Raw genomic sequence first — 72,089 nt, forward strand, 5'->3', positions numbered from 1 at the left:
CAGCTGCCTGACCTTCCTTGAGCTTTGGATATCCTCCACTCCCTGGCCTCCTGCCTCTCCTGTCACCTGTATAGACAGGAAGGGAGCCCTAAGCTGGTGTGAATGCCTATCCCAGCTGTGGTTCCTGTCTATCCCTTTCTGCCCACTCCTCTTCTGTCCCATACTTGCCCCCAGACCCTTTCTTGCCTGCCACCTTCCTTGGAGACCCTGACTTGTCCCACTTCAAAGGCATTGCCATTTATCCCTCATGTGTTCCATTTCCTTTTTACAAGTCCCTTCTGTCTCCTGCCAACTGATTCGAAGCCCTTTGTGTGTAGGATTTGAGCCCAGAGCAGTTGGGAATGCTTGTCGAGGTGAACGAGGCAGGTTGGCACGGAGAAGCCTGGACAGATGGCCACCAGAGTGACTGCACCTTCCCAGCTGGGGGGCCCTGAGGTAGTAAGAACAACAGCCACTCTGGTCTCTAGCCAAAGAGCCTGGCTTTGATAGGCCAAGGAATTGGAGAGAGAGGGAGGAGAGGCCCTAGGTTGGGGCTGGGGTAGGGTCCTTCACAGAAAAAACCACAGGGTTGGAGAGTGGTTCAGACTGCCTGGAAGTCTAGCTGATGCCAAGGCCCATGCTTTCCTCCAGCCAACACTGCCTTCATCAAAGCTGTCTGCACTTCCTTCACTGGCAGGGAGGGACATCACCTTTCCTATTCCAGAGGGAGGCGCCCGGAGGAGCTGCCATGCCCTAGCCTAGAGAAGCAGGGTAGCTTGAGGAGACGAAAGTAGCTCTGGAGGGCATGAGAAATGGCATTCTTTATTCATAAATAGAAACATAAAATTATCAGAAATAGTTTACATGGCCAAAAAGGGACATCAAAAATAAAATGAAGCTGTCAAAAGCAAATCAAACAAACAAACAAAACAAGGAACAACCCAGAGAAAAATAACTATGTACATATTCTTCCAAATGCCGGTCTATCCAAAGCCAGCCTTGGCTGGAGGTTCCAGCTTTGTCTGCAGACTCAGCACAAGACTGATCACACAAGAAGCATCTGTTGTACAGAGTACACAGCCTCCTGCCATGGCAGCTCTGGCTTAGGAGAACTCAGGACCCACAGGAAAAGTCCTCTCACAAAGCTGCTGCTTCATCAGCAAGAGATGGTCCAGGCTGGGCCAGGACAAGAGCAGGACAGGGAGTAGAGGGTCAGCAAGTGTTTCTCAGGGGAGAGGTAACCCTCCCCAGTCCCTATGGAGCTCAGTGCCTATGGGGATCAGAGTGCACCCAGCAGGAGTTACCTGAATGACACAGCAGCCAGAAGACATACCTCCAGGGGTGTCCTGCCAGGGTCTGGTCATTGCAAGGCCTGGAGGCAGAGTCTCCTTTTGGGTGAGGAGGTACTGAATGCTGCTGTCTCTTTGCAGGCAGCCAGAGCATCTTCAGGCCAAGCATCCTTTGGAAGAGCAGAGCAGGTTGATCTGACTGAATAAGCAAACATGCCAGCAGGAGTATTCAGAGCGAAGGGCAACGAGCTCATGCTGGCTGGCCCTGGGCCAGGCCGTCTGCTCTGAAGCCCCACCATCTGATTTCCCAGTCCCTGCTCAGCCTCTTGTTCAGATCCTCCTTCAGGAGAGGCTGGGTTTGGCATGGCCTGGGAATAGTAATGATGTTTTTCCATAGGGAAGGGAAGAAAAACCACATGGCAGTAAGGTCTCTATGTTACAGAACACTGTTGCACTCTGGTGCCACTGTGGCCCACCCTGGGGTCTTCAGCAGGTGGCGGCCCAAGGGGGGCATCCTGGCCTTAGGCAGGGATGTGGAGTGCTTGGTATGGTCACATCATGGTGGAGCACAGATGTTGCCCCTCAGTGTCCTCCCCTGGGCTTATCACCCATCTCTTCTCAGCAAGGCAGGACAGGGCACAGGGTTTTTGGTTGCTCTTTGCGGGTGGGGAGTAGTGTATCTCCAACCTGGGGAGGGAACAGTAGCCCCTTTATCTCACAGCAGCCTCACTGGGAAAAATAATTCAAACAAGGCACAGGCTGGTGGAAATAGAGGGGGTGAGGGCTGTGTGTAGTGGTGCTGACGATACGGACTCCATCTTTGGCCCCCAGTCTTGCTTGTGTTTGCTGGATGACCTCTCCTGGGGCTGTGTTCTGGGCCTCTAGGAGGTTAGCATACATACATACTTTAGAAATGCCTTCCAAAGCTGGGCTTGGGGAAGGCTTGTTTGGGTCCCCCGTGAATCTGTTAGGACATAGTCTTCCCTCTTCCTGGGGCACAGGTGGTCCCACAGATCTAATTAAAGGTTAGCTGTCAATTAAGGGCATGCAAACCCTTTGATCTCACTATAACGCCCTTCTCTGTGTCCCACAGCTTTATAAAATCTGTGCACTAAGTTCCAGACTTTGTGGAGAATAAGTCATCTTCCACCCAATTCTCCCATCAGTAAATTACCCTGAATAAAAGTCTGTGCAGAATGTGTGGAGTCACCTCCTTTGTTTTCTGGTCTCAAACTGCCTTCTCTATTGAAAGAGAGTTTACTATCCCTCTCCCACCGTCTCACAGCATGGCACAGGGAGTGGGACATTTTTGACTTGAGGGTCTACATTGTGCCCAGTGGAGGGTACTCTCCTCCAGGCAGAAGGGGGGCATTCAACCTGTTCATTTCAGGTTTAAATCTGGCCTACGACTAAGACCAGTGGCTTGAAATTCCAGAAAAGCTCCTCTGTCACAGGCACAGCTTAACCCCAGGGGCCAGAAGGCAGAGCCCGAAGGCAGGGGGTGATGAGAAGCAGCTCCCACTCCCACTCTGGGTCCTGCAAGGACTGCGGTCGGAGAGGCAGAATCAGGGGTTTTGGTCTCAGACTGCTAAATACCCAGGCTCGCTCATCCCTCCTACCTCAGTGAAACCCCCTCAGCAAGCAGGCATGAAGCTCAGGAATCCACCAAGGCTTGGCTGTCCTAAGAAAGAACAACAGCTGTAGTTTGAGTCAAAAATAGAACATGGAACGGTTCTGGTTGCCTGCTAGATCTGGCTTGCTTCTGAAAAGATAAGAAAGAAAAAAAGAAGACCAAAAAAAATATATTTTTTTCTTTCTCTGAACTAAGCTACTGAGGAACTCCACCATTCTCTCCTCCCCCAGCTCTGCACATCTTCAGAAGAGAGACACCAGCCTCCCCCAGGCACTGGCCCATCCCCCCCAAAACTGAAGCTCCTGGATTCTTGATAATTGGTAGTTTCTGTGGGGCCCAGGTAGAAGGAGGCTAGCCAGTGGCCCTGGGGTAGTTCATAAGGCTGTATTTGTGTCTCTTCTCCCTGCCTGGGGCTCTGGGCCACCAAACTCTGGAGATTGTTCCTGACCTGAAAGGAGTCTTGTCTGACTTTAGGACTGGAAATACAAAGGGGAAAGGGTGTGCCCATAAACTGAGCCACAGGCAAAGGAGGGAAATGTCAGATCATTCCTGCACCATTTTAGTTGTATATAGGTTATTTTGGATCAAGCAAAGGCTGGATTCTTGAGAAGAAAATAAGTTCAGAGTAGGCACTGGCCAATTTAAACCGAGTGGGGAAACCCCTACCTCTAGCCCCATGAGGAGAGATCTGGAGGCTCTCCCAGGGACATTTGGAAAGCCATACCTTCCCTATGTCACAGTGCATTCAATCCTCCCCACCATAGGGCCTCAGTGTCTATGGCTTTAAAAAGAGTGGTCACTGAGGTCAAAGGTTACCAGCTGTCCAAAGACTGCTTACCTCCAGTTAGCAGGGCACAGGCGGGTCTGACCCTTACTACCTGGCTTTTTCCTCTGACTCCCTCTGGGCTTTGTTGAGTCTAGACATTCCTGGGATGCCCCAGATTTCCCCTTCTTTTTGTGGCTTTCCAGGGTTGGGATAGCTCTGATGTTGCTAAGCCAGGTCCTCCATACCAAGATCCAACCCCTACAGCTCTGAGACCAAAGAAAAACAGCTCAGGTTATGACCGGGTCAAGTGCCAAGGTTTATGATCACAAATGGCTTCTTTCTACTCTCAAGTCATCCCAATGTGTCCAGGGACAAAAAAGTGGTTGTGGGAAGAGAGAGAGGGGAGCTTCTGTCCTGGGGTGGCCATCGGCCAATACAGCAGTTACCACCTGGGTGAGGGTCCGAGTATTTTTGAACAAAAGGCAAGGTTTAGAGATCTCTTAACCAAATGATGGAGATCCTTGGATCCATTTCTTAAGGAAGCTGGAGGTCTAGTGGGTTGCAGGGATGGTAAATGCTGGAATGTGGGCAAGGATTGGAAAGGTTATGTAGCAGTCCTCCTCTCCCCTCTCCCGGATAATCCTAGGTCTGTGCCCTGGAGAAGGCCTCTCACAGAGGCCTGAGTTACTACTGAGCAGGGGAGTAGAGAGAGGAGCCCTCCTTGACAGGCTCTGTACCCCTGCATCCCAGTGTCAGATCCCTGGCTCTCCCTCTCCCAGCAGGCCCCTCAGATCTCAGTGGCTATGATGTCCTCATAGGGGATATCGGCCCCTTCAAGGTCAATTTCAAAGGGCTCCCCTGCACTGTCCCCACGGGCCAGTTGCTGCAGAGCCTTCTCCAGGCGCTGGTTCCGCTGGTACATGGCTAGGTAGCTCTGCTGTAATTGCTTCTGGTACTGGATCACCTTCTCTTTCTCCTCCTTCCACACCAGGCGCTCATGCTGGAAGCCTGACGACATCTGGTCGTGGCCTTGCCGCTCCTCCTTCAGCTCCGCACGCAGCCGCTCCAACTCCCGCTGCAGGGTGGGGATGTCCTCAGAGAACGTAGTGCCTAGCCCAGGCCCTAGTCCTGGCCCCAAAGACACAGCCTCTCGCTGCAGGGCAGCCTGGGCCCGGAGCTCCAGAAGCTCCTGCTCCAGCAGGTTCACCTTCTCTCGAAGAAGCTCAGACTCATTTTTCTTGCGCTGTAGCTCATTCTCACAGACCTCTAGCTCTAGGCCCTTGGTACGCAGAGAACTCTCCAAATCCTGAGTCTTCAGCTCCATGCCCTCCAGTTTGCTCCGTGTGTCCTTCAGCTGTGCCTTCAGACTGAGAATCTCACTAGTCTTGGCATTGATCTCTGTCTGGGAATCCTTCAGCTGCTGTTTCAGGAGAGAGATCTCCCCTGACTTCTGGCACACCTGCCAAGGGTTGGGTTGGGGAGAAGAGAAAGTGTTAAGATGTAGGAGGTCCTTACCTGGGGCAAATAACATCTTAACTGCCTGAGGAATTAGGCTGGTCCTGACACAGTCTCAAGAGCATGATGGTCTGGGTGACCCATGAAGGCTGCGCCCTCTCTGCACTTCCTTTCATTCTGTGGCCTGACTTGATCTGTCCACATGCAGCCCCAATCCCAAATCACAGTCTAAATCTGAATCTGTACCCAAAGATTTACTATTTACTATGTGTAAATCCGTGATCACTACTGGTAGCTCCATCTTCCACACTCAACATCAATGATATTGATTTGATGTCTGCCAAACTTCTATCATTCATGCTTGTGCCCATATCCTCTGACCTCACCCCTGTGCACACCCAGCTGCCCTCCCTTCCTACTGGGATAAAGACTGTCTTCAATCATTAACCGCTGCACTCCAATGACTAGCAATGTGCCTGGCTCAGAGTGTCAAATTCAGATCTGCCAAACAGAGAGCTACTATGTTCTCCCCTGGCCCCACCTCTCCACTCTTCCCATTCTTATTTCTTTTCTGAAGTTGGCCAAGAGCAGCAGAAAAAACCAAAAGCACTGATTCAGATCCATGAGTCTCCAGGGTCTTGGCCATTTGTGGTCATAGGTGGCTCAAAAGATTGGGACCAGTTTGGTTGGCTGTATCCCAAGAGTGATTTTTCTCCTGCCGGCCTGGGGGAAAGCTGGACAGACTGAGGGTCATGTCCTGGGCCTCTACAAAATGGATTCTTTGATCAGACCAGAAGTCACCCTAATTTCTCCTCACTTCACTCACAGTAGTAACCCCCAACCCCTTGTTCTCATGTACCATTTAGGAAGCAATGCTGAACTCCACCGACAATGCTTGTGTGGGACCAAGAAGGCCTTTCTAAGACTAAGCCTATATTTGCTTCATGGAGGGAACAACATAGAGTCATGGTTGAGGCATGGGCCTGCCTTTGAATCCTGGCTGGATCACGTATGTGATCCTGGTGACACACTACTTCAGTGTTGTGGCACTGTGGAGTAGTGATTAAAAATGTGAACTCTGGAGCCAAAGTGTTAAGATCAAATCCTGGCACTGATACATGTTATGTGGTGACCATCGGCAAGTGATTTAACCAGCTATTTGCTACTAGAACTTCTATGTACCTCAGTTTCCTTAACTAAATTAAGGATTAGTAACAGTACCTACTTCATAGGCTTATATAAGAACTAAGGGAGACTAGGGCTTGGCACTTAAACACTTGATAGTTATTATTATTCTAACTATGTTTGTAATATATTATCTGTTATTGTATTGATTGTTTTGCTATACAGTCTGACTGGACAATCTGGGAATGAGGTCACAGCAATGCCCAGCTTAGTTGGGGAACTGGGCAAATAAGGATGACTGCCTAGCGCCAGGACTAGTTTCTATCTCTGAGATGCCCCAAATGTCCTGAGCCCTGGCTGAAAAACAAGGGCTCGGGTGGGGTCTGCTGTCCCAGCATCAATGGGAAAGAAAAAAGGCACTGTTCCCACTGCCAGCATCCTTTCCTCTTTAGGAGACCTGGCAAACACAAGTGATTTTCCCTTCTCACCTGTCCAGTCCCCCATTCATCTCTGCCACAGAAGGGATCCTTTTCCTCTGAGGGAATCCATCCCTGATGACTCTTGTCATTCTAATTTCTAGAGTAAGTACAGAAAGCTCCAGTGCATGTAGGTAGCTGGACCTGGGGGTGGTGCTGCTCTAACCAGACACAATGCCTCCTCAGTTCCTTTCCAGGGTAGGAGTCTTTGGGGAGAGTGACAGAGTAGCTATGCCTACAGCCCTACCTTCCCACCCCACTCCCACCACCTTGAGAGGTCCCTCAGGTGAGGAAAGCTACTGTCTGGAGAGCAGGATGTAGAGGTTAAGGAGGCTTTCCAGCAAAGCCTCATTTCTAGGTGTTGTGTGCCCTTCTCTTGTACTTTTATGTTTCCACTGCAGCCCACCAAATCAAAGCCCCACCTACACTTCTGTGAGGAATGAGCCACTCAGTCAGTGATACCTGCCATAAGTGAGGTCACTCTTACCAGTGGATGAGGTCCTTTCTCTCAAAAATAACTAATACCATGCTCTCTTGTGGTCTCTTGAACCAGTGTGAACTCAGATTCGAGCATGACTTATGCTTCTTTTGAGCCTCCTGCAAGATGAAGTGGGTCAGCCCTCAGATTGCCCCACGAGGCCTCTGTTCTCCTGGTTCCAGCTTCTCAGTCAATGACTCTTAGAAAATTCAATTCCAGAGGCCATGAGGCCCTGGGGTAGGAGAGAGTAGGAAACTAACACTAATTGTATTCCCCAACATGGTTTATCATGGAGCTCCTTCTTTAGGTCGCAAGGCTGGCACTTTGGCTCACTTTGCTTAGGCAGCCTGTGTTCAAACACTATGGGCTAGGACCGGGAGAAACAGGGACTGGCAGCAAACAGCTGACCCAAGCCTACAGGGTAAAGCCTCACCTCCCACTGGGTCTCTTCCAGTGCGGGGGCGAAGCTGGTCTTCTCCTTCTCGTAGGACCTGAGCTTGGTCTCCAGCAGGTCCTGCTCCTTCATGAGGCTCTCAAGTTCCTGCCGGAGCTGCCGCTTCTCCTGCTGGAGCTGGAGCACCTGGAGGTGCAGCACCTGCTGCGTGCGCTGGCTCTTCTGGGAGGCCTGCTTCAACTTGCTGCTGCACTTCTGGTCCAGGCCCTCCAGCTCCTCCTTGCAGCGCCACTGCCGCTCTTCATAGGCCTGGCTGGAGGCCAGCTCCTTCTCCTCAAGGCTGCGCTGCAGCTTCTGGAGCTCACCTTCTCTCTCCAGCAGCTTCTGCTCAAGCTCCTGGATGGTGCATTCGTCTGTGGAGATGGGGGAACGGACACATGAGGAACTTTTGTCCGCCTTGCTTGGGTGGGCCAGCTTGCTACCCCCATCAGAGAAAGACAAAGCCTTCAGGCTCATCATGTTGCTGTCCTGGAGGATGATGCCCTGGGTGATATTGTGGGCTGAGCCTCCAAAACGGCTGGTGGGCCCCACTGGTGTAACCAGTGGGTCCAACTGGTAGCTGCTGCTGGTGCTGTGTGTGGGCAGGCTGGACATGGAGTTCCGGCCGGAGTCAGACAGTGCCCCAGAGCACAGGCTGGGCTTTGGCTCCTGTTCCTTGGGCCTGTCTGGAGGGGCAGGGTGCAGCTGGTGGCTGGAGCTCTCAGGGGATGAGTGGAGGATGGCTCCTGACCGCGGCAGCACAGGCTTGAACGCTGTGGGCCTCACTGCACCCTTCTCTGAGCCCTGGTGAGGAAAACAACCATATTGATCCCATGTCTCCCTTCAACTCCCCTCTCAACTTTCCCTCCCTTGCCTAGGTATGTGTGCCAGCCACATAGCATCCTTCTTGGTCCTAGCCATAGGCAACCTTGCCTGTTGCTATGAAGCAGCTAAATATGGTGAATCCTTCTCAAGGAGGATAAATTCCTTTGTGCGTAGGGGATATCCTTAAGGATTACTGAGGTACTTGGCTTTATAAATTGCCAGCCTGTCATGAGCTTGTCCCAGCCCTCCTGAGAAAATGAACAACATATTTAGGTTCACTTGCTGAGATCCCTGGGCCAGGACTCTGGCTCTGGGTCTCTGTGTGGTGTAAGGTGTGAGCATTGGGCTGGATGAACAAGGTGTCCCTGTGGAGGTCAGGCCCTTCTTCACCTTCACTGCCCCTTCCAGTAGGCCGGGAGTGAGAAAACTGGCTGTGACCAGTATCAAAAGGCTGGGGGAAATCACTTGAAATAACAATACTTTTCTGAAAACTGTCATTTTCATTGGGAGAGTAGACTACAGTCTACAAGCCCTTTCATTTGAAAAACATAAAGCTTGATGCAAACTAGGGGGGTCTTTTCCTAGTATATCAAAGCCATGGACTGATCCCCCCAGGTGGGGGCAGAGGATTAACTAGGAAAATTGTTTTCAGGTCCACTGGTGGGACCCATGAAAGTCTAAAATGGCATAAGGGCCAGATTTCTGAGTATGTAGGGCTCTTTTAACCTCATCCTTGCTAACCCGATGATAACAAATTTGGCTTTTTTCCAGCCAAAGACACTTCCAAGGCCCAGCTTGAGTGAGGAGCTGCTGCACCACAGGAGGAGTGAGTGAGGGAAAGGCCCATCTCCAGGAGTGTGCTAGCAGCTTCTCTGCAACCTCTCTCCAAGTGGATTCTCCATCCGCTCTTCCAGATATAACAGAACACCCTCCTCTTGCCATGCACTTGAAAATGCTGCTGTTGGTCCTGTTTTGACAACCAGTTGCATTCTAGTAGAGCTCAAAAAGGCTTTCATTTCTCCTTTTTGCTTAGGGCTTACCCCTTGGGTACTCTCCCAGATTAGGGGATTGGCCAGGGCTTCAATTCCCTCATCCAGCCTTTGATCTCTGTGGTGTAACTGAGCACTTCTGTCCTTACCACCCCTGCTCTCGCCTCTTGGAGGCCGAAATGTTAGTATCATCACCTCCGTTTCCCTCCCTGCCTCCATTCTCTTCATTCTCATTTGGCTCTCTATTGGTTTTCCCACCCACCCACCCTTTCCAGAGACCCTTGCTTACCATTTCTAGCTGATTGGAGAAGGGCATAAGCTTGGGTGGGGTGGATGGGCCAAACTCCACCCCAGCCTGGCCGCCTATGTCCCCACTAGACAGTGCAGTGTAATCTGGGTGGTGGGAGCCCCGGGCTTTCTGGCTGACCTTGATGTAGAAGAAGTCTTCGCTCTTTCCCATTTTTGAGCTGGACTTGCCATGGCCTGAATCCTGGGAGAAACCAAATCTCAGCAGCCCATCTGAATACCGATTGAGCTTCTTGAGATGGGAAGACTTGCCCAACTTGTATCGTGAAGCCCGGCAATGCTTGCCATGGAAGCTGTGGCCAGAGATGAGGCTACTGACACTACCCATGGTGACTTGGGGCCAAGGATAGATGGGGTAGGATGGGGATCTGGTGTGGCTGTGGCAGCAAAGGGCAGTCCTGGTAACACGAAGAAACTGTGGTCATAGCAGAAGCCTCACAGAGCCTGGGAGAGCTGTACACCTGGAAGGGGACAGAAGGCAAAAGTCAGCTTGAGATGGGCCAGTCATTCCACAGTCCTCGATGGTGATGTGGAGGAGTTGGTTCTGACTGCTAGGTCTGAGTAGTAGAGAAATGTATGCTTCTTCTAATGAAAGCCTCTAATGAAAGTTCAGGGCTGACTGTTAACTCTTTGTTCCTTCTCCCTTTGTCTGCTAAGTCCACAAACATTCACTGACACCCTCCTTTGGGATGGCCTTCCTCTAAGTCGTGGGATATTCTCTAGTGACTAACATGGCTACAGTCCCTGCATTTGGGTTGTGTTCAGTATCATGTGGACAGACTATCAACAAATCCGTGTCTACTATCCTTAGTGTTATACATGCTATGGGGGAAAATGAAGCAGACTGAGTAGCATAGAATTCTGGGAGGTGGTTATTTTTCACAGGCAGCACAAAGGAGGCCTCGCTGTTATGGTATCATTTGAAGAAACCTCAAGAAAATGAGTGAGCAAGCCAGGTGGAAATCTGGGGGAGGAGAGAAGATGCTCAGAAACCCCAAGAACAAAAGCCTTAAGTTCCTCTGGTGGTCTGTGCTTGGCATATATGAGACCAGTCAGGAGACAAGTCTGGCTGCAGAATAGAATATGCCCCTGGCTGGGACATAGGACAGGCAGAAGTTAAAACTAGCAGGTACCAGGAAACATAGGGCCTGGATGGACACAGGGCTGGGATTTAACTCTGGTTGAGATAAGGAGCCCCTGCATGGCTTTAAGCAGCTGATTACTTGATCTGGCTTGGGCTGCAGAGAGTCACTCTGGCTGCAGGTTAGAAAAATGGCTGCTGATAGGCTTGGATGGAAGGGGCGTCAGATACGTTAGGTGAGTGGCTAACATGGATGTGTCAGGGTGGTAGCAGTGGCTTGCATTTTAGATGTAATTTTAAAGTCCAGATGACAGGATTAGCTACAGGACTGGATGCAGGGAATGAGAGAAAGAGAGGAGTCAAGGACGACCTCGATATTTTTATCCAAGCAACAAGAGGACATAAGTTGTCATTTATTGAGATACAAAGGACCACGAAAAGAGCCAGTTTAGGATGAGGTGGGGTGGAAAATAAGAGCTTGGTTTAAGACATTAAGTTTGCAGAGTCTCTTAGGCATCCAAGGAGTGCTGTAGAGTAGGCAGTAGGATGGGTGGAGAGATGCAGATTTCCATGTAAAAGCTGTTTATTATAGAAACCAGCTATGCAAGTAGGTGACATAACTACAGAAGTGAAGGCAGGAAGGTAAGAGAAGTCAGAGGACTGGTTCATGGAGGTCAGGAGGTGAGGAGGAATGAGGCAGAGAAACTGAGAAGGCTCTGATTGATGGAGGAAAACTAAGAAAGAAACTGTTCCATAAGGATGGTGTCAAGTGCTACTGCTGCTAACTGAGAGTTGGTCAGTGGGTCTGGCCATGTGGAGGTAGGATGTCAATGACCTTCACAAGAGCAGTTTGGGTGGAGGGCTGGAAACAAAGGCCTGACTGAAGAGGATTCAGAAGAGAAAGAAAAGGGAAATAATTGTACCCCCAAATGTTAAGTTTAAAATTTTTTTAAAAAGTAATAGGAATGCACAATTCAGGAATTGTACTACTGGGTATTTTCACTAAAAATACAACAACACTAATTCAAAAGGATACATGTACCCTATGTTTATTGCAACATTTTTTACAATAGCCAAATTATGGAAGCAGCCCAAGGGGGATGGATGGATAAAGAAAATGTGAAAAACACTGTGTATACACACACACACGTACATACATATGATGGACTCAGCCGTAAAACACAATGAAATCTTTCCATTTGCAATGACAGGGATGGAGCTATAGAGTATTATGCTAAGTGAAATAAGTCAGGCAGAGAAAGACAAATAGCATATGATTTCACTCATAAAAGATGATGTAGGGGCACTTGGGTGGCTCAGTGGGTTAAACTTCTACCTTTAGCTCAGGTCATGATCTCAGGGTCCTGGGATCGAGCCCCACATTGGGCTCTCTCTGCTCTGCAGGGAGCCTGCTTTCCCTCTCTCTCTGCCTGCCTCTCTGCCTACTTGTGATCTCTGTCTGTCAAATAAATAAATAAAATCTTTAAAAAAAAAGATGATGCATGTAAGTGTTAAATTACGACTGTACGTTATACTGGAATTAGAATTTTAAAAGTTAAAGAAAAGTAATAGGAATGCATTTTATAACCAATGCTGAAAGTAACAACAACCTTGCCAGTCACCACACAGAGGAATATATTGGGATGTCAACATCAGCACATTTGCAAATTTGGACAAATTGCTAAGCATAGGTCACATGACTTTCAAAGCTGGGAAAATCTGTGTTGTCATGCATTGTGAAGGAGTATTTCTTAGACAAAAGATAGATGATGGGGGAACTATAAGTTTAATAGAATAGGAAGTGCAGAAGAAATCTTGCATTCTTTTTTAAATTTTTTTTTTTTTAAAGATTTTATCTGTTCATTTGACAGAGATCACAAGTAGGCAGAGGCAGGCAGGGAGAAAGTAGGAAGCTCCCTGCCGAGCAGAGAGCCCGATGTGGGGCTCCATCTCAGGACCCTGGAATCAGGACCTGAGCCGAAGGCAGAGGCTTTAGCCCACTGAGCCACCCAGGTGCCCCGAAACCTTGCATTCTTTATTCTGCTCTAATTTAAACCCTTAATCCTAAATTGTGAAAGAAGTCCCAGGTGGGTTATAGAGCACTATATGTGCATAGTGGAAGACAGGACTCTTCAGAAGCTGAATAAGAAAGCCTGAATTCAAACTTGCATTCTTAGCCTGAACTGTAAAGTGGTTATGTTATAAGTGCATTCTATATTCCATTAGTAGAGACACAACACAACAACATATCAGGCGTAAATGCAATGTATGTTTTCTTTGAAATGCTTTTATTAAATTGATGGTCTCTTAGAATTAAAGAAACACAGTTATGCCTACCTCATAGGATTAATAAGAGAAGTTTATGAGACACCGAAATAAGCTAATAGGACTGGTACATTTGCTAAATGCCCAGTATATAATAGGCACCCCATAACTGGCAGGCATTTTCTGTGGTATCTATCATTGTTTTCTGCAGCATTCATCATCCTTCTGTTATCCTCAATGCCTCACCTCATTTTCCAGAAATAGTGCCCTCCATTCCATTGGGATGCAACTTCCTGCATCCCAATCTCCAGTGACATTACTGAGAAGTACAGAACTCCTCTGGTAATTTACCAGTTGACAATGACAAAATGTGTTTTCACCCCCACATCAGCCATCTCTTGCTTAGCTGGGCCTTCAGATCCTAAGAAGCAAAAATTCTACTGTTGTCCATATGCAGGAAGGTGTTAGGGCTCCTGTCCTGGATAGCAAAGTAATTTTCCAGGCATTGGGAAGAGAAAGACTAGAGGAGAAGTCAGGGTCCATGGCCTCTAGCCATAGCCTTATTTCCCTTTTGGGAAGATGACAATAATGTTTTAGGAAGAGGTAAGCTTCTTGGTTCACATAAGCAGCAATGTGAATGACCTGTGATGCATGAATACTGTGGTACACCCTAGAGGATTGAAAGGAGTTAGACAAATGATGCCAAGGAGTGCAGGAGAGGAGTGGGTGCAGGATGGTGACCTCTGAGTGCATTCCTGTCCCACAGACCCATTTGTAAAATATTGAAATACCATAAAAATAATCTAAGTAACCTGTGCAGAATTGACAATTGTTAAAATGTTACTTGTTTCAGAAATAAAACATCTCAAAGGTAAAATCCGCATTACTTCTTCTCTCTCCTTTCCCCCATATCTCTTTCACTGGGAGAATCCCTATCGTAGATTTCCTGTGTACCTTTTTTTAAATCACATAAAGAATACCCATGTATCTTTTTTTACCTTATATAAATGGTATCCTGCTGTATGTATAATTCTGCAACCTTGATTATTTTATTCAACATGATATATCTGGGACCAGTTCATGTTCCTTCTTTTACATGCTGTGCAGTAATCCCACCACATTCATTCATTGCGCTTTACTCAGATGTTTCCATTTTGTTGCTAAAACCCTCTTGTATATAACTACTTCTCCACATGGGTGGGAAGCTTTCTAGGATTTATTTTCTTTGAGTCTTAGATGTCTAATTTTTAGGAGAGGTGACATCTGAGATTCTTATTGGTCAGTACGTAATCACAAGAGGGCAGCAAGAGTGAGGCAGTGACCCCAATTTACACTTCACCATATTACTCTGGGGTGAGGAAGTGGCACATTGCTGATATTAAGAGGGTGCCACTCGCAGAGCAGAGGTGAGAGGCAGCATCCCTGTGATGGGAGAGGGCAGTAAAGGAGTTTTGACCAAACAGAGAGATCATCCTGCTGCAGGTAATAGAGTCTGGACAATGAGGACAGCATCTTCCACGGTCAAAGTGTCAGAATGTTAGAGATAGCAGGACCTCAGAGATCCTTTACCCCAACTCCTTTACTACACAGAGGCTACAGGGAGTCCTGGACTCAAAATTCCCATTTTACCAATGGGATACGACCAACTGGGTTCCAGTTTCCAGATTGGGGGAGGGGCTGTATATAGGCCGCATGTGTAAAGAGGGGCTGTGGGCAGTGTGTGTGTGTGTGTGTGTGTGTGTGTTTGTGTGTGTGTGTGTGTGTGTGTGTGTGTGTGTGTAAGGCTGCCTGATACAAATGAGATTCCATCCTGTGGGCTGACAGTACTGTACCATTCAGAGGATCACTCAGTCGGCATAGTGACTGAGAAGGCAGAGGTCACTGGAGGCTCTGCATGGGCCCCAGCCACAGATGGGGAGCTGACCTGCCTCCAGGAATGGCTGGTGTTTGCTGGGCTGGGGTCAGAGATCTGATTGCAACTGCCTCCTTCCTTCTGGTGGGATGTCACCAGTCTAGGATAACTTTGAATCTTAGCCATGGGAACCACATCTGTGCATCCTCATGTTTCGTTCTGTCTGTGGAAGCTGGAGAACTTCACACTGTTAATAATTTACATTGTTTCTTGAGAATGGACCACATGTCAAGCAACATGTTGGGTGCTGAGAAGAAGAGGGGCAAGGCCTCTCACAAGGAATTTGATTTGGCAGTGAAACTGTAGCTTCTTTTCAAAGGAAGAATATGGCCCTCTTCCAGGCCTGGCTAGTGTGGCCCTAGGGAAGACCTGAAGACCACAAGAAGCCTCTCTGCTGGGCCCACAGTTGCTACTCAGTGCTTGGCTCAGTAAGCACTCAACCTTCAAGGCCTACTGACAGCTCTTACACTATTGAATCTTTCAGGGATGAATGGTTATCTTTCCAATTATCTTTAAACTTCTTGAAAGCAGGATAGGCTGAAGCTTCTTTGTATCCTACATAGTATTGAGCACAGTGGTAAGAACACAGTAGGTGCTCAATACATGATTTTAATAAAATCAACTCACAGGGAACACAGGGATTTACTGAGCAAGCTTGTGGAAAGGAAGGCGAGGCACAGGGAGAATTTATGACTTAAACTGAGATCCCACAACAGGTAGATAGGAAACCAAGTCTTCAAAACTAGAATCCAAATCAAGTTTCAATCCAAATTTCCATCTTTTAGACTTTGAGTCAACAGGTCACTTGGGGCAAAGTAAGTTTACCCTCTCCTTCATTTCCCAGTCCTGTTCCAAGTTTTTGGCCAAGACAAAGAAATACAAGGCAGTGTCTGTTTTTAAGGATCTGGTTGAGAAACGAGACAAGTACACCTAAATAAAGAGCTTAAAAAGCAGCACTGGTTTAACTGAAAATACAGAAGGGACTGGCAGGAGTTTGCTGAATTGGAGCCAGCTCTCTCTACCCTCAGTACATGAGTACTCCTTAATATTCATTCTTTTGTATGGAAGTGAGGTAAAAGTTCTCACTGTATTGTCTGACTATCACAGACTGCAGGTTTGTGTCCCTCATAAAAATGACATATTGAGGGGCACCTGGGTGGCTCAGTGGATTAAGCCTCTGCCTTCAGCTCAGGTCATGATCTCAGGGTCCTGGGATCGAGTCCCACAACAGGCTCTCTGCTCAGCAGGGAGCCTGCTTCCCCCGCTTCTCTCTGCCTGCTTCTCTGCCTACTTGTGATCTGTCAAATAAATAAAATCTTAAAAAAAAATGACATATTGAAACCATAACTCCCAATGCAACTAATAGTACTAGGAGGTAATTAAATTTCAATTAGCATGAGGATAGGGCCCTTATGGCGGGATTGGTGCCCTCACAAGAAAAGACCAGAGACCTTGTTCTGCTCATTTGTTCTTATTCTCTCTCTCCCTTTCTCTTCCTGCCAAGTGAGAATACAACAAGAAGGTGACCAAGGAGTCAGAAAATCTGCCAGTGCCTTGATCCTAGACTTCTAGTCCCCAGAACCATGGAAGATAAATGCCTGTTGTTAAGCCCCCCAGTGTGTGGTATTTTATTATAGCAGCCTGAGCTAAGACACCACCCCCCAACACACACACATATACCCACACCAGATACCCTGGCAGAAGATGCTGTCTGGGCTGTCAGGTTACCCCTTTCTGGCATTGTCTTCATAGTCTTCCCTCCTGCTTCTCTGTCTGCATGGTGTTGATAGCCCCAAAATGCAGAGAACTGCTGTTCTCGGGGAGAGTTCTATAATGGAAAGATTCTTGGGGGGAAGTCAAGAAAGTTGAGTTCTAGTTCTCTAATTCTGCCTCACCCCAGCTCTGAGATAAACAAGCAGTTCACTTTCTGGACCTACCGGCTAGAACTTCTTTGCTCATTTAAGCAAAGTCCTCAAAGACAGGACTTGTGCTTGCACAGTTGTGTGTCCACAGGAGGAATCATCAAACACCATTCAATTAGGTACGTTCTACCTGCATTATCGCATTAGGACTTCAGCAAAAGATCACAGATTGATGGATCTGTTTTGTCATCTGACATGAGATTTAACTTTCCGGCATCTCTATTTCCTTATATGTCAGATGAGCACAGCTGATACCTAACTCACAGAGCAGGCATTCACAGGATTAAATGAAATCACATATTTGATAATGCTTGGCCCAGAAAGAAGAATGGTACATAGGGGATGAATTTAAACCAGTGCTTGTGAAATTACAAGTCAGTATGAAAAGATGCTAGAACCAGAGCCTCTCATGTCTTGAAGTTAAAAGAGCATGTCTTTACCTATAAATACAAAGAACAAACTGAGGTTTGCCAGAGGGGAATGGGGGTGGGCAAAATGGATGAAGCAGAGCAGGTGATACAGGCTTCTAGTCATGGAATGAGTAAGTCATGGGAATAAAAGGCATAGCATAAGGAATATGGTGAATGATATTGTAATAGCAGTGTATGGTGACAGATGGTAGCTATACTTGTGGTGAGTATAGATAAACTTGTCAAATCACTGTATTATACAACTAAAACTAATGTGACATTGTGTGTGAGCTACATTTAAAAAAAAAAAAAAAGCAGGTCTTTAGGGAAAGATAACCACCCCTACTCCCACTACCACTTCCTGTGGCTGACATGGCTAGATTCATGGGGACTTGCCACAGCCAGACCTGCCTCTCTGCCTCCAAGAGGGCAGCTGGGGCTTACAGAGATGTGAGAGCAGCTCTGTGGCATCTGCCAGCTGGGACAGGAGGGGGTGGGGGCTGTGGGTTGGCTGGTGGGTGGGCCCCTAGCAAGCTCCCCAGCAGAGGTCTCTCTGGAATTAAAATGGGACAGGTGCCCAGAGTTAACAGATTCCCTGTTCAAGATGACTTTCCCCCTGACCCTCTGCTAACCCACCTCCACCCACAGTATATTGACTGATTCAGCTTTTCTTATCTAGAATTCCAGTGTTTGTATTCCTGTTCTTGACCTCTCCTCCCATTTACTGCTCTGGATGAGGGTCCAGGGCTGGGACCAGCGCTAGGGCAGGTTAATCATCTCAGCTCAGTCTGCAAGTCCCCAAAATTTGGTTGGCTAATGCCTGGTTTGGTTCCGCGTGCAAAGATCAGTACATATTTTCTGAGTAAACTGGTGAATGAAAAGGAGGCGAGAATGGAGGAGGAAGCGGTGGAGGAGTGTGGGCAGCATGAGTTGTGGCTGAGGTCTGAGGGGGAGCACGTGGCCTGAGGGTTGGGAGCAGAAGCCCGTGCAGCTCTCAATTAAGTGCACTTGGGTCTGTGAAAAGGCAGAAAATGAAAGGGAAATCACTGGCAGGCTGAGTCATTCCATTGGGGTGAACAATCGGAAGCAATTCTGCTTCCCACTGCTCAGGAGGAATCAAAAGCCATTCTGCCTGGCAGCCTTTTGTGTGCAGGTCGTCAGCTTTCAGCTGTGGCAGAGCCTTCCTCCATTCCGGTGGGCAGCTTGTGATGATTGACATTTCTCCTCAGGAACATGATTACCCACCGATCCCAACCTGCCCTTCTCTCTTCCAAAAATAAAGCCACAGTTACATGCAAAACTCATGCAAATTTAACCCTGCTGCTTTTAGTGCAGCAGCTGCTCCCCTGTGAGAAAGCAGAAGGCAAGCCTCATCCACATTCATCACTCAGGTGCCAGTAGACACAAGGGTCCCTGTGAGCAGGGCAGCACCCAGTGAAGAGAGCCACTTCCCCTGGTGAAGGGGGTAGCATCCAAAGAAAACAGTGACTCTGATCTTAAATGAGAGAGTGAGTGGGATATCCAGATGAGGTCTGGGAAAATTGCTGGGCTCCTTCCCATCTCATCTGGTCAGACATAAGGAACCCAGGACCCTTAGGACTTTGGAGGCCAGAATGCAGGGGTCAGATAGCCCCCCTTCCTGCCAAACCCTTACCATCCTAGAGTACATACTGAGTAGGGCACCTCCTGGAAAGGTGGATTTGAAGATAGGTCTGCATCTAAGTGACTGATGGTCAGAACCAATAAGGTCTTAGACAGTGATTGAAACAAGTTTTTACATTTGCCATCTTTGTGGCTGCCTAAAGTATTGTGGGGCCAAATTTAGGTTCAGTAGGAAAGAATCTGTAATAAATAAGCAATGTGGGCCATGGTCTGGGAAAGGGGGGTGATGACACACTATTAGCTACATGACAGCCCTGGTCCAGGTACCAAAGTTGGCACCTGATTAGCCTTTGACAAATTAGACAACCTAGCATCTTGATTTGGATGGGAGAGTCTTCAACTTCCCTGAGGATTTTTGACTCTGTGGAATGCTGTTGTGGCTACACCTCACCAAAAATCTGATTCTTCCTTCACCTATCCCCAGCTCCATACTGTGGTTCTCTTCACTCTCCAGAGCAGGTTCCTTGGTCAGAGAAAAATATGACAGGTGAGCTACCTCCATTGCATCCCAGGAGCCTGGGGGAGGGAAAGGGCCACCTGACAGTGAGATGATTTTGAGGATCACTGAGACAAACATCTAATTACCTATTCATGAAACCCCTCTTAAGGGGCCTGAAGCCCCAGGGCAAGCAGGATGAAAAAACACTTGGTACCAAATCATAAATAGAACAGTAGAAGGGAAAAAGCTTTTAAAGCCCTGGGGTACTGCTTCAGTGTTCCACAGTAAGAGGCTACTGATACCCAAAGAGTTTGGGTTATTTGTCCAAAGCAAGGTAGGAGCAGAGCTGAGGCTAGACACTTGGCTTCCTGGTTCCCTAGTTGGTGTTCTTCTCACTTACATATTTGTTAAACAGGAGAAAAGAAAGGGCTGGAGTGGAATTATTCTATGCTGAGAGATACTCCTTAAAAATCCTCAGATCAAAAGTGTCAGACAAAAGATGAAATCAAGCCCCCATGCCATATGCCATATACCAGCAACCTGTGACTTCATGGGTCATCACCAGCTGTAAACAGAAGATGAACCCGGGTTATAAGTAGTACCTTTCCACAGAAAATCAGTGGAAAACTGGAGCTCCTGAGTTTGCTTGGTGTGAGGGTGTGAAAAGGTACAAAAGGTAGCAAGACAGAATAGAAAGAAGCAGGCAGAGTACTAGCCTTTTTCACCTACAAGACCCCTGGGAAAGAGCACCAATTGGGAAATTGAATAGGAGGACCTTATAGCAGAAGGCAATGACTCTTAAAGAATATAGGGAATTGTGAGAGGAGGATGGAGGATGGATGAAGTGGGGGGAGAATGTGCTTGTCCTAAAGAAGCTCCCCTTCCCTTTTCCCCTCATCTCTACCACAGACTGGCTTTTATATCCAATGAGTATATCCAATATATACAAACGTGTTCTGGGGGGCAGGGAAGATATCTGGAAGGTTTGGTACTCAGAAAGGGATTGGAATTAGGAAAGCCCTGGTGGAGGGCCAAGCTCAGATTCCTGACTGTGGACACTGGAAATGACCTAGAGTGGCTTGAAGAGTTCAGCCTGGTCCCTTAACAACTGTGGCTTTTGGGATTTGGAGTTATCTCTGTGCTTTTGAGTGTGTTTGTATGTGCTTAAAGGCATAGTCTATCTGTTAGGATCCATATGCACAACATGAGAATCCTGTGACCATTCCTGATGAGTCTCCACATATCTGGAGTTAATGTTCTCTCAGTACCATTGGGTGTGTTTGGTTGGGGAATTTTGATTTTGTCACCTCTACCCTGACTTCTCAACCTCCCTGCTTTCTATTCCAGAGTGTGTTCCTGTCAGTGAACTTGAAACCTCACATCTTGCAAAGGAGCCTCTGGTGAGCTTAAGGCAATCCTTCTGCCCTCCTGGAGTTTGATGTCACTGGTCCTGAGAGTGAGATAATTAACCTCTCTCCAAAGCCCAAGGATCCTCTAAGGTTGGCCCATGACTGTTCCTAAGTCCCTCATTACTCTCCTCATCACCTCTGTGATACCTTCTAGTAAGTGTTACACATTAAAGAGACTCTGAAGTGCTGTATGGAGATGCTGGGAATCGAGAGTTATTACAGCTTTGCTCCTGTCCCTCCTTCCCTGTCATGCTCCAGTGATGCTGAATGGCTTATGCTTCCCCAACTTGCCAGCCAGTGCCTTTCCACACACACTTTTCTTTGCCAGGAATGACCTCCCTGACCTTGGCTACATCACAGGGAAAGGTAGACAAGCACCTCTTCCTCCCATGGCCTTCCTTGGCTATGTCATAAGGAAGCAATGCCAGTCTTATTCCCTACTAGGAAATCAAATCCAAAACCACAAATGTCCATTCCCTGCACTCTAGGGGAGCGGAGGGTTGGGCACATGGCAACTCCTCTTGGGGGACTTAGAACAGAAGTTGAGACCTAGGGGGTCTTATAGAACCCAGCACAACATCTCCTATGCTGTGTCCCTTCACTATTTTGACCTGGAAAAGCACACTGGGTCATCTATTTCCTCAGTGCCTTTGTGGACAATAACCATACCTACTTCATCCAATATCTTTGAGGATTAAATGAAAAATGCAAGTAGAACACTTAGACACAGCACCCCGCTTATCATAAGCTCAACAACTGTCAACTATCATTTGATATCCCAAATCCTATTTATCTTTTGAGCCCCACCTCAAATGTTGCCTCCTCTGTGGAGTTTCTCACATAAATTTGAGGTAGTGAATGTCTAGATCCTCTTTGGCAGCGATACTCAAATTGTGGCCCTCATACCACCAGCAACAGCTTCATCAGGAGCCTTGTCAGAAATCCACATTCTCAAACCATCCCAACGCTGATTTCTGGGGACCAAAAATCCGTGTTTTAATGGCCTTTCAGAGGAAATGGAAATTTGAGAACTGTTATGATATTTTCTTTGTATTCTATCATTGTATTAATCATAGTCTGACCTGAACTATCACTGTAAGCTCTTTAAGGGTAGGGACCTTGTTTTATATTCTGAGGAAATGCTGGGTAAATCCTTGTGAATTTGAGTTAGGTGAGCATTTTAATTAGATTTCAACTGAATAATTTCTAACTCCCCATTTCTCCCAAACCGTCTCCTGATCCCCTCAACCTTTCCATCCACGCAAGGCCCTGAGGAAAATCTTAGTTGCCTTCAGTAAGAGAAGATTATCTTCTTTCCTTCATTCCAGCCTTCCTCCTTTCCTTTCTCTCCCACTTCCATCTTCCCAATTCAGGGCTTATGAAATGAACAGAGAGATTTCTGGAGTGTCAGAAAGAGCCAGATATTAAAAAGTTTGGGTCAGGAGTATAAAATATTGTCCCTGCCCCAGTAAAGTTGCAAAAGCTTTAAAAACCTTTTAGGTGCTTCTCAGATCAAGCTAATCTCTCAAAATGCAAAACCAGGGCAAAGAAGTCTGGTCCAAACCCCCTTATACACAGAGTCCTTCAAGGACACCTGAACAACTTGCTTACTATAACCTTTTATATTATAGTCAGGTAGAAGAGAGCAGAAGGTATGAGAACTCCCATTAATACCTACCCCATCCAGCCATACTGGCTATAGGACTCCCATTCTCTGCCCTGGGGGTAATATAACTAGAAGACGGGGTGACTGTAGCCAATGAGATACATATGTTGCATAAACATGTTATTTAGCCAACCTGCCAGCCAGACTTGGTTATCGCTGTGTCCAAGTAAAGCCACTGATTTGCAAACATAAGCTTTCCAGTGAACACAGAAGCTATAAACAGAGCACAGGCTATAGTAGGGTGACCATATAATTTGGACACTTTTAAAAGTGAAAGGAGACACTAGTATCTCCTTTACACCAGGACAACAGACATAAACTGGGGCATATGGTCACCTTATGTATCAGCCATTATTTATTCCCATGAGGGCCAGGCCATGGATGAGGATGTCAGGAAGGGCATCTTTAGGTTCCCATCCTCTCCTCTCAGCCACTAAGTGTTCACTGATTATAAGAAACAAGGAATAGGGGCTCCTGTGTAGCTCAGTCCTTAAGCATCTGCCTTCGGCTCAGGTCATGATCCCTGGGTCCCGGGATCGAGCCCCATGTTAGGCTCTCTGCTCACTGGGAAGCCTGCTTCTCCCTCTCCCAATCCCCCTGCTTGTGTTCCCTCTCTCACTGTCTCTCTCCATCAAAAAAACAAGTAAAGTCTTTAAAAAAAAAAAAAAAAAAGAAGAAGAAGAAACAAGAAACAGGAAGAAACTAGGAAATAACTAAGGGACACAGGTGATTTACCTATAGTGATACATGGGTTGTATGAGAACTTACAGGTTCATCACCTTTGCAATGGGTTCTTTTTTTTTTTTTTTTAAATTAGCCAACTTATGGCATATCATTAGTTTTAGATGTAGTTTTTAATAATTTATCAGTTTCATATAACACCCAGTACTCATCACATCATGTGCCTTTATTAATGTCCTCACGAAATTACCCCATCCCCCCACCTCCCCTCCAGCAATTCTATTTCCTATAGTTAAGAATCTCTCATGGTTTTTCTCCTTCTCTGATGACTTCCCATTCAGTTTTCCCACCCTTCCCCGATGATCCTCTATGCTGTTTCCTATATTGCACATATAAATGAAATCATGTAATTATTTTTCTCTGATTGACTTATTTCACTCAACATAATACCCTCCAGTTCCATCCAAATCAATATAAATGTTAAGCATTCATCCTATCTGATGGCTGAGTCCATCGTGTATATACATACCACATCTTTATCCATTCACTTGTCGATGGACATCTCAGCTCTTTCCAAAATTTGGCTATTGTGGACATTGCTGCTATGAATATTGGGATTCAAGTGCCCCTTTGGATCATCACATTTATATCTTTGGGGTAAATCTATAGTAGTGCAATTGCTGGGTCATAGGGTAAGATCTATTTTTAACTTCTTGAGAAACCTCCATGCTGTTTTCCAGAATGGCTGTACCAGCTTGCATTTCCACCAACAGTGTAAGAGGGTTTCCCTTTCTCCATGTCCTTGCTAACATTTGTTGTTTCCTGTCTTGTTAATTTTAGCCATTCTAACTGTTATGAAGAGGTATCTCATTGTGGTTTTGATTTGTATTTCCCTGATGCCAAGAGATATGGAGCATTTTTTTCATGTGTCTGTTGACTATATGTCTTCTTTGGAGAAATAACTGTTGTCTTGGGTTCATATTTCATCTGTGCTCACCACAACCCTGGACAGGTATTATAAGAAGAGTTCCAGGGGTCACAGCTAGAACCCAGGACTAGATACTAGAACCCAGGACTCTGGTTCAAAGGCCAGAGCTTGACTATTGCCTCATACAGCCTAGGCATGGGGCAAGAACGGTAAAAGCAGGATTGAAATGCATGGTGGGGCAGGCACAGCTAAGTGTCACCTCCCAGTCAGGTGTCAGCAGTAACTTGGATAGGTAGAGAGATCTGCCACTGTGGAGGTGAGCTGCTGGGAGTATCATTGCCTTTGTCTGATATTCACAAGTATTTGGAGAGCATTTACTATGTGTACTCACTATCAGGACTCTATACAGTAGTGAGCAGAACAAACATAAAATACAGAAATACAAAAAACATGTAATATAGAAAATGATAGATCTAGCTTACATTCAAAGTCCTGTACAATCTAACCTCAATCTGCCTTCTCACTTCATATCTTACAATCACAAGCTTCACCAGCTAAGCACTCTTTTTGACTGGCCCCAGTACTCAGGGTCATGGACACTCAGAGTTGCATCTGACATCTAGAGTGACCTCCTTCCTAACACCTTTGACAGCTCCCAGGGACCCATCTAGTCTTTCCCCTTTTCCATGCCTTTGTTTGTGCTGCTTCCTCCCATATGAGGCACAATGCTTATCTGCCTTTACTGGATCCAGCCCTCCCTGCCATCTTCTACTCTGCACTGTGTTTTCCTGAGTAGTGATTTTGTCAACTAAATTGATAAACTCTTTCTGAGCCTGGATTCTAGTGTCTACACCAAAGAATAAAGATCTCTTAGCAAGCTCAGGCTTTTACTGCTGCCTTTTGTATTTCTCAAGTCACATCTATTAAGCCTTCAACGTGTAAGCCCTGTACCACCTCTGCATCTTACTCCTTGAAGGCAACTTCATCTCTACACTACACAGATAAGTAGAAGCACTGGGAGCAAACTCCCTCAATTCCCTGAACCCATAAGCTCACTTACATTTGAAGTGATTCTTGCCTCCTTTGTGCCTGTCACAATGGAATGTCTTCACACAGGCTAATCCTTCTAGCCATGGCATGATTCCATCATCTCCAACCTTCTCAGGGGTCTGGCACTAACAGTTATGTTCTATTCCTTCTATTTCTCCAAGTTCTGGCTTTCTATTACTCCATCTCATGAGCACTTACACATGTAGAAGTCTGCCAACTCAAAAGCAGCAGAGCAGCTCCTAAACATCATCCCCTCACCCCCCACCCCACGAATTACTGCCTTTCCTCCTGGTCACAAACAAGCTTCTTGAAAGAGAAGACCATACTCACTATTGCCATTTGCTCATTTCCTATTTGTCCTCTGTCTACCAAAGCCTGGTCTCTGTCCCTGATAATCCACAAGAGATGCTCTCCAGGGATGGTGGTAAATCCAACCCAACTTTCTAACAGTTGGTAAATCCAACTTTTTAACAGTTACAAACAGTTCTGATCTCTCAGTCACTCCATGTTTCTTTGTTCAGGTTTTTTCCCCCAGTCCATTCCTTTTGAGATACTCTTTCCTTGGCTTATATGATACTGTGATCTCTTGGCTTTCCCTTTGGCATCTCTCTCTCTCTCTCTCTCTCTCTGTCACTCTTCCCTCTTCTGATCTGAAAGACTGGTGTTCTTCAGGTTTCCATCCTGGACCCTATCTTCTGCTCCTGGTTTGTCCATCCTTTCTGATGGCTAAAGCTGCATCCACATAATAATGGTTTTTGTATCTGTGTCCATAGCCATAGACAAGCCTCTCTTCTGAGCTCCTGACTTCAATATCCAACTACTTGTCAGCCATCTTCACTGGGATGGGCCACCACATCTCAAAGTCAACATATGCAAAATGAAATTCACCATTCTCTCTCCTGTTACCCACCTTCCTCAAGTCCCTCTTTCTAGGTTCCTTATCTTGGAGAACAGTACAACTGTGACCAAGCCAGAAATCTGACCCTGAGAAACTTGATCAAGCCCAAAACCCTTTGCTCCTTCTTCTCACACCTATAACTAACCAATTACCAACTCCTGTCTTCTTAGTGATTTTCCTGAAAACCAGTATTTCCTTCCAATTCTACTGCCCTTAGTCTAAGTTTCTATCATACTTCCCTTGGCATATCAACAGGCCTGTTATTTGCTCTTTTCCAGCCTCTCCCAAGGCTTCTCTATTGCCCAAGGAACAAAATGAGAATTTCTTACCATGGCAGAGAAGGCCTTCATGATTAGAACTGTTTATCTTTGTATCTCCATATTATATGGCACTGCTGCCTTCCCTCCCTTGACCCTTCCCTCCATCCATTTTGACTGACTTGAGATATGTAGTATGAGATGTGTAGTATTCTTCCGCAGGTTTTCCATGCTGCTCCCTAGGCCTAAGTTCCTGAGACTTTCCTGAGACAGGGGTTCCACTGGAGGCCTTCCTATGTCTTTAACACACCCTCTGCTTGTTCTTCTAACAGGGTTAATTACACTGTAATTCAGGTCCTCTGTATTCACACCTCTTTCTCAATAAATCACAAGGCTTTTATATACTGTTCTCCCAGCCCAGGGCTCAATATGTATTTGTTGAATAAATGGATAAGCATGTGCTTAAAAATTATATTCTAAAAAAAAAATCATATTCTATGTTATGGTTTGTGGGTTCCACAAGCTATCCTTTCCAAGTTGGAACACCAGAAAACACTACACAGTGGGAGTTTACAAACGTTTTCATCCCTAACTGCCACCCTCAGAACACACAAGGTAGCCTGGAACACAGTTATGACAATTTTGGTTCCATCATGCTTTATAGAAGAAAGCTTCTCTGTGTAGCACTAGTGCCTGAGTGGTGTCCTATCTGAGTATCTGGTGCCCATCTGCAGGTGTGTTGGAATTCGCAAGTTTGTATGTTGGACTTCCTTGCAGGGTAAGAGTACAGTTGAATGACACAACCTGATGGAGCTGAGTGTGCACTAGATTCAACATCTCTATGGGTGCTGTGATTTTCTAGGTCATCTATACTCTGAGTTCCATTCTGTGAAGAGACCAGTTGTGCCAGGACTGTGGAAATTCCTAGGATAGTAGACTGTAGTACTAAAACAAGGAATGTCTCAGTAAAACCCAGATGGGTTGGTGGCCTTATCTAGTCAAGAAATTGGGATTAGCACAAAAAAAGACTGAATTAGTCCTCAATAACACCTTGACCTGGCCCTTGACTCCTCCTTGGGCAGCTCCCTGGGCTGACTCAACAGAAAATAAAGAAAGAATGGCTGGATGTGTTTCAAATGGTTTACCACTCAGGTCTTGGGATTGTGGAGGGAAGTGTCTGTCAGGCTACAGTGCAGGGCAAAGAACAGTGTGGAGGAGAGGTGAGTTAATTTGCAAGGAGAGAGGGAAGAAATGGAAGAATTCATCCTATCTGTTAGCTCCCATCTCCAAACCTCCTCAATTCCCTGCTTTCAAGCAGACCCAGAGAGAGGAGAACAGGAAGTGGAGCAAGGGCCTGAACCGGAGGAGGAGGTCTAAGTGGATGTGGGAGGGGAGGGATCCACAGGGGTGAAGGGAAACCAGGAGGGAGGGGAAGAGAATGGACCAGTGAGGAAGAAGGAGGAAACAGGGAAAGTGGATAGCAGCAGGAGGAGGGGAATGGGCCTTCATTGTGATGTAAATATAGTGATTGGAAAGCCAGCGGGAGCTGAGTGAGGGAGCGGGAAGGTACTGTGGGGTAACAGCAGTGGAGATGAAGGCAAAGATTATATCATAGCAGTTGGTTATGGAGACCTGATTTCTTTTGTGCAGGCATCACAGGCTGGGTGAGCTATTATTAACTAAAAGAAGTCTGGGCTTAGTAGCAAGGAGGTGTGTGGCTAGGTGCATCTGAGCAAGGTAGAAGAGATGGGACTGGAGCACATTTTAATGTCTTTAAAGCTACTAGCCACACCCCTATCCCTTACCCTGGGACCACCACCAGGACCAAAAAAAAAAAAAAAAAAAAAGAAGAAAAAAAAAAAGCACAAGATGCCTCAAGGTTATCAAGAAACAATATAAACCTGCGATATATTTGTTTTATTTTATACATTTTAACATATAATGGTTTGAAGAGCGAACAACTGTTAAAGGGGTCCCCAGGACCAGACATCAGGATTGAAGGTGAGTATAAATCTGGTATTTGTTTTAATAAAACAAAACAAAACAAAAAAAATGGTTTAAGAACTGGGCCTTTATCTGGGAATTTTCACTCTGAAGCTTCCACTCTGGAGGATTTTCACTCAGAGAGTTGAAGGGTGGAGGGGAGAGGGTTACAAAACTCCATCAACCTCAGGTGGGAAAACTGTCCTAAAATTGTGTTTTTCTCCATTTCTACCTATCTCAGGGGTTAGAATCTTGTACAAGATCCAAAACAGAAGGACTCGTCAGCATCCTGGAAATTTCCCAGAGAGTTATGTGTGTCTATTGCCAATTCTGGCTTGGTGCAAAGTTGGGAAATTCTGGGACTGGAGGGAAGCTGGCAATAAGAGAATTGTGTGAAATCTCCTCTGTTCATTCAGGAATGTCCTGGTGTGCCTCAGGAAAGAAGTGTAGAAATAATACCATCAAATGTGAGTCCCTTGAAATGTCTTATTCACCATTGTATCATTTGGGAAAGTACTTGGTACACAGACAGTTGGGGCTCAATAAATGCTCACTGAATGAATGAATGAATGAATGAATGAACAACTTCCTCCCTTAGGTTTCTTTTAGCTCGGATCAATCTTCTACACTACAGCACCTAGATATTACCTTGCAAAAATGCAGACCTGATCAGTTCATGTTAAAATCCTTTTCAGCTTCTCCCCTTGGAAAAACTGTCTTAATTTCCTTTCTCAGAGACCTGCACTCTCATTCATGACTCCACATGACCCAAGTCCCAGCCCCCCTTTCCAGTTCTCTTCCCCAGTTCTCCACTGGTTCCTCACCATTTCCTCCAAATACCCCTCAGTACATAATACCCTCAGAGGCTCGCTTGGCTCAGTTTAGAATTTCTTTCACAACTTGCCCCTGTGACCCAGCCTTCAGCCTGTGAATACCCATTCTTCAGGATCCCACAAAAATATTGCTTCCTCCATGAAGCCTTCCTGTCTTTTTCTTCCCTCTTTGTCCGTGGTTTCACAAGAGAGGACCTGAAGCTATGGCAGCACTGATTTCATGTTCTCTCTCAAGTCACTTGTTCTTTACCTGTCTACAATCCCTCTAGGCTTTTGGCTTCTCAAAGACTCACACTTTGATTTATCTCCACATATTCAGCTAAATGACTGTTAAGTGAAGGAGTGAGGGAAGCCAGAGAGGCTCAAAGAAGTTGGAAAAAGAAATGTTAGTGGGATGATGTTAGGAAAATATAAAATGGCAGATACGTACCTAGCTTTGCCTCAGAAATTGCTATAATCAGACTGAGCTTCCCATTCCCCAGCCAGCTTCCATCCCAAGGAGTAGAACTTCTACTGACCACAGGAGGAGAGCAAAAGACCCTTTGTCCAAGGAAGATGTTCTCATTCCCTTAGACACATCCCACCCCACCAAATGTCATCAGAGTAAAGATGAGGTTGAAGTCCCCTACTTTTCTCAGTCTTTTCTTTCTAGGAATTGGCCCTGATCTTCTTAGAGGATCCCACACAAAGAGTGTGCCCTTCCTCCTGCTTTTATCTGCCTGGTGCTAATTGGAGGGACTCCAGCTCTTTCTGCAGCCTTGTTTTGTCAGGCATAGAAGTCCTCTCTAATTTTCTGGATGTGGATACCATTCCCACTGGCACCCTTCCTTTGGCGTTCAGTTGTCACTCAGGCCTCATGAAAGGCGACTTACAATTCATTCATTCACTGTACCTCATTGTCCCTGTCTATTCATTGACATTCACTGGGATTATTCCTCCTGCTGCCACATGCACAGAGACGCGTGCACATGTGTTCAGACCCCACATCCCATTAACAGCGAGGACACTTAAAATAAAGAGCAGCACTGCCTGAATGTGGGACTGCCCTCCCCCTCTAATAGCTGGGGAGTCTACCACACTAATGTTATTTCAAGAAATATCAGAACTGGCGACCTCTGCAGAGAAGGCAGGGAGGGCGGGGTGGGGGTGTTCCTGGCAGCATCTTTCACTGAAACACCATCAGCTATATCACTCCAAGATATTGTTCCCTAGCCCTTCCCCTTCCTCCTTTCTGCCCAGAATCAGCTAGTTCTTGAGATCCAGTTTCTGCTTTCCTCTTATCCATTAGCCTTTTATTCAAGTACCTTCGACCAGGCTTATGTGCTATGTCCTCCTTGAATCAAATTCTACTCCTACCAACTAGGTCTGCTCCTATGATCTTTAGCTCACACTTTGCTTATATATTCTCTCTAATCACTGTTTAGGGGCCAGGTGGTGGCAAAAGCATAGAGAACAGTCACTGTACTTCAGCAACTTGGCAAAAATGGTGTCTTTTCCACATTTTTAAAGCTAATAGTTAAAAAGATGGTTGTTAGGACTATGATGAAAGTCATGAGAGGAAGCAGAGCAAGAGTAAGATGATGAAGTAAGAGATACAAGAGAAGAGAGTCAGGGGAATGGTGGTGCTTTGTTATGATCTGTTGTCTACCCATCACAATACAGTACCCCTCCAGCCTGGCCCCGGAGCAGGCTCATTTCTCCCTGGTGTAGGATCCCAGTTCTCCACATAGTACTGAAACCCCACTACCAGGCCTGCCAGGACCTATTCTAGCCCTGCCCTTCCATGAAGGAGACATTCCCTGATCCCCACCAGGGCCCACAGTCTTTCTGATTCCCATGAGCTTCTTGGTAGTACCCTGGCATTCAAAAGGCCACTGCATGTGTACATACCATACCTACTCTGAGATCCCAGATTTCTGGAGGGAAGAGGGAGTGGCTCATACCTCTATGACCCATTTGGCTGCTGGTCAGGCAAATGCAAATTGACTGCTTAGTCAGAGACAATGACATTTGTTCTTTCCCAGGGCAGATAGGACCTGGTGGTCAGTTGCTCTGGAAAGGGAGCATTTTATAACTAAAAAAACAGATAGATATGGACTGCAGCAGAGTTCTGCCACTGATTACCTTTAAGAACCTTGGGGAAGGAAGCTACTTCACTACTTTGACACCAGATTATCATTTAGCATTTATAAGTTGCAGTTGGGCTTCTCAGCCTTGGTGTTATTGACAGATTGGACTAGATAATTCTTTATTATAAGAGGATATATATATATATATATATATAACCCTCTCTCTATATATATATATATATATATATATATATATATATATATATATATATATATATATATATATCTCCCAGATGCCTATTATACCCACCATCTGCCCTACCTCTCCTGCCCAGTTGTGAAAATTAAAAATGCCATAGACGTTGCTGAATGTTTCCTGGGAGGTAAACCAGTTGTAAACCACTGAAGAACACCTTGGGATTATTCTAAAGATTAGATAATGTGATAGCATATATAAAGCATCTGACAGCATCTAGCATATAATAAGGACTCAATAAATGTTACTACTATCAGATATTTTAGGTCAGATTTGGCAGTTTTCCTTCCATCTTCACCCACCACAGAGTGTCCCTGGGGCCTCAAAAGTTGGGTGGAGTGGGGATGCCTCTAGAAAGGAAGCTCGATAGAAGTTGTCTAAGCCCAGTGATCTCTCCAGCATGTTCAATGGCCTCAGAGGAGACATTTCTTGGATATTCAGGTATGTCTCAGAAGTGTGTCTGGGTAAAGGGATGGTGTAGCTGGAGACCCAGAGAGAAATGCATTCAGCAATTTTGACAGAAAGCCTTTTGTAAGCAGGCGGCCCATTTGTGCTTCAGTTTCTCCTCCCCACCTGATTGTTTCAGGGGCAGATATATGGCTCATTCCAGATGAGGACTATGTCTCTTGTAGAGAAGCAGCTTGTACCAGCGAGGAGAGAATGTGGAAAATACTACTGAGACACTAGCTGGGTTGGGGTGCAGGAAGGAAGGACTCAGAGGAAACCGGCTGTAGAGGACAGCTGTAGACCCTAGAGGACAGCCTTCCTTCCCACCTTGCCCTCACTGAATCTGGTCTCTGCAGCAGCCACATTCTGCCTGCCCAGCTCTAGGCTTCCCTACTGGGGTGGGAAGAACAGAGGAAGGATAGAAGTCTCTAGAGGCAGTACTTCCTTCAGGCCTAGGATATATGGAAATCTTCCAAGTCCACAATTGGCTTCTGTGAGAGGCAAAACTGATCCCACATAAGGAATTTCAGAGTTGTCCAAGCTATCGACAACCCAACTCTTTTTTTTTTTTTTTTTTTTTTTTTTTTAAAGATAGAGTAGAAAGGACAATAGACTAGGGCCTTGAATTGTTCCTCTGGGCCACTGACTGGTTGTGTGGTCTTGAGTGAGTCATTCTCTCTGGGGCTCCCTTTGATCATCAGCTCTTGGGCAGCACTTCAACTGCTCTTTCCAATGCAGACACTTTGAGAAGCTCCAGTGAGATCAGCATCTAAACATGTTTTGGAAAGAAATAATTCTTGTGCACACCCACCAGCAAGTTCAGCCTCATGCTAAGGAAGAACAGACTGCACAAGAGCCATGTGAAAAGGAGTCATTGGCTAAGAGGACAGAGCTCCCAATATGAATATAGACCGAGGTGGGCCATCTCTGGGGGGCTGGAGTAGAACTGCCCCCTGAAGGTTACCAAGGTCAGTGTGTAACAGGAGCTGGCAGAGGGGTGTCTAGCGGAACAGGTGAGGAAAAAAGAGTTCATTGTTTTGATTTGGTTTTAGTTTTAATCATGAGATTAGCCAAGAGAGGGTAAACACAAGCCATGTTTCACTCTTTTTTAATTGGAGAGTATGTGTTGCTCAAGGGGAGCTGTGGCCTGATCCAGTGGGTACCTGGTCCATTGTGGTTCCTTCCTCTGTATTTGCTCTCCCTTCTCTCCCCGAGGGCCTACATCATCTCATGCCTAACGTGGTGACGACCTTCAAGATGGCCTGCCTCCTCTTCCCACTAATCCATTCTGCACAAAGGTCTTATAAACACAGATTTCAACACTTGCCTCACTTATCTTCCTGATAACCTTTTCCTGCTCCCATGGCCTAGCTCATTAGGACCAAGGCTACCATCTGACAGCATTAGAAAAACCTCCTCACTAAGTAATAAAGTCAAAAGTCATGTGCTTGAAACTTATTTTACCAGTACTTTCTCAGGGAGAGGACATGGCCAAGCCCCTTAACTCTCTAAGCCCCTTTCCTTATCCCTGAAAATGGCATAAGGACCTCATAAGTGGTGATTTCATAGGTGAGCAGTAAAAATCAAGGACACAGTAGATGTGGAAGGGCTTTACAAACTATAAAGTGCAGCACCAACATTAGAATCCATTCAGATCTCTTGAATATCTCTCAAAGTTTATTCTAGATGATTTTCTTATTTTCCTATTGTTTCTCTCTGTAGGGATTTTCCCTCCTGTAATTAACAGGCAACTCATTCCCTTCAGAGCTCAACGACCTTCCTAGTCTGATGTTTTTTCACTATCCACACCTTCTTACTGAGTCTCTGATCTGCTTCAGTTCTTCAGCACACAGATCAGAGTTAGTGAGCTCCCACCAACAGGTATGCTTAGGGTTTACCCAGTATCTCATTTAATCCTTGCGATAAATTTAGCAAAGTTTCTGGATACAATGTCAGTATACAAAGCCAATTGTACTTCTATATACTATCAACAAATAAACAGAAAAATTTTAAAAACATACCATTTAAAAATGTACTTTTTAAAAATAACTGAAGTTGTACATGGTCTCTACATTGAAAACTGGAAAGTATTATTTAAATTGTTTTTTAAATTATTTTATTAAATTATATAATTATATATTACATTAAATTATCATTTAAGGGGCACCTGGGTGGTTCAGATGATTAAGCGTCTGCCTTTGGCTAGGTCATGATCCCAGGGTCCTGGGATGGAGCCCCACATCAGGCTCCCTGTTCAGCAGGGAGTCTGCTTTCCCCTCTGCCTCTGCCTCTCTCCCCTGCTCATGCACTCTCTCTCTCAAATGAATAAATAAAATCTTTGAAAAAATAAAATAAAATAAATTATCATTTAAATTATTTAAAGTAAAGTATTGTTGTGATAGAGAAAATCTAAACAAATGCAGACATATGTCAGGTTCATCAATTAGAAGACTCAATATTCTAAAGAACTAAATTGTCCCCAAATCAATCTACAGAGTCAATACACTACCCAAATCCCAGCAGCTTATATATTGAAATGCAAAAGTCCAAGAATAAACAAAACCATTCTGAAAAAAACAAAGCTGGAAGGTATATGTTACCAGATTTCAAGACATATGAAGTGGCAATAATTAAGACAATGTGGTATTGACATAAAAGTAGATGGACTGACCAATAGAATAGAGTCCAGAAAGAGTCCCACATGGACATAGTCAGTTGATTTGTGACAAAGGGGATAGTACAGAGCCATTGGAAAATAAAGGTTGTTTTTATTAATTGCTGCTGGGTCCACTGGTATTCATTTATAAAAAAGTTATCTTGACTCTACTTCACACCACATACAAATAATTTCTGATGAACTGCAGATGTAAACTCAAAAGGTAAGATGCTAAAGTTTCTATTTAGAAGAAAACAAAGGAGAACAACTTCTTGGCCTTTGACTAGGCAGAAATTTCTTAACCAAGACATAAAAAATACTAATCATAAAGGAAAAATACTGATCAGTTAAGAATTTCTGTTCATCAAAGCTCTCCATTGAGAGAGAAAAGACAAGCCAAAGAGTGGAAGAAGGTATTTCTAATATACATATCTGACAAAGGACTCTCAACAAAAAAGAACTTTTGTCAATCTCTAATATAAAGATTAGAAACCAAATTAAAAATGAATGAAAGATTTTAATTAGTCACTTCATAAAATAAAATATGCAAATGGCCAAAATGTATAAACAGGTATTCACAATGATGGGTCATCAGGGAAATACATGTTAAAACCATTAATTAAATACAACCACAACAATGACAAAATGAAAAAGCCAGAAACCCATGAGGCATCCTCTGAGCAGATATGAGGCATCCTCTGAGCAGATATGCTCAGCAACACTAGGAAAATGGTGGTATCAGCTCAAGTTGGACATATACCTGCTTTATGACCCAGCAGTTCACTGCTAGGTGAATATGTAGAAATGTTCCCATGTGTTTACTAAAAGACCAAGCAGCATTATGTGTAAGGGTCCCAAAGTGGAAATACACAGAAACCCAAGTCCTATCCCCAGTAAAATAAATGAGCCATGGTGTATTCAAACCATAGAACTTTGTGGGGCAATGAAATCCATGGAGCTACCATTACACATAACAACACAGCCCAGTGTCTCACAAAAGGGTGCATGCTATATGGCCTTATTAAGAAAATGTTGATAAAGAGGACAAAGTTACGGTATCAGGATGAGGGATAGAATTACAGAGGTAAGGGGAACAAGAGGGATTTGGGGGATACTTTTAAAGTTTTATTTTTTGCTTTGGGTTCTATTTATATAAAATTTTTTTGAAAATTCATCAGTTTGTTCGCCTATGCTTTGTGCACTTAAGATTTTCACTTAAAAAATTCTCACAATGACCCAGGCAGAAAGTGATTCTTTCTCCCAATTTGCCAATGACGAAGGAGGCTCAGGGGGAACAAAGAACAGGTCCAATGTCAGATGGGGATGAGCGGCAGAGAGCTATGCAAACCCACCATGTGTACCTTCCTTAACACGTCTCCTGAATTTACATCTAGTTCCTCACTGGGGCTTTGCACCTCCAGAAGCAGAGACCCTGACCCCAACCTGCCTTGTGTTCCCTCTGCTGCCTGCACATAGCTGGGTATGGCAACCCCACAAATGTGCAGTGCTATGGACTTAAAGTTTTGCTCCACTAAATCATATGTTGACTGCCAACCCTAGTGTGATGGTATTTGGAGGTGGGCCTTTGAAAGGCAATTGAGTTTAGATGAGGTTATAAGTGTAGGGCCCCCATAATGGGATTAGTGTCCTTATAAGAACAGTAAGAGACCAGAAACTTCTTTCTTTACCACATAAAGACATAGCAAGAAGGCAAGCCAGGAAGTGGTCTATCACCAGACACCAAATCTTCTAGCACCTTGATCTTAGGCTTCCCACCCCAAGAACAGTGAAAAATGGATGTTTATTATTCAAACTGCATGGTCTCTGATATTTTGTTATAGTAGTTCAAGTTAAGACACTCAGTAGAAAGAAGACCAGAAGATAAATCTACAAACTTGCCCATCTACCCTTTTCCTTTCCCTACCTTCTACTCTCTTTTCCTTCCTGGCTCTAGAGAGTATTCCTGAGCTTGCCTGGTTCTTGACTCTGTCCTCTATGACTCTGCCCTCTATTTGGCAGAGTGGTGCCAATTTTCAGTTGGAGATGGCAGAATGGTATCAGCAAAATGGCTTCAGCAGTGCTCCCAGAATGTGGTGCAGAGGTGGAGTGGGAGAACTTCTCTGGTGCCCTCATATCCCTCAGGCCACCTGTGCTGGGCCACCATCCAGAAGGGTGGGGAAAGATGAGGTAGGAATCAGACGGGTGTGGCTCAGCTCCCACCTCTCTCTGTCCCCAGGGGGACAGACTCCTCCACTTCCATTTCAGGCTTGAAGCTTTTTTCTCCTCCTGCAGAGAGGAGGGAATGAAACTGTCCCTGTTGGCAGATCCTTGAGCAGAGCTCCCTCCCCCACACAGCTGGGTGATTCTTCAGTCCCCACCTCAAGAATCAGGACTTGGATGCTGTCAGAAGCCTCTTTTGAAAGGCTGAGGGCCAGCCTCCCATGGCTCAAGAAGGAGGTCACCCCTGCGTGGGAAAGGTTGTTGGGAGACAGTTTACCAGTTTACCTTCCTACTGCCTCTAGCCAGAGGTAGATGCCCAAGCTGAGCTAGCAGAGTCCAGTCCCCTTGGATGGTAACCTGAGGGACAGAGTTCCTCTTAGGCTCCCATCTGCTGAGTGTCTCCTTAGGTTTGGATGAAGGACTATACATACATGATCTGGAGCAAGCTGTACCCCAACACTGAGGGAGGACACTATTATTATTCTCATAAAACAGATGCAGAAAATGAGGTCTCAGATTTCATATCTAACAAGGGTCAATGCCTGGGTTTGAACCTGGGCTGCAGTCAACAGTGCTCTAGCCATACACACTATCTGTTTACCTCTAGTGGCATCAGGTGCTCTGTAGACCTCAGCACCAGCCAGTGATCCTGCTGCCCCTTGTCCAACCCTCTCCCCACAGGCTTGCTCCTCCAGACCTTACCCTAACCCTGACCTGTTACCCTCCATCATCTCCCCCTGCACTCTCGCTTCAGTCCCTAATCCTTTTCAGTCCTTTATGCTCCTAGTCTTGGGCCACCACTGCAGCCTCTCCAAGCCTCCAACCCTGTCTGTAAATTGGAGCTAACAGTAGTACCTTCCTCATGAGTTTCTGGTATGTATCGAGTGAAGTTTTATTTGTAAGGGAGCTGGGATAAAATTAAGAGCTTAGTAAATGGGAGATAGATTTTTATCTTTGTTTTTGTTTTTTAACATATGGAACTTTTGGACTCAAAGCATTCTGGGCTCTAATCTTAATATACTTTTCTCTGACTTCGTTGGTCTCTGGGTTCCACTTTCCTTTAATTAGCCAAATAACTGGGGACATTTCCATGTGGGGCCTTTAAAGATTAGATTTCCTAAAAATATGAGTAATCATCTATCCATTTTTTGTAGGAATTGCTCTTAAAGTGTTTAGAAATCACTAATGTAACAAATAAATAGCAAACTCCCTGAGGATGCTGAGTATTCTTGGGGCCTAGCACAGAGCCATGCCCAGCAGAACTCAGTACATTCAAAGGAGTAGATAGCCAGCAGCACAGGTATAAATAGTGGGGAACAGTCCTAGCCTCTTGAGCTAGCAGCCCCCAACCTTTAGAGGGCTATGGGATGGGGGACATCTCATTCCCCCTGCTCTGAGTCATAGCCAGTTATTAGCAGGCCAGCCCCAGGGTGTAAATGAGATCAGACACCTCTGTCTTCCCCAGAGGCATTTCTGCAGGTCTCAGGCCCTAAGGTCCTCTTGGGCGAGGCATGTTAGGGCCAACGCATGTGATGCCTGCTCCTGTCTCTTGCTGCTCCTGTTCAGACCACATTTTCTGTCGCCACCTCCTTGAGGAAAACTAAACAGGAGCACCTGTGAAAAGTCCTACTCACCTGCATCCATGGAGGGGTAGGGGGTAGTGGCGGACAGAGAGGGGGAATCCAAAAGATCATATCAACTCACTGGCTTGGAGCAGGGGGAGTAAATGTGAAGTAGTACAGGGGCTGGTTTGCACGAAGCAATGCCTCGTCTTGCACTGGATCTGGTACATACTGAACACTCTGTGGTCTTCTGGCAAGAGAAAGCTTCACAGTCATGTCTTAGAAAACAGACTCTACCTTCTACTGGCACACCCTTATGATTCAATGTGGAAACATATTTTTCTGCAAAGATTGAGACCCTAAAAACCCTTTCTGGTCCATGGGGGAAGTGGCTGATCTCTGAGGTCCTCCCACCACTATACCCCTGCAGATGCATCCTGGCTGCCTTGCAAGGGCTGTTCAACCAGCACAGGTCTGGGCCAGGCATGGAGAGAGTGCTGCAATTAGACCAGATCCCAGAAACCCCACCTGCCTCCCTATCCCCACTCCTGAGCTGATCCAGGGCCTGCCCCGGGAGTGGAGTGGGGTTCTCAGTGGCTGACAGAAAATGTGTGAGGAGGGAAGGAAGAAGAGAAGAGCTCTTGGTTTGTCTTCATTCCTTCATCCTATTTTCCTATCCTGGGACACACCTGTCTAGTGCCCTGCAGATGGAGTCATCTTAATCAGGGACCTCATAGCACCATAATTTTTAACCCTTGGCAGTCGTCCCTGAAACCACTTTATGCTGATGAAAGTAAGGCCTAATTCCAGGCTGCTTGTGTTTCTCTAACAGGTTCCACATTTCTCATCAGCCTCTGAATCCATGAAGGGCAGCCAAGTGGGAGTTTATAGCTTCTGTCCCAGGGATGGTACAGAGGGCAGTTCTTTGAACTCTGTCTCTTTCTGCAGGCTGGAGATTCCCACCACTGCTTAATGGAGGAGGGCAGAGGCTGCTGGAGGGAGGTCCCATAGCTTCCCTTGTTCCTGGATAGCTCATTAAGATCTCTTCAAGCTATTCTGGCCCTAGAATCAGACAGCCCCAAAACTAAGCTAACATCACCTCTCCCAGTTGTTAAAAGCCATGAGAGCCTCTTGTTGTTGGAGGCACTGTCTTCTCCCAAGCAGATACAAACCTGCTAGAATGGAGAAACTGCTGAACTCTGAAGATGCAGGTTCTAATATCAGATCAGAGACCTAACAGATGTGTGCTGTGTGCCATGGAAGAAATCACCTCAACTCTCTAGGCCATGCCATTAAGTGGCCTCCATTAAAAACAAACAAACAAACAAACAAACAAAAAAACGGCAGGGGGAGAAGAAAAACAAACAAACACAAACAAAAAAACAACAGCACAGAGAGAGATGCAAAGGCAGGTGGAAGGTGCATTAAATGCCAGACTGCTCATTTCCCATGGAAGGATTTGTGTATGTGTCCCTGGTACAGAATGTGTGTCAAGACAGGAGCAACTCCTCCTTTGTCCATCCAGACTGCCTGACCCCATCTTGTTTAATGCTGTTTAGGCAGAATAATGTTTGTCTAATTTCCCAAGGCAGAAGTAGACTCTTCAGCTTTCTTCATTCTCCTGTGTGAGAAAGCCAGGCCTGGGCTTTCTTACATCTGTGCATGTCTCATAAACTAAATGCAGAGAGAAATTTCATTTTATTTGTTTTGCTTTCTCCCCTTTTCCTGACCTTATGTGCTATATAATCCAGAAAATGATCCAGATGGGAAAGGCATTGGCTTTGAAGCAAGAGGCAAGAGAGGAAAAAAAGAAAGAGGCACAATATAAACCCCCTTGTATCCAACGTTAACTTTGGAGAGAACTCTTCCTCCCCTAACTCCATTCCACACATGTTCCAGATGGGGTTGTGGGGTCTTCCTGAGGGTGGAGGGAAAACCCAGCGGATTTGCAGGGTCTCTGAGACCTCCCCTCTCCTACCTCCTGTCCTCCATACATTTGGTGTAAGCCAATGTGAGCAAGAAACCTCCTTTCAATACCGAGTCCCCGCCTTAGGACATTCAATGATGCCACACTCATCTGCTCTACACAATTTCATCACTTTAGTCAAACTGATAAGGTAGATGGAGATTCAGAGTGGCCAAGTCAGAAGTGTTCCGCTCCCATTTTGCTTTTAGTTGCAACTGTCTCCCTCTGCCAGAGTAAGCAGATAAGAGAGTAGTTGTCAGGCAGCACTGCCTGATCCTAAAGTTTCCCCTCCCTGCTCTCCTGTACATGTCCTACACCAAGGGCTCATGACCTTTCTGCACAGACATCTTTGTCTCATATCTGCTTTCCTTCCCCTGAAGCTGATGGGATAGGGAGGAAACATGAAAATAGAGCTCCTGTTACATTTCACATGCCTTTACTTATATTGGATCATGTAATTTTCATAAAAATTCTCCCCAGGACACAATACATTTTATAAATGAGAAAACCGAGGCTCAGAGAGGCTAGGTGACTTGCCTGATGCCATACAGTTATTAGGTAGCAAAGCCAAAAATCATGTTCTTTTTGCTCTCCACTCCCAAACCTGCCTGGAAGGGTTGGCAAGCATGACAAAGGCCAAGCCTCACCTTTAGGACTTACCTGCTTTATCTACCAGGGCTGTAGGTTGCTATCCAGGTGAGGATGAACTTCTCTGGGAGACTAAGGGAGCATGGCATGAGCTGAAATGTTTCCTGAGCAAAGCCTTGTCTCCAGGGGTCAGTTACCTCACTGGAGATGTCAGAGGACACTGCCATGGTCTTGCCCTTAGCTAGTTCAACTTTTAGCAAACACAAGGGGAGCTCCTGGGTAGGTAGAGGAAGAGAGAGAGTGATGTTCTAAGATCTTCACTGATCCTGTGAGCAGGATGACCCCCCGTACCCTGTTCTTCTGAGATCAAAGGAGGTCTCTACTTGACCGGACCTGCCCCTCCTGGCACTGGGAGGCACACCTGTCTTGTGGCTGGGACTCTTTCCCAATGTGGCATCAACTGTCTGGGTGGTTAGCATAGCTCACTGGCACCAACAACCTTCCCATTTTGTTCGGGTTTGGTTTAAATTGAGTACATATGAGGCAGAGACAGCAAACTTGATTTTCATTTTGGAAAGGTGACAACTGGTCACAACTGCGACTGGCATAGTAAACCTTCACTATCACATTAGATGGGAGTGTCTTAGAACTCTTAGAACAAATGAAAAAGAGGAGGAAAGGAAGGAAATCAAACATCTGGAGACCCCAGAGATACAAGGACAGAAAAATGGAGGCCATGAGTATTAACTGTCACCAAAATAAAGGGACTCCTTTGGCTTGAGGGGGGAAATCCACTAAGACTGAGAACACCTCATTATTGACATGTTCTCATATGTCCTCTGAGGCAAACCTGTCTAACACTAAAGATTTGAGAATCTGATGAATTCCACTGGCCCTTCTATCTTTGTCCACAAATAGCAGTGGGTTAGTGTAAAGGGGGAACACCAGTCCTGGTTCTGCCACTAACGAGCTGTGGGGCCCTGAGCAAGTTCCTCCCCAGTCTTCACCTGTTGAAAAAAAACCAAAACAAACAAACAAACAAAAAGCAAACAAACAAGAAACAAGGAAAAGGCCCCCTGTGATTCCACATCCAAATTGGTGCAAAGCAACGTGTTACCCATGTATCCCATCATAAATAATTTTCTAGACATACGGATACCTGGACCTTTGATATTAGACTAGGAACTTTCCTCTCCTTGAAGCTTTGGCACCCTATGTTTCCAGGCTATGTCAGAGCTCTGGGAACATGTGCTATCAACCTGGAGATAAGAAGGAGGATAGAAAGTCATTCTAATAATAATCTTTTTTTTCCTAGAAAGAATCCTCTCCACCCTCAAATCTATTCTTTTCTCCATTGCTAGATTAATGTCCTAAAACCAAGGTCTACTATAAACCACTCCTCTACCTATCACATCACTTCCCATTGCCTACCAAATAACAAGCAAACTCCCAAGGCATGTTCAAGGCCCTTCTCAATTTGATTTAACTTGCTTTTGTTCCCACCACCTATTGTCCCCTATCTTTGCCACCTACCCCATTCCATCTCTTAAAATCATACTCAGACCACAGGGTACTTCTGTAGAGTGATCTCTGTAGAGTGATATTTTCCAATGCATCTGTTGTCTCCCCCAGTACCAAGCCTGTCTGGAATAGTGTGTCTCATTTTTTTGCTCCTCTTAGGATCTGGTAGAGTGTTTGATATGAACCTAGCTTTCTCTGGCTTTAAAAGAATGTAACTAGAAGGGTTTTGGGGGGATTGAGAATAGGGCATAGTATAGAACTTAAATGTCCTTTCAAGTCTGAGATTTTGTGTTTCCATGCAGAGTACTGGACATATCATCAGCACAGTCTTCTTAGTTTCCTGATAAATCTTGGAACCTTGGGCTTGGAGGTCCTATCTGTTGCTCTAGCATAGAAGTAGCTCCAGTCAAGAGAAGTTTTTAAATCCTGAGGAGCTGAAAGCTTGGTGCTCCTGGTAGATGAGGCAATGTCTCAGGAAAGACCAAGCATCTTGCCCATATCTACTCCCTGCTAGAGCAGTGCCTCTGAGCAAAGTAGCTGCAGGCCCATGGAGGGGAGAAGTGTAGGCAGCTGTGAGCAGGCAGCTCCCTTCAGTGGAGCACTGCCTTTTCAGTGCAGGTGGAGGCTGGGGCTTTGCCTGGTGGCTCTCACTTTCCCCACCTTCCTGCAGTTCAGTTTGCCTGCTGGTGCCACTCAAGTGTTGGGGCTGGGGAAGGCTGTCTCTTCAATATGTGAGCACATTCTAATCCTTCCCAGCTCCTTCGTGTATGCACTGTTGAGATGCCCTTCACTGGGAAAGAGAAGAAGAAAGCTAAAGCTGGAATGTCTGAAGGTTTCAATAAATAAGGGAGGTGCTCTGAGCGGTTAAAGTATCCTTCTGAAACAATGCTGTCCCTGACTTTGCTGCTGAGGTGGCCAGGGTGGACCCAGCACAGGCATCCCCCAGACCCACTGGTCAGATTGCATCTTAGAAGTTGGCAGAAGGTGAAGACCAATCTCAGGGCTCATTCCCCTAGACTTCTATCCCTTGACATACTCTGTGAATCCCCCATTGTCCCTGCCTCCCTAGTTGTGTGGTGGCTTCTACACTCAGGGTTTTCTTATTAACTTCCTTAAGGGGAGAGTGAGAGGGAAGGAACCTGGGTTGGACGATCCATCAGGTTCCAGGCCAGCTTGTGTTGGTGCTGTGTTCCCTTTCCAACCCCCTCCTTGGGAGACCAAACAAATGTTATCAGTGACTCAGAGAACCTCCTGTCAAGGTCACTCTGTTCTGCCTGATGCTGTCTCTGCTGTCTGACACGAGAACCAACTCTGTTCTCCACCTCCTACCAGCCCCAGTGCAATCGCGGGTGCTGATGAGCTGACAAAGAGTGCCCCATCTGTTGGCTGGAGATCACGTGGAGCCTCTGCACCAGGACAGAAAGTCTCTAAGTTTCTACTTCCTTAGCTGGTCTGTTCCTATGTGGTATAACCCTTTCCCTCCCTGAAGCTTCCCACTGAGATAGTAGACCCAGCCTTGAAAGTTCTCCCATTACTCTTTCTCCTCTTGCCTGCCTGGGTTCTCAAACTCTGTGGTCCTTGGACAGCACAGGGAGATCTGAATGGGTTGAGATGGAAGGGTCACCAAGGGCCTCATCACCATTACCCTCAGCCGTTTGGGGCTGTGCCCTGACTGTGTCCAGAGCCTGGTGCTATAGACCTGAGACATGACACATTTTCCTTTCAAGGGATTTAAAATCTAGGTAGGGAGGAAGGATAGAGAAGCTAAATAATAATACATGGGAACAGATGCTCAATGGGTGTGATAGTACATGTTGCAAAATTTAAGGAACAGGGAGCTGGGGTGGAGGGGTCTTTCTCTCCCCACAGCTGATGTCCTTTCTTCCTTCCAGACCAGGCAGGTGCAGCCCCTCAATAGTGAGTGTACCTCTCTCACCCTAGAATCCTGTGTTTCATCCTATTAGCCAGAACACACTCACCTATTGCTCACCACCCAACACTCCTGCGTTATTGGAGTTACCCGGGAAAGGTGCTGGCAGACCCAAGCTTTGTTTCCCTGCCTCCTTAGCTTTCTCTTACCTCCTTCCCTTGCATGCCTATACTCAATTCTCTTTTCAGCAGGAATATAATGTTCAGCTGCTTTACACCCACTCTCTGAATGCTGCCAGCGAATAATGACTAAGGTAGTGGGTGGAAGTACAGCAAGTTGAGACCAATTTAGCAGTCCAGGGTGCCAGGAGGAGGGTGATTTAGCAGCAAATGGCTTTGCAATAGCAAGGAGAAGGAAGATGCCCCCAAAGCCAACAGGCCAGTGAGCCAAGTGCACTGCCCTGCCCTGGCGCCTCAGGCAGGGATTGCCTCAGCCACTTGGCAGTCTGTGCTTTACAGTTGGATTCATGCACAGGGCAGGGTTCATCCTTAAACACCAATTGATTTTCAAAGCAATGCCCACCCTCACCCTGATCTCAGCTCCACTTTTGACACTTTTGAAGGGCCTGTGTCCTTGAGTACTCCTCAGTGTGAGAGTCTCACCTAGAATTATCCCTCTTTGCCGGGTGAATACTGTGACCTGGGGAGCTTCTGAAGTTCTGAAGAAAGATGGAAATTCAAAAGACTGCTCTGGGCATGGCAGAAACTGAGGTTCTGTGGCATCAAGGAAGGGTTAGCCCAAGCACACTTTATATCATGCCACAGAGAGGCCAATGCAAGTAGACATAGGTGTGGCTCTTCCAGGTCCTGCTATCTTGGGACGTCTGAGGATTCATGTTATGGAATGTGACTGTGAGTGTGGATAGAAGAGGAGAACATGTCTCAGTGGAAGAGTTGAATGAATGAATTTGGTGTGTGTGTGTGTGTGTTTGCTGGCAGTCATCCTGAAGGCAGTTATCTTCTCCCACAGTGCATGGAAGCATATCTATGGGTGATCTGGATAGGGCGACTTTTTATTATCTTTGTTCCAGGTACTAGACAAAACCCATATCATATCTGCTTAGACACCAATTTGGCCTAACACTTAGGAAGAAAAATCACCAGTCTACTGGATTGACTAGAACAATTAATTTTAACTTTTAGCTAACAAACACACACACTCACATTCTGTTTGCTAATTAATTGGGTGATTATAGCTCAGAACTGGGAGTCAGGACACCTGGGTTTGGATTCCAGCATTCCACTTAAAATCCTGGGTGAACTCCTTCACCCTGGATAAGCTCATTCAGTTTTCTCGTATGCCAAATTGTGGAATATATCTTCTCAAGAGATTGATGATACTTAACAACAACAACACTAATAATAATAATAATGTCCCTTTTTAAACTGTGAAGTCATGAACAAATAAAAAGGATTATTAAGATTATTATTACCAGAAGCCTAGAGATGGTGATAGATTGTTGGGTGGAAGTTGATGTCTGGCAGGAAGCAGGAGAGCTACAGAAGCAGGATGGATATTGCCGATACAGAGGTAGCACTGCCAATCGGCAGCTAGCCCAAAGCCCAAAGCAGCCATGCTTGATTTTGACACATCTCCACCCACTTCTCTAAATCTTTGGAGAAGAGGATCTAGAGCCAATATGAACACTCATTTTGCTGGAGGCAGTTGTTAGAGGTGATTTATTTCCCATCCTTTATTTCCCAGCTCTGTCTGGTCTGGGTGTCTTGCTGAGCTGCATGGAAGGAGGAAACAGGCTCCCACCTGGGTTCCCTTGGGAAGAAAAAGCTCCATCTCCTCAGGTCTCAGGTTGCATCTTGGAACTATGACCTTGCTGCTATATGTCTACTATTTTTATACCTTCCTGAGGTTCAACTTCAATGTTCAGTTCATGACTACCTTTTCCTTGGTGTCTTTGAGTTCACCTCCCTCGTGCTCAGCAGCTGCTGTGTTCAAAGTTAGTACAATCCAATTTTCAATGTTCTTGTCAAGATTCGTGTGTGCTGGTTCCTCTTAATTCTCGTCACAAATTTTAGTCTCAAGCCATTATTGAACCATTTTTTTTTTAAAATCCCCCACCTTCCTGGCACCTTGAGTGGGTAAAACCTTGAAAAAATAATGAAGTACAGTTTTAAGGAAACTAAAATCATCACAAACCCCTGAGAAGGCATGTGGCAACCCTGCTATGAGAAATAATGGGGTGGTGTAAAGGGCATGGGAAGGGAGTCACCAGACTGAAACCATGTGACCTTGGGCAAATCATGACCAGATTACCTCCCCAAACATGGTTGCAATTCACATTCCAAACAACAGCGTGTCTATTTTAGATCAGCGATTTTCAGACTGCAGTAGCATAAAGATCTATTCAAAAGCAAACTCAAAGACCTACCACTTAAATTGCCTAAAGATTCCCCAGACAGTTGGATACTTCTTTGTTGGAAAACCCCTAGAAACACCTCATTACTGCTCTGGAACCACTGTCCTCCTTGGTTTCCAAGTAGACAATTTTAAAAACCTTAACTCTATATTATACCTAGCAACTCCCACTGGTATATATTTGTTGGTTGACTGACCCTGGGATAGAGTGTCCAGCTTAGCAGCATGGTGGGGGCTAGGTTTTCCTTGTGTTCCCAAACTGAAGTCAGAAACTGAGATGGAGGAGCCCTGTCTAGGCAGAGGCTCTGAAGGAGATGACCCAGTAATAGAGGCAGGAAAGCCTGAGGCCACACCAACAAAATGTGTCCCTGCAGAAATCTGCTGTTGGGAAAATGCTCCCTACCAACTGTCTCTGACAGCTCGTCCCCTTCCCATTACTTTATTAAACGAGCATTTACTAGCCCCCTACTCATAGTAGCCAAACAGTATAGTCTGAGTCAGGCATCTTTGTCTCTAAGAACTTTGCAGGCTCTTCAGGACCAGTGGGTCAATACTGGGATAGTGTGAAATGATGGTAGGAACTCAGAGGAAGGCATGTAATGAAGACTAAGGGAAAGGAGAGGGGAAGATTTCCTGGAAGAGTTGATTCTCATGGTTAAAACCAGAAGTCCAAGTGGGAGCTTGTTAGGTGGAGGGAGAGGGATAGGGCAAGAATACTTGACAGCGAAGAAACACGTATTTCTATTTTCAAAGGTAAGAGAAGAACACGGAAAGAGCCAAGTCTAAGCTGAGTGGAGTTCAAACCCTTGCTCTTTCATTCTCTACCCTAGCTACATTACTCAACTCTCCTCATTTAAAAATCATACACACCCTGCAGGGCTGTGCTGAGAATTAAATGAGATAATGAATAATGAGTACTGGGCACATAGTACACTTAGTGAACGGTATTATGTGTCATTAAATATTACTGATTACACCAGTCTATAAGCTGATTAACCAGAGATTTGCCCTCATTACCTTATTCGTCTTTGTAGCCTCATTGCCTGGCCCAGAGGTTTGCATTTTGTAGGCACCCAATGAGTATTTATGAAGTGAATGTCGAATAAGTGCAAAGACATATAAATACATTTTCAGGATTAGAAAGCCACTTTTATATGGATGGAGCCCCTCTACCTCTGTCCATACAGGCAGAAACATGGCTTCTCAAAACTCCCTGGCCAGTCTTTCCCCCACATACTCCCAAAGCGTTGGCTCTCTCCAACACACACTGTACAGCGGCATACCTTTAACGGCAGCAACACACATCTACTGGGGCACACACAGACAGATAGGAGGCTCCTCTACGGACACCCAAATGCACAAGCTGAATAGTTTTTGCTGCACAAAAAGGTTTTACTTTGTGAGGTGCACAGAGGGGGCCATAAATGTTAAATAACAAGCATCTCAAATGTCCCATCCTTCTTGTTCACATGGAAGGTTGCATTTTTTCTCTTACCTGGGTTTTTTCTCACTTCATGAGGAGTGAATGTCCACACATACATCCTCTCAGGTGAGACCTCATAGTTGGACTTCCACTTGCTAAACCTAATTTTGTCTGCATTAGCTGTGGACCTTAGGGAAAGCCCTGCCCCTCTGGTGCCTCAGTTCTTCACGGTAGAACACAGAGAATTAACTATGTTTCATGCCAACCTGGTAGTTACGTTGTGAGGATAAAGGAGATAACAAATGAGATAACGTCTGTGATGTGCAGAAAGCACCTCAGAAGAAAGGCACTGGATAAATATAAGGTGTAAATACCACACCTGATTAGTGTGTATGCCTCTGCCCAGATTTCCACCCACACATTCGGCTATTCTCCACCCTTGAACACAAACACCCTTCCTGCCTGTAAACGCTGTCTCTCATACCTATTTTCAAATGAGTATATACATATATATACATATACACATATGTGTATATATGTACATATATGTGTGTATATATATGTACATGTGTATACATATACATACACATTTCAACATATATATACACACTTCAGCACCTGTATTTTCCCCAGCATGCCTACAGAAAATTGTTTTTGAACTTGGAACAACTTCAGGTTATAAACACTCTCTAGGCCCTACCCACAGACTCTTCTCAAGGGTCTCTGGTGCTGGAAGAATTGCCAAGCACACAACTCATCTATCTGGGGCTGGACTCCTTGGTTCCCATGATTGCAATTAGGTGGTGCTTCCAGCAGAGCAGGAAACCCTTTATCTGGCACAGCTCTTGCCAAGAGCTCTCCAGAGCTCAGTGCCTCCACGCTAGTTTGTCAGCACTTAAGACCCAAGAGCAGGGCTGATGTGAATGGACCCAAGGCAGGAAGGTGTGAATGGGAGAGAAGGGATCCAGGAAATACAGATGCTCAGATCCCTAAGCACTCTGTTTCTGGGGAACTGAGGGCTCTGAAGCTAGCAGGTCCTAAGCACTTTTCTAGGCCTGACACACTCCTGGGCCAGGAGAACATTCATTTGCTCCACTGTTCACTCCTTTCCACTTGGAGCAGGAAGGACAAAGATCCTCTGGCCTATGGTGTTTTGATGCCTGTTGCTACTGAGCTGTATGCTATGAAAGCTGGAGTTCAGCATGTTAGACGGGGTGTGTGTGTGTGTGTGTGTGTGCCCGCGCTCGCAAGCACGCAGGGGTGGGGAGGGAGTCAGGGCCTGGCTGCCTTTGGTGGGTGAGAGAAAGAAGTGAATGTAGCCTGTGTGTAGGTGTGGGACTGTGTGTGTTAATTTGGCTGAATGGCAAGTCCAGGACTGATCCTGGTTGGCCCACAACTCCAGGGGGCCAATTTCCATGTTCATCAACACCCTCTCTATCCACCTCAGCCCCAGTGACATATACCTTCAGTGAGACATTCCAAACCTCTAACTGCATCAGTGTCCCTGCCACCCTGTGAGTGCAGACACAGCCCATCTCCAAAGTTCCAGACAGAAAGTGTAGTGGCCTGACCCCAGCTGTCAGGCCCTCTGTCTGGGGCCTGCGTCCCTCCGGGATCACGCACATTCCCCTTTTCCTTATCTCAGACATCAGTGTCACCCAACACTTAATGTCCATCAAGATCAGATTTAGGATGGGAGCAGATAAAACCAACCTGCCAGAGACGGAGACAAAGACAGAAGGACAGACGCAGCATCCCTTTTTCCAGGCTGGGACCAAAGCAGCAGCACCCACCCTCGCAGAAGTGGAGACCCTGACAGTTACATGCGGAGACAAAGACACCTAGACAGACCCTGACACAGACAAAGACCGACGGACGCACCCGCACGCCGCGGGGAGCGCAGTTTCCCCCGGGAATGCCCGTGCAGCCGCGGCAGGAGCGAGGAAGACCCCGCGTCTACCGCACCTTACCTGGCCCCCTGCTCCTCGGACTGACTTGAGAATTTTTTTTCAGTGTGTTTTACAATGTGCTCCCGGCTGTCTTCCCAGAGCCGCCGGCCCGGCGGGTGCCGCGGCGCCGTCGCAGCCCGCGGCTCGGGCTCACCGGACCCGGCGGCCAGAGAAACTTTCCGCCTCCCCGCGCGCCCGCCGCCTGCCAGCTCCCCGCGCGCCAGCCTCCGCGCCGGGTCCCGGAGCCAAGGGCGGGGCGGGGCGGAGCGGGGCGGGGCGGGGCGGGGCGGGGCCTCCGCCGGCGCCGCTCATTGGCTGAGGCGCGGCCCGCAGCCTCTCACTTGCCGCTCGGCTGCCTTTGTTCCCGGCTGACAGCTGGGGCTGCTCCGAACCTCTCGGCTCCTCCGTGTCCGCCGCCCTCTATCTCTCCGCTCTCACTTCCCTCAGACCCCGCGGAGCGGCCCTGTCAGAGTCTTTCTCTCCACCCGCCGGCCCTTCCCGTTCTCCCGCTTTTCCTGTTTTGTTCTTGTCCCTTCCTTTTTTCCTTTTATTAGCGCGCTCTCCGTTCTTATTCCTCGCGTTTCCTGGATCCGTTCCTTCGCTTTCGCCTTCCCACCCCCCGCCCCGTATTCCTTGCTTGCTTTTCACCGCTTCTTCTTACTCACCAGTTTCCTTTCCCCAGCCCTGTCTTTGCAACCCCAAAGTCCAGCGAAAAGGCTGGATTTCTAGGTTCAAAGACGGGACGAGCCGCTGAGTGACCAAGCTGGGATTACAGACCGGAGCCCAGAAGACCCACTCCCACTCCCGAGACATTTCAAAGGCAAACTTTTTCAGCTCTCTCCCGGGGACTAGGTTTCGGGTGAAAACTGGGGCCTGTTCCAAGTTTATAGCTATAAATCTCACTCAGGACCTTTTTAACATTATCATTTTCTCTACCACTCTCCCTTCAGACTTCTAGCAGTTGGGCTAGGAAGGAAACCAAACTCACAAGCTTTTTGGTAGGACAAAAGTCCAGTTAATTGGGGTACCCGGTGTGGCCCGAGACGCTGGTCCTGAGGGTTCACCCAGGCTAATCTGCTAAAACCAGGCATGGCTCTACTCAGGGAATGTCATCCTCAGCCAAAAGAGGTATGTCTGTGTGGAGGACAGAAGACTGAGGTGGTTGGTCTCTGACTGTTAAGTGTTGTGGGGGAAGATAGCTCAAAGAGAAGCAACACCATTTTGTTTCAGTCACCCGGCTGCTCAGAACCTCCTAAGAGATCCTTACTACTTCAGATCTTGATCCTGAACATCCCAACTCTCAATTCCAGGCTTCCTGGAAGGAAACACAACATAGTTTAAGAGCACAGACAGCTTCTGCTAATTATCATCTGTGTGACCCTGAGCCAGTGCCTTAAACATCTTATATCCCAGGGCTTTTTTGTTTGTTTGTTGTGTTTTTTTTCCCCTTCATGAAATGGGGGTAACAATTCCTGGAATGTAAACCTGAGGGCAGGGACTTGTTCTTTTTTGTTCATAGCTGAGGGGCTGGGTCTGTTCTGTTCACAGAATGTACCCTCAACACCTAGAGCTTGGCTGGTATATCATAGTCATGTTATAATTACTTGTTAAATGAACCAATCCCTAGTTTATAGGTTTGCTGGAGGGACTAAATAAGAATCCTTGGCATGTGGTATGTACATACACATGGTAGCTATTACAGGTAACATTGCAAATTCTCTGTATCAACTCCAAAGTGTATTTAGCCTTCTCAGAACATCACCTCTTCTCTTCCATCTTTGCACATACTTGTCCCTGTTTGAAAGACCTTTCTTTACCTGTCAACATTTGAGACCTAAAATGCAATCCTTATTCATACCATCTTTGATCACCTCAGTCAAAATTACAGGTCCTTTTTCTAAAGCTCCAGGTCTCTTGTCCCATTCATTGGCACAGCATATGTACACTTGCTTGCATGGTGGCTGTGACTGCAGGTCTGTCTTCCCCTAGACTATGAGCTATCTAGAGTCAGGAACTGGACTCTACATTTCCAGAGACAGATATGGTGCTTCAACAAATGGGAGTTTCTCAAAAACATTTGCTGAATAGATTAATATAAATCAAACATCTCATCATTAAAAAAGGGTGGGGGTAGAATCTTGGAAGGTAGAATAAGGTATCAGGCAGGCTTCAGATTTCAGTCAAGCTCATTTTTGTGTTCTTAAATGTGGAATTCCATGAAAGGGGAAAGATAATAATCCCGGAAGCCTGTTCCTCATTTCGGCCCTACTACTTACTATTTAAATATTCTTGGATAACCCATGTTCCTGGCTAGGACAGTTTCTTTATCTGCAAAGTGGGTAGTTTAGGTAAGACTCTTTAAGGGTACTCCAGCACTGATGTATTGTGGTTCTCGGTCAGAGACATTCTTGGTGGAAGATAAGGCATGGCATGTAGCTCTCTTATAATGACGGAGTTAGACAAAGGGTGTGGGTAGTGTGTTGGTGTGTATGTGAGGGGTGGAACCAGGATACAGTATGAAACAATAGAAGCACCCTGTGCAAGGGATTCTTCAGAGGTAAAGTAGGGTGCATTGAAAGGGGGGGTAGAAGTAAGGAAGGAGAGTAAGGAGAGGAGAGCTGCCATGGTATAGCATGTGTGTGTGTGTGTGTGTGTGTTCATGAAAGCCTCAGGAATGTGGTCTCCAGAAGTAGAAAGCCATAATTAGCTCCCTGATTCAGCTATTGGGTATGGTAATGCAATGACTGGGTGTGTCTGCTCCTAACACCCCTGGTGGGATTCTCAATGTGGCACCTCTTCTTTCCTTTGTTTAGTGAAGGAGTACTGCCCCAACTGGGCCCTGGTTGTCCCATCCAAACCTCTGCTTCCTTCAGGCTCTCCCTTGCCTGAGCTGAGTCTGGAAAGCTGGGTCACAAAACATATTTTTGTAAACAATTCCCTACCTCCCTCATCTGTTCACCACCTAAGATTCAGTCAGTTTACCATTCTGGCTTATGATTTTGTCCTTCATTTCTAGAGCCTTAGATTGGTCACATAGGAGCAGGCCTGTGGACCAATTAACCCAACATTTTCTCACATTTTCTCTGGATTAGAAATGCCTCTGCCTCTCTCAGTGTGCTTTCACTTATTAAAATTTAAATAACTGCCCATCTTCTTGTTTGTGTGCTCAACTTTTCTAAAAGTTTCTCGTTCAAAGACCGCATCTTTCTTGTCCAATACTGAATTCCCAGGACATTGTTGGTACACAGAAAGCACTCATACAATATTTGAAGGAATTCTATGGAAGGGAGAAAAACAATGTTTTAGAGAGAGGCATGGACTCAAATACAGAAGATTCACATCTATTTCCACTTCTTCAAATTTGTGGTCTTGTCACACCTTTTCTGAGACTCCATTTGCTCATTGGTAAAATGGGCCTATTAACATTAGCCTTACCTATTTTGTGACAATGATGCAAAGATGAGGAGAAACAGTCAGAATGAATCTGATAAGAAAGGTTAAAAAATGTCAAATAATTATTAAACATTATTTCAAGTCTTAAAAAAAAACCCAGATACCTGTGTTAGAGAATAAGAAAACCTAACTATAGTAGCATGCCTGGCTGTCTCCGTTGATGGAATATGCAACTCTTATCTCAGGGTTGTGAGTTCAAGCCCCATGTTGGGTGTGGAGATTACTTTAAAAAGTAAAAGTCTTTTTCTTTTTAAGATTTTACTTATTTATTTGACTGAGAGAGCGAGAGAGCGCAAGCAGGAGGAACAGTAGAGAGAGAGGGAGAAGCAGGCTCTCTGCCAAGCAGGGAGCCCAATTCAGGGCTCGGTCCCAGGACCCTGGGATCATTACCTGAGCCTAAGGCAGATGCTTAACTATCTGAGCCCCCCAGGTGCTTCTAAAAAAATAAAAATCTTTTAAAAAATTCAAAAAGCTAACTATATTAAACTGAGGCTGCAAAAATAGATGAGAAAATATAGTGATATGTCACCGAGCCACTACTCCATTTATCTCCAAGCTACCCCAGGAAAGTATAGGAAGGCTGATTTTCTTGATGGACAGCCTAATGCCTCTTAACCTTAAAGGAAGTACCACCAGTGTCCTGTCTCCCTCCAGAATAAGCAGAAACAAAAACAAACAAACAAAATTTCCCTGGAGTTTCCCTGGGTGTGAAGTTTTTACAACTAGAGTTTACATTCCTTACCCTTACATCCCTGGGCACCTTGCCTCTCTTATCCCTGAACTTCGGTAAACTCTTATTTGTGTTGGGAGGAACATCTCTTCCTTGACTTCTCTGGGGCTTATGAAGACAAATAGGATAAAATGCAAATAATGTTTTTTCTTTCCTAGAAAGTACCTAATAACTCCAAGGAACAGTTAATTATTATCATTGGTGGGATTATCTTTTGGAACTTCATTTTGAGTACTTAATCTATATTCAGGAAACCCGGGAAGTTGTAGAAGGAATAAAACACCTTTAGGAGCTCTAGGGAGAACTTGCTGACATCAGAATTCCTATCCAGTGATGACTCATTCACACAAACATGCTCAAGTTGATGTTAAGAAGTATGTCCACTCCACTCTTTCACTGAAAGGAAAACTGAGTCAAAGAGCAAGTTGAGAAATTTTCCCAGCTTTACTGGAGCTGAGACCCTAGGGTTTCGAAGCATGTGTCCTGTAACTTTCTCAGAAACCTTATAACTGATACAGTGCCTGGCTGCGGTTTAGTTTGGTTAGTGTAGACCAGAGGAAGGCAGCCTTCCTCTGAGCAGAGAGCAGCAAACCAGCTACCTTGGCAATGCAAAACCAGGCTCAAATGGAACTAATTAGCTTCTAGTGTGAATAGGCTTTTTTCAGCCATCAGCTGACAAGGTTCATGTGACAACCATTTAGCAAACCATTCATTGCAAGTGCAGGGCTGCACTAGATTACAGAGAAATAAGGAGGAAGTATTACGATTTGACATGTCCTGCACCACCCCAAATACCATTTCAGTAGGATAAATAGGCTATTCTAATTCAAGATCCTAGCTGTGAAAGGGCCTGGCCTATCACCTTTTCTGTAATCTATCTCTTCTGTTGTTTTAACTAGTTTGTCTGAAACTGAAACTGTGAATCAGGAGAATGTTTCTACTTATAAGTAAAAAAAAGCATAAACTAAACCGGTAAATAACAGGCAACAAAAATCTCATCAATTAATATATTAAGAGATCAGCTTCCAGGTTAGTTCATTCCATGGCCTCACAATGTCATCATAGATCAGATCGTTGCATCTCTCTGTTCTGCCATTCTTGAACTATGGGCTTTGCCCTCATGGTGGTTGTTTCATGACTTTGGTTGGATCTGCCAGCCTAGTTATCACACCCAGAACCAGTAATGGGTTAAGGAATAAAGGACCTTTGTTCCTGCATCTCTTTCTTAAGATCAAGGAAACCTTTCCTGGAAGGCTCTCAGTTGACACTAGACAGGATTAGAGACATCATCTAACAATCATTGACAAACTCAAGGAGACTAGTATTATTGTCTTTGGCCAGTTGGCTGGGGTGGAATAGATACTGGGACATACCCATGCATTTTACCTTTGTTTTCAAGGGGGAAGAGGGAAGCCATGGAGAAAAACAGCCATTGCTTGCCTATTATGTACCTCATCTGGACATTTTATCTATAGTATCTTATTTAATAATCATAGAAATCATTATCTGTTTTTGAAGAAATTGCAGCTCAAAGTGGCTAAATAATGTACTCCAAATCCCATCACTAGTAAGTGGAGGAAAAAGGACTGGAATGCAGTTTCATCCAAAGCCTTTGCTCTCTCTACTCTTCCAGGCTATCTCACTAGAGTTGACTCTTAGCTCTACCCAAGCTAGAGACTCCCAAAATGAATTGAAAACTTCCAGGAACCACTGAAAGCAGAAGAGATAATGTCTCCAACATCTCCATAGTGTTGCCCCCTTCCCTACCTACTCACTTTAATTTCACCCTTTAATCCAGCATGTTTGTCTCAGTTCTATACTACCTCCTCATCTTCATCAAGGCCACATTCACCTCTCAGCCCTTGCTCTCATTCAAACCATAATAGAGGTCTTCCAAGGCCCTCCCCAAGTCCTGACCTACCCTCCTAGATCGCCATCTCCACTTCACTGAAGTCTTATCAAATAGCACATCCATGTCCGCTATTCTTTCATTCATTGTGCACTTTGTAGTTTGTGTTCCATTATTTCACGTGAATGTGTCTCACTTTCCTAGTAGGTGTTTAAGTGCTCAACCCAATGCTTGGCCCATGATAGGTACTCAACAAATACTTAATGATTAAATGATGACAGAGACTGCCTCTTATTTTTCTATATCCCCAATAACATTCAGCCTGCTGCTGAGCTCATGGGTGGTAACTAATAGACTAATTGGCTTTAGGCTAATTTCTCCCCAGGGCTGAGCAATGGCATGCAGATGAAGAAGTTGACATGACCCTTGTCAGTTCTGAGGGGTCCATTTGCCAAATGGACCCTGTCAAGCTCACATTTACTTGTAGCCCTGAACTCATTTAAAGAAATAGAACATATGAGACCATGAATTCTGGGAAATCATTTAGTTCCCCTATGAGGAATGCTGGCATGATCATTTCCTTCCCCCCCAGGGGGAAGAAAAAAATATCAGAGCGCCTTGAGACCCTCAGTGCTGAAATTTAACTTACACATTTACTCAGTCATTTCTCAGGAAGCTTCTGGTGTGGGGGTGATCCTAGAAAGACAGGCCAATACTGTACCCTAACAGTAGAATCAGAGACTGGTCTTCTGGGATGAGGGGTTACCTTGGGCTTGGGCTCCCACTGGCCTGCCTGGATTTCTATTTGAATCCTCCAGGTCACTGCACTTCTCAACAGGCATTGCCATTCTCCCCTTAAGTCTTCTGGTGTTAACCCCACTCCCTGTACTTTGGCTAGGTGTTGAGTACATGTTTTGCTTTAATCCCCATACTGACCATAGTTATCATGAAAAGACTTCAATCTCATTGCCTGCAAAAATAGAGGAGCTAGAGAAAGGGACAGAGGAATGGAGGTGGTGGGTGGCTGTCACAGTTATTCTCTGAGGTTTTTTCCATCCTGTGGCTCTTTTTAGCTAAGTTTGCTAGAAACAAGAAAGAAGGTCTGTTGCCCCTGTCAGGTAAGCATTCCATCCAGAAGAGGTTCTTGGTAAACTTTGAAGATTTTTGCTTTCATGAAACAATCAAGACAAAATGTCAAATAACATCAGTTTTCTGGATGTTTCCTAGTACTAGTGCCTACCTCACAGTGCTTAGCACAGCACCTGTCACACAGGAAACCCCTTTAGTTATGATTTTCTTTGCCACCTACTCTCCCCAAGTCAGAAACTCAGCTGGGTCGTTTCTTACTTTTATCCTCTGTTTCTGGCACTTTTGAATGTTATTGACAATATAATTCTACAGGGAAGGGCACATACACACAAATATAGAGTAGATTAAAATATGTTTACTAAAATTATTGGGGATACATGAATGCTGTAAATGGAGCATGGGCACTGACAGCTTTATATCGCTTCCTTCCCAGCTCCACTTTTCACTCCCTTTCCAAAAATCTTTGAATTTTTTCAAAGAATATAATCTAATGAATGAGGCAAGAGTGAATTTTCTGGCACTATCAGTGGGTAGAGGAGGCACCTAGGAGGGCAATAGCATTTCATCCTGTCTTTGAGATTCCAAGGTTAGGTTCCCTGCCGAGAACAAAAGAGCTCCAAGTTAAGGGGGAGGCAACCAGGGGACCCTGTCCAAGATGGCAGCTTGAGAGGAAGTAGCCTGCTGCCTGTTCTGGAACCTCTCAAAGCAGTGTTTAGAATGTTCTCTCTCATTAATCCTATTTAAAGCTGAGAGGGGAGGCGGGGAGTCCTGTTTCAACTTGCAGTGGTAAGGTTCCCTGTTACCACTGCTGCAGGGCTAAGCCCAGGGCTGGGAGGGGGAAGGGCCACTCTGGCTGGCTCACAGCTTCTTAGAAGAACTTCTCAGACTCCCCCACCCTCAGACCTGATTTTACTGTCCTGTCCCTGGCCTGTGTTGAGGAAGAGGATGCTTGGGGAGAAGGCAGGAGGTGTGGGCTGGCAGGCTGACTGTTCTGGTAGTGAGAGAGTGTTGGGAGGAAGGTGAGGAACTCTCCACTGAGGTGTAGGTGAGGCAGGGAGAAACAAAAAAGAAGGGGCCCTTGTGCAAGAGTGTATTCTGGGAAAGTGCCTCTCCCTCTGGGCATGGGGAGTTCTCTAACTGGTTTAAAAACACATTCTGTCTTTGGGGTTCTCATAAAAAAACCAGATCTAGGGAAAAGAGGTCTCCATGGCCTTCAAGAGGGAATGTGTGAGTGAATGTACCATTAATAATGTAGGCTCAGCCTTTTACAGAGAAAGGATAGTGGACAGTGCTTCCTTCTATAGTATTATTTCTGGGAGATCCTAAGAAAATTCTTTTCCTAAATATACTCCTGTAAGTAAGTGAGAGTCAGTACTTGAGATTCACCTACAGGCAAGACAAAATCTTCTAATGTTATCTGAAGGTCAGAGTTCATGGCTAGCTCTGATGCTTATTAGCTATGACCATGGATGTCATTTAACCTCAGCTGATTACCTATAAAGTGCACAGAGCAACTCTTCATACACATGTGTCATATATATCTCACTGGGTTGTCACAAAGACCAAATCAGGTGACAATATAAAAGTTCTTTTAAAACTCAAGTCACTGTAGACACAAGGCGGATGCATCCCTTTCACTCCAGGTCTGCCCCACTGATGCAGGCTTTAAGCCCTTACTATATACTTGTTCCCCAATATTCTAATAAGCTTTCAGGGCCAAACACTGAAATCTCACAAGGACAAGCTTTCTTTCCTTGTTATTTCCTCTTGTCCTGAAGATCCTTTCTTAGCCTGGGCCTCTTTTAGGTTGTCTAGAAATGTGCCATGATAAATGTCGAAGCCTTTCCTAGCCAGACTGGGCAGGGGTTGAAAGATCTGTATGCTGGAGCTCCTGGATGGCTCAGTTGGTTAAGCCTCTGGCTTCAGCTCCTGGTGTCAAGGTCCTGGGATTGAGGCCTGGCATCTGGCTCTCTGCTTGGCAGGGAGCCTGCTTCTTCCTCTCCTCCTTGCTCATGCTCCCTCTCACTATCTCTGTCTCTCTCAAGTAAATAAATATAATCTTTTTAAAAAAAGAGAAATATCTGCATGCCATATCATAAGAGTGAATTGGGAGTAGAACCAACCCATGGGAAAGGCAGAATCATCAAATATCTTACAGTGGCTAAAGGCTTAGTATTAAGAGTAATTCGCCAATATGAAGCCAAATTATTAAGCTCAAGTCCAGCATCAGCCTCCTGACTTTATAAAAGCACTTAACTGTTATGTACCTTCATTTTCCTCTCAGTAAAATGGGGCTAACAAAATGTGTCTTGTGCTTCCTTCAGTCTGCAAAAAGGTGATGGAGGATAGTGAAGAAAAGGCTGCAAATGTGAGGTAATTTAGACTTCTGGGGTTGTCAGGCATCCTTGATAAACGCCCCTTTGGCAGTGCTCCTGCTATGCTGAGGCACAGCCAACTTCACTAGATTTGCATTAAACTCCCACAATGCCAGGCACCATCATTATTGCCTTGAAAGCAGTAAAGCAGTAGGGTAAAATATGCTATTTTAGGACTTAAAACTGAAAAGTAGAAGAAAAAAAAATCAATGTGAGCATAAAGAGATAATTTAACAGAATTGTACTCAGGAGGAAAGGGAAGACATTATATATTAACTTCTAGTCAAGTGGAACTTGACATTTACGTAGCAAGCGAAATCACCACAACCAAAAAACAAGTTAACAGTCTTATTATCCCCAGGCAGGGAAAGAGAAAGGGAGGTGAAAACTATCTCTAAGATGTCTAGGGGGATTTGAGGAAAAACAGTCTCACTTTAGTTTGACAGAATTTTGGCCTGGACATCAGAAGACATGGTGCTGCAGGATTTTCTTTTCTTCCTCCAGAGCAGAGACTTAATCTATTTGTAGAGCACTTTATACTTTTGAAGTGCAAACATTATCTCATTTGATCTTGGCCAATCCTTTAATGTATGAAGAGCAGGTGTTATTATCCCCACTTAACAGATGAGAAGACAGAGGCTTGGTAAGATTAAGTTGCATATTTAACAAACCACAGAATAAAACAGAAGCCACTTCTTTCTTTGGTTCACATTCTTGATCCAAACTGAAAAAATCACCCTGTAATTAGAATTTCTTAGAGTTTGATAGGGGTAAAAATTATCCTGTACAACATTTCACCCAGCGCAAGAATCCTAACTATGATACACAAAGCAGGAAGTTAGCCAATTCTGTTTGTTGATTATTTTAACAAAGAACTCACAAACCATTCTATTTCTGATTATTCTATTTTTGACATCTGTATGTGTTGGGGAACTTGGTGAAATTAAAATAAAAATCTCTCTCCTAGTAATATTTACCTATCATTTAATGGTTCATTAAATGTTGCAGCTTAATAATGATGAAATGAGGGGCACCTGGGTGGCTCAGTTGATTGAGCATCTGACTTCGGATTTCAGCTCAGGTCATGATCTCAGGGGTGATCGAGCCCCATGTAAGGCTCTACATGGAGTGCAGAGTCTGCTTGAAATTCTCTGTCTCCCTCATCCTCTGACCTTTCCCCTGCTCATGCTCTCTATCTAATAAATCAAATAAATAAATAAATAAATAAATAAATAAATAAATAAATAGATAAATAAAATATTTTTAGAAAGGAAGAACTGATGAAATGATGGCTCCAGTCTAAGTAATAATTCTCTCATGAGTTGGGGTGTGAGTTCTGGCTCTGACTGCCAGTCTGGTATTTTTATCCCCAACACCATGTTAATTCTGCACACCTGAGAACTTAATAAGCCTATTCCCTCTTCCACATGAAAATCTTGCAAATTTGAAAACCACAATCTAGTGTAAGAAGTCCAAAATCTAATGGATAGGAGTTTCCTCTTCTCCAAATTTAATGTACCCATTTTACTTTACCATTAATCATGCAATGTGATTTTCTTATTTATTCAACAAACATTTCAAGATATTCCAAGTATTTCCTTTTTTAAAAAAAATATTTATTCTTTGCGGGAGAGAGAGTTGGGGTGAGGGGTTGGGGAGAGAATCTCAAGCAGACTCCCAGCTGAACACAGAGCCCCATCCAGGGCTAGATCTCATGACCCATGAGATCATGAAATGAACTGAAACCAAGAATCAGACACTTATCAGGCTGAGCTGCCCAGGTTCCCTTCAAGTATTTCAACCATAGTCATCCCTGTGCTACGTACTAGGAACAGAGCATGGAGCAAGACAAATGTGTTCTTTTCTTCTAAAACCTGCAGTCTGGTGGGGACTATGGTCATTGAACAAACAAAATAAGGTGTAGCAAGGTGCTGTAGGAAGTACATGGATGTCTAGGAATATGCTAGGGAGGACACCTAATCTGTGCTGCTGCTAGCCATCTGTGTTGCTGTGTGCCCATAGGCTTTCTAGTGAGGATCTCTATAAAGTGTGGGGCAGTGGAGAATCCACATTAACCCAAGAATTTGCCCAAGGCAGAGTGCAGCTATTCTCTCTCTCTCTATCAACACACTAAACATCTGTTAAAGCAAGGTAAGATGGAGTTTGCTTTTTACCAGATGCACTGTACTGAGGTCCCCTCAAGTCTATATGATCTATTGTCCAGTCAGACCTGATTAATTTTTTTTAATTGAAAAAAACTTCATTGAAAATGAAGTTACTCACAATTTACTTGTATTAGATTTCATTATCTTGGTTTTGGTCCAGGATCCTAATCTGTAATAATTTCTTTTTATCTCCATTTCTATTAACAAAGATATGTTTGCAAGAACTAGAAACTTGTTCAGGTTATCCTAGTTTATAAGAGTTTATTGTAAGGATAAGAATAGCTTCTGCAGATCCCACAAAGGGCTTTCAGAGGAGGGAAGAGGAGATGACCAGAGCAGCAGCAAAATGAGAACAACCCTGGGGACCCATCTGCCACATAAGTATTCTCACTTCTCTACCTCTTCTTCCTATTCTACTCTCTATTCTTTTCCTCCTATGTCTCCCTGTGGTTTGTTCTTTTTTTTTTTTCTTGACTTCTTTTTATTCTTGACTTCTTCCAGTTGCCTTTTCTCTGTGTCTTTCCACTTCTACACTATTTGTCAACTGCATTTGCTGCTTTTCAACTCCTAAAAGATCTGATTAAGTCAGCCATCCCTCTCAAGAATCAAGTGTCTGTATGGTGCTGGCTATTTGGATCAGGTTCCATCCTTAATCTAATCATCTATGGGCAGGATGTGGCATTGCATGGGAACAAGCATAAGAATCTCTTGGAAGAGAGATGTAGATATGCAGGCCCCAGAACACATTCTCTTGAAGGCACTAATAGTGTCTGAGTGCTTCTTAATTTTCTCCTTACCTATATAGGGATTTAGTTCGCTAAAATACTTGTTTTCTATTTTCTGAGTTTTATCCTTTCATGTCTCAGTTTCAGACCTGGTACTTCCCTTACAAAACGAGTAGTTTCACCTTTCCACTTTACATGTGTGCTGAAAGCAAGAATCATGATCCCAACCACTTGTCACTTGAACCAAAAGAGATTTACTACTTTTAATCTAAATGATGCCTGTTATAACAGGAATGTCTTACGCATTAACAAAGATACAGTCCAAACTTAAAGGAGAGTTGGCAGGTGTTCAGTTTCTCTTCTTGTCATTCTATCCAACCTTTGAAGCCCAACTGGAAAGGAAGACTCAGAGTCTGGCTCTCTGAAGAGGTAGGGACATGTACAGCTGTGGTCCCTGTGGTTAGCCATTGCAGCACTCTTGGTTTGGGAAAGCTTTATAGTTTCTTCAAAACTCGAAGACTGCCATTAAAAATGGTACTTGGCCAAGTTTCATTGGCTGTGTACTTCAAAAGTGGAATACAATTACCCCTCTGGTTGCTAGTAAGCAAAGAGTGAAGGTGAAATCAACTAGTGGCTGGGCTTCATAAAATCAGAACTTGGTTATATTCATTACAATATATGTTAAGATCAATATGTCAAGAGAAGTCCTTTAAGTATGAAACTAAAGTCTTGAAAGATAGATGTTTCTGGGGGGTATCAATATACTCCTATTGTTCTTCCTACCATCTTCAACATGTGGGGATTTCTTAGGAATGCAAATTCCCAGGCTGGTGTCACCTACTAAAGAAGATCCCACCTACTAAATCTGAAACTCTGGTGTGGAGGCTACCAATCTATGTTTTAACAGGTGGTTTTAAAACATGTTCACTCTGAGAATCACTGCTTTTAGTCTGAGAACCAGGGTCACTTTTATTTTTACAAATATTGCTAATCAGGGTAAAAGTCAAATAGATGTACATTCTAGATGTTTACATGGCAAATGACAAAACCATGTATGTATGTGTATATATGTGTGGTATGTATATATATATATACATATGTTAATATATTACATATATAATTCTTACATATATTTCATATACAGTTGACCTTTGAACAACATGGGGGTTAGTGGTGCTAACCCGTGTGCAGGTGAAAATCCATGTGAAACTTTGACTCCCCAGAACTTAACTACTAATAGACAGCTGTTGACCTGAAGCCCAACTGATAACATAAATGGTTGAATAACACATAGTTTATATGTTATATGTATTTATTATATACTGTATTCTTACAATAATACTTAAAATACTTAAATTTTTTACAATATTTCTATGCTATATGGTTTGTCTGCAAGTTTTGTTGCAAATCCCCCCAAATTTTTCCACTTTGCTTACTGAAAAAAAAATCACATGTAAGTGGACTCAAACTGTTCAAACCAATTTTTTTCAAGGACAACTGTAAACCTAATATATATTTTCACTATTATGAATAATTTAAAATATATTTTATATTTTAAAAACCTAATATAAATATATCATCCTTTATAATATTTATAAAATTATATTTTATAGATACTATATCATACATACACATATATAAGCATATGGGAAATAAGCCTTGTAAACTACTATACAATTTGATGATAATGTTCTTTTGGGGGTTTGAATCGCACCATTCTTTTCTATTTTGCATAACACCCAACTGTTGATAGGACAAAGAAAAAGTAGGTAGGGATGAAAACGTGATATACCATCTTTATTACTAACAGAGACCAGATTGGAGAATGTGGATTGAGTCGGTGGACAAATGTATTTCTTAATATACAAAGAAACCCTTCTGTGGGAAGATAGAGAGAAGTCAAGAATGCCACACTTCACATTAAAAGAAATACCAAGAATGGGGATGAAGTATTTCTCCCAAACAACTCTAGATGTTTAACCCACAGGGTTTAGCCATTAAGCTGAGTCAACAAATGAACATGGCCTTCCTCTTCAAGATTGGAGACCAGCGCTAAATCAAGGCAGTTGTGTTGTCCCCTGAACACCCACTTCTCAGGGACCAGCTATGGCTTCTTTGAGTATCTTCCTGGGACCTCTGCAGGTTAGTTTAGTTTATCCTTGAACTCTGAAATTGGTCAGAACAGTCCCCTAGTTAAATAAATCCAAGATTATTTTGTACTCATGGTTGAAAATTGATGTGCTGTCCCATCCCAAATATATCTAATCACATTTTCCAACATAGTATACCAGAGGTTTTATAATGAAATTAAATGACCCACTAAGATTTTTCAATTATACACTCTATAAAGACAATTCAATAATAAAACATCAGTTATTTAGGAATGTCCCAGATTTGAATATAAATGTCACTTACTATCAAATTCCCAAGGGGAATATAAAGCTCAAAGACTAAATTTCCTTGCCAAGTCAAAGTTCAAAGAAACTAATCTCCATAATCAAATTTGCTTGCTTTTATGAGTTAAAGTTCAAGGAAATTAAAGTCTACAACTCATCCTCTGCATTTTCTTACTGCTTAGACTCAGCCAGAGAACTTCCTGATGGTTGGGTTGAACTGGAATCCCTTCAGCAGCTGCACCCTCACTCTAATTCCTTCAGGCTCTTAGAGTTTTATTAATCCAATGCCAAGCCTCATATACCTCAGTTTTAAGGAGCTTGATTGGTTGATAGAACAATTAGTTATTACAGTATAGACTTTCTGTTTCCCCAAAGCCCAGGCAAACATTCTCTCCTTGATCAATCTCTGTTCTGACTCCTCTGAACTCTTTTTCAACTAGGCTTGGTCCTTGCACATTTTCTTAAGAGTTCAGTTTTATCAAGAATTCTGCTAAATCAGCTAATCCAGAATCCCCCATCCTTGATATCTGATCACTCCTGATATCTACTCAGGTTCTTCATACCGTATCACCCCCCAAGTAATATCTGATCATCCTGGCCATCTTCAACAAGAATCCTTTTTGATGATTTATCAAAATATCCCCTTACTTCTGGCGTTTCCTGTTAGTAACTTTCCATCCGCCAGTCTCTACCCTGCTCCTTGGCTATTAATCTCCACTTTTTCTTTTTGTATTTAGAATTGAGCCCAATCTCTCTCCCTTATGACAAAACCCCATTGTGGTAATCCCCATAAGTATTATAATAGGCCCCCTTAATAAAGTCTTCCCTATCATTGTTTGACAAGTGTCAGAATAATTTATTTTTCCTGTAATACCCTGGCCCCATCAAAAGACTTTCAATATGTCATTTTGGTCTGAAAATTCAACTTTCTGCCCTATGCACCAAATGATGAGGTCCCTCAGTGGATTCAATCAAGGTACCTCTTTTTTTCCACCTCACCTCTGATGTAGATAAGGGCAAAGATATAAAACATGACTTACATCTGTGGGCAAATGAGTTTTCTAATTTCCTGAATTATACACACATATCCAACAAGTAATAGAAAATGTCAATCTGAGTGAGGACTCCCCTCCTTTTCTCCAGACATAAGACCTAGCACAGAGTAGAAGAGAATGGCAATTCCCCATAGGCAGAAGAAAAAGAGATGGGCACCTGGATGACTCAGTCAGCTAAGCGTCTGCCTTTGGCTCACTCAGGTCATGATCTGGGGACTCAAGCCCTGCCTAGGGCTCCCTGTTCAGTAGGATGTCTGCTTCTCCCTCTGTCCCTAACTCTGCTTGTGCTGTCTCTCTCTCTCTCTCTTTATATTGAATAAATAAATATTTTTTTTAAGAGGAAAAGGGAAGAAATGAGCTCAGCCAGGCATTCCTAGTTTACTATCTTTAATTCACTAACCCAATTAAATGGTACCTTTTCCCCTGGAAAGTAAGAAGTAAAGAGAAACCAGGAGTATCACATCTCCCTTTAGAAGAAGCATCTAACATGAGAAGGAGGCTCATTCAGTTAAGTGGCTCCCTTCAGCTCAGGTCATAATCTCAGGGTCCTGAGATGGAGTCCCACATCAGGCTCCCTGCTCAGCAGGGAGTCTGCTTCTCCCTCTCCCTCTGCCTGCTGCTCCCCCTGCTTGTACTCTCTCTCTCTCTCTCTCTCTCTCTCTCTGTGTCAAATAAGTAAATAAAATCTTAAAAAAAAATAAAGTGAGGAGGAATTGTCCACCATCCATGTAGGAGAAATTATATTATAAAGGATTATAAGAACGATGTTTAATAAATTGACTATGCAAACTAGTTCCTAAACAGGGATTCCATGTCTTCTTTTCCTTAGTTTTTGCTCTAGAGATATATTAAAAATGAACAAACCAATAAACCCTTTACATTGTTATGCTTGCTTTTTATTTTATTATTATTATTATTATCATCATGCTCTCCAACTCATTCTACCTCTAAACCTTCTGCCATCCTTACCATTGTTTAATTTCTCTTTGAAATAGTTAACTATCTGAATGTTTTCCCTTAAATCTAACATTAGAAATACCTATGGCTGCCTCAAGTCTCATAGAGTATCTTCTCCTTTTTAGTTATGCAACTTGCTTCTCCAACAATAGGATTAACTGGCAATTGATTTTCCACACGGATGCCAAGGCAGTAAGTGAGAGAAAGAATAGTGTTTTCCACAAATGTTACCAGGACAATTAAATATCAACATGCAAAAAAAAAAAAAGAATTTGGATCCCTGCTTTCTACAACACCAAGAAAAAAAAACTCAAAAGTGATGATAAATTTAAATATACAAAATGTAGTGATCCAAATGGGCACCTGCACGCCAATGTTTAGAGCAACAGTGTCCACAACAGCCAAACTATGGAAAGACCCCAGATGTCCATTGACAGATGAATGGAAAAGAAGATGTGATATATACATACAACAGAATATTACTCAGCCATAAAAAAATGAAATCTTTCCATTTGCAATAATGTGAATGGAGCTAGAGGGTATCATGTTAAGTGAAATAAGTCAATCAGAGAAAGAAAATTATCATATGGTTTCACTTCAATGTGGAATATAAGAAATAGCACATAGGCTCATAGGGGAAGGGAGGGAAAACCGAATGGAAAGAGATCAGAGGGGGAGACAAATTATAAGGGACCCTTAATCATGAGAGAAAAACTGAGGGTTGCTGGAGAGGAGGGGTTTGGGGAGATGGGGTAACTGGGTGATGGACATTAAGGAGAGCACATGATGAAATGGGCACTGGCTGTTATATACAGTTGATGAATCACTGAACTCTAACTCTAAAGATAATAATATAATGTATGTTAATTAGCTGAATTTAAATAAAAAATAAAATTTAAAAAATATAAATGTATAAGATAAAACCAAAAAACTCTTAGAAGAAAATAATAATTCTTAATCTTTCTGACCTTGGATTAGGCAATGATTCCTTAGATATGACACCAAATACTGTAAATGCCTAATTGACAAAATAAAAAATAGATTAATTTAAATTATTGTATTGCAAATGAAATTTTGAATATTTCATCAAGAAAGTGAAATGACAACCCACAGAATGGGAGAAAATGTTTCCAAATCATATACCTGAAAAGGGACATCAGATATCCAGAATACATAAAGAAGTCTGAAAATGGGTGAAGTATCTGAATAGACATTTCTCCAAGGAAGACATAGAAATGCTTCATAAACACATAAAAATTTACTCAATATAGTCATGAAGAAAACCTAACCAAAATACAGTGAGATACTATAGCTACTAGAATGGCTAGTCAAAAAGAGATCATGATATGTACTGGTGAAGATGTGGAGAAGTTGGAATCTCATAAATTGCTAGTAAAAAAGTAAAATGGTACTGCTCTTTTGGAATCCAGTCTGGAAGTTCCTCAAAAAGTTATACATAAAGTTATCATATAGCTCAGAAATTTCATCTTTAGTTATAAACCCAAGATAAATTAAAATTTATATGCACTCAAAAGCTTATACATGAATATTCATAGCCAAAAAGTGGAAACAATTCAACTGTCTTTCAACTGATAAATGGATAAATAAAATGTGCTATATTCATATTATAGCATGTTATTCACAATAAAAAGGGATGAAGTAGGGAATAGGCAAATCCATGGACACAGAAAGATTAGTGGTTGCCTCTGGCTGGGGGATAGGGTGTTAAAGGAAAATAGGGAGTGCCTACACATAGAGAACAGGGTTTCTTTTGGAAAGATGAAATGTTCTAAAATTGTTTGTGGTGACAGCATTACAACTCTGACCATGCTAAAAGCCACTGAATGGTACACTTTAACTGGGTGAATGGTGTGCTATACAGATTCTATCTCAATAAAGCTGTTAAGAAAACAAGGCAAAAGAATTTGTGTATTTCTTAAAGGCAGAGACCATTCTCATGATTCTTTCTGCAATATGTATGAGTATGAAAAGGAGTGGGCTTCATTGATTTTGCCCTGGGTTGAGCTTCCACCTAACAAGACTTGATGTCATTGAAATCAATGAATATTTTAATTTTCTTAACGATATTTCTGAGGCCTGCATCAAGCAGAGGTAATGTTCACTTCTCCATGCTCATCTAATTCCTTTGCTGTTTTATTAAGGAACTTGGAGAAAGCTGGATCCAGAAATATCAAGAACAACAGGCATTGGAAAGCCAGCCATGTTCCCTCAATGCCTATAGCTGCTTATTGTACAGTTCATCGCAACTGAATTGCCCTGTCCCTGTGGTCCCCTCATATTGTCACCATCACTCACGAAAGTTCAGGGGCACTGTGTCATGCCTCCATGTACACTTCTGCCTAGACAAGTTAGAGATCCTCCATGCAGCTCTAAAGCGGGAGCTCTCACAGGTCCTACTGTGGGTTCTCCATCTCTGGAGAATCTCTGCTCAAGATTTTGGTCTATAGGTATTCCCCCTGTCACTTTGTACTGAGCATGGACTCAAATGCCACCTCCAGGAAACCAAACCTGAGGCTCCTACCATGTTGAACTGGATCAGTTCTTCTCTATCTTCCCCCTGCTTCTATACTCACCCTCTCTCCACGTCTATCCTCTTCCTGGAGTTTTCAGATTCTTTTATGGTTAACCATATCAGGTACTGAGAAGCACAAAATTCAAATTCAGATAAACATGAACTAACATCTGTCCTCCTTTTCTTGTTAATTATATGAACTCAGAGGAGTTAACTTAGCCCCTGAAGCTTTATTCTTGTTTTTTAATTTTTTTTAAGATTTTATTTATTTATTTGATAAACAGAGAGATCACAAGTAGGCAGAGACGCAGACAGAGAGAGAGAGATGGGAAGCAGGCTCCCCGCCGAGCAGAGAGCCCAGTGCGGGGCTTGATCCCAGGACACTGAGACCATGACCTAGCTGAAGGCAGAGGCTTAACCCACTGAGCCACTCAGGCGCCCCTTTGCTTCATTCTTAAGTAGAGATAATTATAACTTGCTGAGAGGGGAGGGGTGGGAAGCAGTGGTGGTGTGAAGATTAAATGAGATAATACAGCTGAGGCATTTAGTATAGCATCTTGTCCCTGGAATGTGGTCCATAATTGGTAGCAGCTTTTATTCTTTCTGCCTTAGACTGGGCCAAAAGCTCACTGGAGACAGTGTGGTGAGGAGATACCCTAGGCTAAGCCGCACAACTTCTGGTTTGTGCTGTTCTTAGGGCCCTAGACTTGTGACATCTCCCTTCCCTGTCTCTGTGAATCAACTATACAGAGTGCTTTGACAGAGAAAAGGCAGCTGACCCAGTCCCTAAAACATGCAAAACAGTGACTTCAGTCCTTTCAAGTTTAGGACTTCCAGGCTGGTCCTAGTGTCAGGGCCAGAGGAGAGCAGAAGAGCCATAGAGCTGCCTCTCCCACATTTCTGCTGCCCTGCCTCAGGACACTCCTCATACTCTCCAAGTCATCACATTTGGAGAGAAGTTTGTCCTCTCTGGGGACATGTTTAAATGCATGAATGCACAGAGGCCCCTAGGTCATAAGCACTTTCCAGCAACCTCCTATACTAGGCCCCTCCTCTTCCCCTACATATTCCAAGGGCCAAAGTATTTTTTCTCAGGACTGGTGACCTTGTTTAAGGTGGTCAGGACAGGAATTCTCACAAAGCCTGGGAGCAGCCTGAAGCCCTGGGCTTGAAACATGTCTTCATGTCTCCTCATACTGCACAGTACTTGGGTAGTGCTCAGTAAATATTTCTGGGCTAATGAATCAGCGTGGGCTGCTTCCCTTCCCTTTCCATCTCTGAGAGCCCAGCTGAGTATGGAATAAAAGGGAAATGAAATAAACATCTCAGGCCCTGTAGCCCACCAGAGTCAGGATATTCACAGTGCTGTTGTGAGTCAGAGCTGGCACCGGAACTAAGAGCATAAACAGGCAGAAGAGGAGGAGGGTTTTTAGAATAGAGGGACTTGTCCCTGGGTAACACTTTATCAAAGCCCACAGCTTTCAACAATAAACTTTTGGTAGAAATGCTTTATAGGCCAGATTAGTTTGTGAGCTTTTGTATATAGAATCACAGTTAAGTCTCACAATGCCTTTGCAAGGGATGGTTTTCAAGAAGTTAAAATTCAGTCAGAGCTGTGATCACATCCCCCAAATGATTATTCTCTTAGCTTTTTTTGAGAGTTTCACTGCATCAGAGAGGGGAGGTACTTGGTCCATATAATCAGATATGTAACTTGTTTGGAAAAGGAGAAGAGATGACTTACCATTAATTTTTTATTAGACAGTCTGGAGGTCTGTGATTTGAAATTAGGCTTTCAATTTTGTCCACAGGCATTTAATGGAAATAATCAAGGTCAACTGCTTAGGGGTTCATAATAAATATTGAATTTAAAATTTTCCTACCCCTCTCGGTTTATACGTGGGCCAAAAGTAGGACATAGGGAAGTTAAGAGACTTGTTCAAAACATGACAGTAAGTTAGGACCAGTGGTAAGACCAGAACCAAGTTTCCTGGCTCCTAGTTCATATCTCTTTTCAACTCCTCAGGCTGCTTTTTCCCCCTGCATGTGTCTTATTTCCCCTTTAAAGGCTGTGGACAAAGACTGTGGAAAGCTTTCTGGTTTCTCCTTGGTAGGAAGGGGATGGTGAGGTAGTTCAGACCTTAGGCCCAACGCACTGTTTTTCAGCATTGAGAGTAGGATAGACATAAAAGAATAGAATTAAATCACTTTTCAAGGTGAGCTTTGAAGAACACTATTTCCAAATTTTGGCAGATGACTCAGAAATGCAGGGATCTGTAGATGTGGTTACTGCCAATTTTCTGTAACAAATAATGGTTTATGTCCATGTAACATTTTGCAATGAAATAATCTATGTTAGCACTTACATCTGGGGAGACACACATTTTTACCCTTAGTCACTGAACTTGCATAGTTATTAATCTTGCCTCTGTGTTTCCTCATCAGATCATAACTTTCCTTATATTCCTTTGTATTTCTCACAGTATGTACCAATGTTGGGTATTATGATTTTTGTATTCTTAAGTGCTAAATTTTGTTGCAGAGTAGATGTTGAACAAATAAATATAAAGATATAAATAAATATAAATTTATAAATGGATTATAAATGGAGTAAAAGGATTATAAAAAGAGAGCTCATCTCAGCTCTCTCAC

The 72,089-nt window shown here is 44.3% G+C and overlaps 1 protein-coding gene across 2 annotated transcripts; it reads right to left on the minus strand.

The window, feature by feature from the left end:
* Window positions 1-781: 781 nt before the first annotated feature.
* LZTS1 (leucine zipper tumor suppressor 1) lies at window positions 782-50,280 on the minus strand. 2 transcript variants are annotated; one of them, XR_009398880.1, is made up of 4 exons: window positions 9,738-10,103; window positions 7,635-8,438; window positions 2,888-5,126; window positions 782-1,438 (listed from the first exon to the last, which is right to left on the minus strand). XR_009398880.1 is itself a non-coding variant. In XM_059371280.1 (4 exons), exons 2-4 carry the CDS (start codon window positions 10,080-10,082, stop codon window positions 4,455-4,457), a joined length of 1,821 nt encoding a protein of 606 aa, XP_059227263.1. In that variant the 5' UTR covers window positions 10,083-10,215; window positions 50,132-50,280; the 3' UTR covers window positions 782-4,454. The 2 variants fall into 2 exon arrangements, 1 of the variants encoding a protein (XP_059227263.1); XM_059371280.1 differs by adding an exon at window positions 50,132-50,280 and having other exon boundaries at window positions 782-5,126; window positions 9,738-10,215.
* Window positions 50,281-72,089: the final 21,809 nt, after the last annotated feature.

Source organism: Mustela nigripes, chromosome 1 (genome assembly GCF_022355385.1).
Source record: "Mustela nigripes isolate SB6536 chromosome 1, MUSNIG.SB6536, whole genome shotgun sequence".
In the NCBI taxonomy this organism is placed as follows: Eukaryota; Metazoa; Chordata; class Mammalia; order Carnivora; family Mustelidae; genus Mustela; species Mustela nigripes.

What these genes read in the sequence shown, in the direction of transcription:
- LZTS1 (XM_059371280.1), bottom strand. Translation starts at nt 10,082, where the DNA reads ATGGGTAGTGTCAGTAGCCTCATCTCTGGCCACAGCTTCCATGGCAAG. An exon ending in TCTCCAATCAGCTAGAAATG is followed by an intron (nt 8,439 to 9,737) that starts GTAAGCAAGGGT and finishes TTTCCTCACCAG; the next exon opens with GGCTCAGAGAAGGGTGCAGT. An exon ending in TGGAAGAGACCCAGTGGGAG is followed by an intron (nt 5,127 to 7,634) that starts GTGAGGCTTTAC and finishes AACCCTTGGCAG; the next exon opens with GTGTGCCAGAAGTCAGGGGA.